Consider the following 62144-nt stretch of genomic DNA (forward strand, 5'->3'; position numbering starts at 1 on the left):
CCCGTACCATTATCTCGCTGCGCAAATGATTCGTTCAATAACGGTGCAATTCATTTAGACTCGTTTTAAGTTTCAAACGATTTCATAAAACACGTCGCTCTACCACAATGGCAGCCCATTGCTTCGAAAGCCCTTCGATTAATGCTGCTTCATGCACTCCATTCGAACGCCACACCACGAACCCACGGTAAGCACATTATCGTATTGTTAGTGAAACAAAAAAACATAAATATCTGTTAAACACCACTCGCACGTAAATATCATAACAAAAACCGCACACAAACGAGGCGAGGTTTTTGCCAGCATATTCTGCAACTCTACGTGCCACGGCCCAGTATTGAACACTGGGAACCTCAGCCCTGCATCGATGCCACACACTGAATCGCCCATTGATTGACGTTCCGTTCAGATAGGATTGGGTGTTTGGTCCTTTGTTTCCTCAACCGTTTTTTCATCGGTTCCTGTCCGTTTTACGAACAAACCCCATGTGCCGCATTCAATGCACCCATCAACCGGTGAAATATTAATATTGAAAGCGGTATTGGGTTACTTTGGGCTTACTGCAAAGTGTGGGTTCACCGTTGCGATAAATTTAGGCGATTAATATGCGCCTCAAAGCGTGCGCGATGCTGACCAAAACGAATGTTCTCATTTCCAAACTCCTCCGATGCTCCGATTGCCCATTATCTTGGAACGATAATTCATCCCATCCCATAACGGGGTTTAGGTGCCCTCCCGAGTGCCTTGCGGTAGCAGAGAAAATTATCATAACACCACCCGATTCCTTTTAATGCCGAAAGCGAAGCCTCGTCCTCGCGAAAACTGATTTCCCATATTCCGCGGAACGATTGGATTTGCGGGCTCGCGGGTGCGAAAATATTTTCACTGGCACCGCCTTCAGATCCCAAATCCAATCTCCAATTTGTCTCCCAGCCCAACCGGGGCTCCGATCCCGGTCACGGATCAAATCTCAGCCCCAAAGGGGGAAATATTTTAAACCGATTAGCTAGATTGATTTCTTAACCACTTTCACGCCGGCACCGGCACCGTCACCTTCGGGCGGCTGGACTGTCACTGATCCCGCCCTGAGTAATCGATACTTGCCCCCCTTGCCGACCTGGTTCCGAGCAGATCGAAAGGATCATTTTTCACTCATCATGGAATTAATTTTTCTCCACCCGACCGACGGACGACTGTAGGATTTTCCGTCCACCCGCCACGCTTTCCATATTTCAAACGTCATCATAATTATCTCCATTGTCATCGGCGCCAGCAGCAGTAGCAGCAGCAAGTGATGCCTTGCGTTCCACTCCGGCAAGAAAGGTGGCACTGCTGCGCGAATAAAATTAATGCAAACCACGGGCCGCCGGGTTTTGGGATGAAATGGAATTTCACTGTTAATTTCCCTGCCTCGTGACGGCTCGCCGTCGGTCGCCAGATTGCTTGCCTTTACGGCAGCCGCAGCAGCGCAGCGCAGCGAGCGAAATGTGGCTCCTTTTTGTTGCCCAACTTAAACGGTAAACGGGGTCGGGTACGTCACAACTTGTGACAGGGGGTTCAATTATTGGAATTGGAAAAATGTTCAATCGGTTTCTGTGGAACCGGGGAAAGTCGCCTCACGAATGAGCTCACGGTACTCACGTGGTGTCCATTAATTTTGCTGACACTACACGCATTCCACCCGGAGTCGTGTCTAATAAACGAACAAAATATTAATTACATCACCACCAGAATCAGAAACGTAAATTGTTGAAGAAAAACCCCCCTCGGTTGCACGCGTTCCACGAACAATTGAATCGTTGTTGGGGAAAACATTGCCGACCGCCACCGTGTGGGGACTGTGGACGGTACGGAGGATACACCAACCCGGCGGCCATTGGGGTCGTTAATTGAAGAAAATATTTTGCAACCAAACAATTCGCCTCCATCTCCGAGAAGGACCGCCCGGAAAACCATTACACCATCATCCTTCGGCGGGACATTCGGGAATACTCATAAACAGCACCATCACCGGATGCGATTCAGTGTATTCTTTTAATTTCGTTTAGGCGACAAAAGAAAAGCGGTTGAAAAATCATGAAAATGCTTTCACGCCCGACAGACCCAAACGCCCGCTTTCGTAATGGGCGTCTCTAAGTGGAGACAATTAAAGGACAGCATGGACGGTTTATTAATTTTGAAAGCGATTTAAATATTAGGTTGGCTAAAAAGAAATCGACGTTTTTTGGGTGATTTTCAAAACTATATTTAACAGGTTTCCAATGGTCCGATTTGCGTCAAATATGCACCATTTTGTTGGAAAATTTGTTGCCTTTTAAAAACTACCTTCATAATACCTCTCTTTCAAAAGGCTTAGTCGTTATTGGCAAAAAACTGGAGCAATCCATTTTCACAACCCTTTTTTGATCTTAGTTTTTCATCACTCAGAAAATTTTACAATGCGCCAAAAAGGTATCAATCGCTTAGTGCAAGGTCCGGACTATACGGTGAATGCATTAAAACATCCCAAACAAACTCCCGGACTTTCTGGTGAGTCACTAAAGACGTGCGTGACATTTCGTTTTCCCAATGGAACACAAAACCTCTTCCGATGACCGATTCTGGTCGTTTCTGGTCAATAAGAATCTTCGAATGGTGCAGTAATTGAGAGTAGAGATCTAAATTTAGTGTTTGGCTAAACGGAAGCAACTCATAAAAAAAGATTCCTGCCAAGTCCCACCATATACCCAGTAGAACCTTTCTAGCCGTTTTTTCTGGTTTAGCCACCGGTTAAGCAGCTTCACCACGCTTTGACCCCGACCGATTTCACACAATATTGTCGTAAGTAACCCATTTTTCATCCCCAGTACCCATTCGTTTAAGAAATAGGTCGATTTCGTTCAGTTTGGCCAAAACTTCGCCGATGGAAATTCGAGCCATCATGTTTTTTGGTGTAAATAGGGTGGCGCTCAAACATCGAGCTTCTTAGTGAATCCAGCTTTGCGCAAATGACTTTAAGCTGTTCGATGATTGATCTTTAGCTCCTGGCCGATGCTCTGATTACTAAAATGCCGATCTACTTTGATTATTTCTGTGACTTTATCGACATTTTCTATGACGTATCTGCCTAGACTTTAACATCCAAAATAACTGAAACGTGTCAACGAAACCAAAATTTGACCCAGCTAGCTGTTAGAGTATCGGCACCATGAACACCATGCGAAATTTCAGCGGCCTAGCTTAAATTTTCACCTTTATCGGACAAAAAGTGTAAAATATACCGAATTTTCTCTGCGTTGACCTCCATTGTTAACACCCTGTAACTACCAAACGAATAGAACAAACAAAAAACAATGAAAGCATTTTTTGAAGTGTAAAGTATCAGCTTTAAAACGAGCCTAAACTTGAAACTGTACGATCGATACTTCACGAGATATCGATCACTAAAGGCATCTATCGTGAAAAACGTCGATTTCTTTTTAGCCAACCTAATATTTCATATCACAAAGAAGAATTTTCCCGGACTCTAGAGCGATTCCAAACGGTTCGAATTCAGGGAAATCGCATCTCGCCACTTTATTCAATGGTGGTGTTTGTATTTTTCTGTGGATATACGCCATTGCGAGCAACAAAAACTATCCGCATTAAATCCGGGACCAATTGAAGCTCTTTCCCAGAGCAAACAATCGGTGCGTGTGTGTGCGGCTTGCAGTATAATAAAGCATCAAACAATACACAATTCAATATGTCGAATAGGTTTTAACATAAAGTGTGTGCATAAAGCCTAATGGGAATCCACTATGCGTCCAAAAAGTAAATAAATACCACATGAAATAGGTCCATGCGTTTTGATTAATTCGCCAATGATTAAACGTATTATTTCGCACGAAACAAACAGCTCGGCCCACCTGGCACACCACTTAATGCGTCATCACACGGGTCGGTAATAAAAACCACCACAACACAACGCAAGCAGCATGACGCATAACGCGGGGGGAGCATAACATTCCGATCAGCGATACCCGAGTCACCGACCATTTCGAGCACCGACCAATCTTGCCGTTCTGTGAATGTTCCGCACGTTTATGCTTCTAAATAAACACACCATACATCATCATAATGTGGAAAATCATTCACCGCTTTCCCGGGGACCGGGCCCTGCAAGGTGACCACAAATCCGGACGGCGGCACACTCCAACAGGTCGTAACGCAGGTGGGCAGCGGGCGGGATGGCGCTGCCCTCTAAACACCGTTTGGTCCGGTTCCGGTTGCAGCGCGTGTATTGGGCCGCCACTGTTGAGTGCATCTCCGGTCTGACACACGCGGAAGCTGACGGGAAAGTATCAATAAAACAGAGAAATGGAAACCCATTTCACGTCGAAATCCACCGTCATCAACGTCGTTGTGCCGTATCTTTCCACCGATTTGGTTTCGTTTCGTTCCGTAAATTAATAACACACACACCGAGTACCGCGTGTGGAAGGATCGCGTCCTCTCTTGCTCTCCCTTCTATTTTCCTATCTCTTTCTAGATCACTATAGGAGCTAATTCTACCGGCCAAACACATACACACACGGGCGCGCACACGGTCAAATGGAAAACCTGGCACCACAACAGACACCCAGCCCGTCCCGTACGCCCACCGAGCGACATGCCAAAGGACCATGATTTACAGACCCATAAAGCGATATATTTCTTGCTACCTTTTTATGGAGTTTATTATGTTGATATGATGAGCTTTTTACGACACTTTCTATCATATTCCCACACGGGCGACTGCTACCCGCGCGCGCGAGGACGAGGTTTCACTCAACGCCACCGTACGCTCAACGTCGACCACCGAGCGAGCTTTCGGGGAGCTTCGAACCGGAACAGTGGAAGACGCGCGACGCGACCAACTTTGCTTACTTTTGATGCCCCTTGTCCTGGGAGTTGTTTTCCATTCCCCGGCACGTTTCGTTGCTTTTCGATAAACGATAAACGAAAGCGCGCACCCGGAGCGAACGGGTTAACTCCTTAATTCCTCGCTGATGGGTAGATTGGGGGAAACAATTAGTCCTTTGGTACTACCTGGGGACACTGTTCGATCGATTTAGTATGTCCGACAACGAACCGTGATATTGTATATTTTGTTGAAATGATATTATTTATCTTTAATTCATTTTTTACATTTCATTCACAATTTGTGAGTGCAAGGTTGAGGGCAAGGTATTAAATCCACCAAGTCAACAATATGTGAAGATACTGTGAGGAATCACCAGACAACTTGGGCTATCTTATCGAATCGAAACAGTTTACGAGCTACTTTCAGCTTTAGTCTCGCAAATTGGTCTGTAACCGTTTTATGTGTTTGAAATGGAAATGCAATAATTGCTAATCGGGTAATAATTTCTTATAAAAATACCGAACGCAAACTGTGAAAACCTAATTATTAATGATTTTCCGTTATTAAAACAGTTAAATACAAAGTGATTGGACGCAAACAATATTCTAATGAGTATTGGATTACATCGAATCGAACCACTGAACCGAGTCTTAAAACTAATGTTAAAGTTTCTTTTATAAAAATATTCGAACAAGAGTTGATTAAGATCATCCGTCAGCAGCCAGCAGAAACGTCCCAACAAGATGTACGCTCTCCTTTCGGAATAGTTAATTTCCAAAGAAACTATTAAAATGCTTTAATACAATTACCATTACCATTAAATTGATTTCAAAATGCTTTAATACAATTACCTTTACTTTCCATTCCATCCAATGGTGCACTATTCTAGATACTTATCTCTTCGAACCGGTTCAAAACTTTTTCTCTCACCCAATGTAAGTCACAACAAAACCTCGTTTTTTTCCCCTACTTCCAAGGGCGAAGCACACTGGCGGGATGATTGCCCTTTGCCAGGACGACACAGTTGTTGGTCGTAAAGATGGGGTGACTATAAAAATCCGTTTTCGGTATTTTCGGTTTCCGTTTCGGTCGCCAGCGTTGCCACCGTGGCTCTGGCTCTAGCGAGGTTTGTAATAGGTTAGGCGAGCACCTTGCACACACCACACCTTGGCCACATGTGGGACCGCTTCCTGAGAACCCGCCGCCGATTGAACGAAATATAGACCCCACGGTAAGCTATTGCTTTCGACTGTCCTGAAGCGGCACCGTCACCTGGCTCCTTCTGCCAGCAGGTGAACAGCACCCGAGCCATGTGACAGTCTTTACACAGACCCCGTGGACCTGCATAGGGGGGTACCCGAGTACCGGGTGTGCCCGTCATGCAGCTGCTCGGTTGCCGCTCCAAAACATGGCCATAAACCACGGTGCCACGGCAGTATTTATGTTTTATTTTGTTCCATGTTTTGGCCACACCGCGCACCGTGCACCACCACCCCCACCGCTCGATGGATGACAAACTGGCCTCTCCAGTCGCCCGTCGCCCGTCGGAATCATATTTTATTCACGGTTTCTAGAGTTCCCCGAAAACCGGTCGCCCTTCGTTTACGGGACGAACATAACTTTTCATCGTTAAATTGATGAAACTTTATTAGGCTCCCGTCCTGACGCAGGGCTGCAGGATATTAGATACTATGTGCAATAAAGAATCTACAGTCCTCTACACACACACAGAGCCAGCCAGCCGAGCCGGCTAATGGAGGAAATGTGCAACATTCGACCGGTGTGCAGGAGCTGTCAGTCAGGAGCGCTCCTTTGCCGGCGCATAAAGGGCCAATATGCGCCGTGTTCGTCCTGGGGGTGCCATTTTCAAGGAGGTCCCTTTTTTCCTGCATGGCTTGAGGTTGTTGGTTTGTTTGTTTGTTTGCCTGCCCGGGGCTGGGCCCAATAACGTCAACACACGGCCCCCCGCGTGCCGCGCGCACTTGGTAATGTATTTATAAGGCAACCAATGTTCCCGAGTGTGTGGCTGTTTTTGGGCTTTTCGGCCACTTTGGGGCTTCGGGAGGGCACAAGTGAGCACACAGAACGTGAATAGTGTAGCAGTTGACCGGAGGCCATGTAGCCAGGCCCAAAAATGCGGGTCGAGTGCTTACAGGTTTCGGGAGTTGTCAGCCAATTTCTCCGACATTTATTAGTTTGGCAAGCATTTCAATGAAACTCTGAGCAAACGCTTGTGCTTTCGTTTAATGAAACGCTCTGTGGTGTCCCATTTCGAGCAACGTCCCATTTCGGGCATAAATTGGTGTCCCATTTCGGGCAACACAAAATGGCACCCAATATGTCCTTATCTAGTGGCAACAGTGGCGCTTCCTTTTCGCGGCGTGATTTTACAGCACCACCAAATGAGGGTGTTCAAAGTGTGTAAAATGTTATGAAGTTATAAAAAAAATCTATAACCAACAACGGGAAGCTCAAGATGCGCCGCGCTGGTCACAAACCCAAGAGTAAATAGGATTGAAAATAAACATTGTGCCCAGACTGTTTACACTAATATGCAACTTCGATGAGCGAGTGGTGAAAAATGGCCATGTTCTGGAGGTGCATTTCAACCAATACCAAATTGAGATTTGAAAATAATGACGTCGTTTTTATTAGACTTGCAGCAACGTCTACTCGTACCGTATTATTATTTTACATTGTTTTAAGGCTCTGAAACTACAGTTGACACACACTCCTTTGGTACTCCCGGAACACTGATTGAACGGTTGAGTTATTGAAGAAGAAACAAAAGCACGGATCCGAAAGAAAACTTTGGTTTGTACAACTTTCGTGAGATAATCTGATTAAAAAAAGCCCGCAAAACCCGCAACGCCTTAAGAAATTAGTCGACCGGGCCCAGGTTCAGCCTTTGAAATCCGGTGCGATGCCGGAGTAGCAGACAAACAAGGGCCAGAAGGGAAACACCATAGCGCCTCGAACCATCCGAAACGACTTATGAACGGGTGAGGCTCATCGTTCGGGAAAACTTTCCACCCAGACGTTGCTCCCACGGTGGCCCGCAGGCCGCAGTGGCCACCGCACCGCAACTAGGAAGAAAAATAAAATTCCAACTCTAAGAAAACTTCAAACAGACCCACCTTTCGGAAGGGAGAGAACTCTCCCGCGGGTCGCCGGGTCCAATGGCCGAACGCTCCCGGGCGGCGGGCGCGCGACTGTTGTTGGTGCAATTTTAATATAACTTCAATTCCGCTCACCAGACCGTAATTAATTTGCAACCCACAGTGCCCAGTTACGGTTACGGTGGGCGGAGAAGGCGGAGGCGTAGAACGCCTGCTGCCCAGAAACCGACGGCCGCCCGGAGCACATTTATGAGGCCCGCTACAAAGTTTGCGCCACCGCCACCAGTGACCCATTCCGGCCAGTGTCTTGCTGCAGCACCAGCCAGCAGCTGGGACCAGCTCCTCCTGGAACGGGCCTAAAACTCCCACAAAGACCCAATTCTTCTGCAGAAGACACACTATACACGGCCCCGGGAGGGTGCTTTGCTGGGGCCGGCCAAAACTTTCGGCCCTGCCCAACCCAACGAAGGAGGCGCTCCTGGATCGGACTCTGTGCGGACTCGCCGAAGCCCAACGGGCTGCCAGTGGCCTCGAAACTGCAACAACCGGGCTCCACAATGCTCGCTGCCAAGTCGTTCGCGGCCACAACCGAAACCACATAATCCACGGCTTGCGGATCCACAGTCCCCATTTCGCACCGGGACACACCGGACCGGACCGAGCGGCGCCACCGGATCGCGCCATGGAATAAACCGGAGATTATGTGCCTTTCCGTTCGGCGCAACGGCATTCGCAACGGCGGCTCGGAAGCTGTAAACAAATTTAGATAGCGACTAATGCAATTTTAACCGGGATTAAATTAGCGGATTCGGACGGTTTGGCGCGTTCGGTCCGGGGCTTAGTGGCCCGGAGTCTCTCTTGCGCTCTTCCCCGCTCGCTCACCTCTCGTTCGGTGTTGCGGGCCGCGCATTATTTGCTCGAATTGAATTTGGTCGCCCGACTGTTGTTGGTTTTGCTGGGGGGCCACTCCCGCCGGCGATATTGGCAGGGGCCAATATTTTCTGGCACCGTCCAGCTGGACGCGGCGTAAAGTGATCCCCTCGTAAGCTGCACAAATTTTATTGAACCGATTAAAATTAGCGCGCGACTTCGGGTTGGATTTTCGAACCGTGACCATAAATTCGAGTTTCGTAAAAATCTGTCGATATCCACGGGTACTCCGTTTCTTCGGGTACCCGTACGTTGATAGTTCTCGAGAATGCCAATTTTGGAGACACATCCTCGGCGTCAGGTTTGGCGAAGCACATGGGTTCGTGGTTTGGCGCCACAATGGATTGAATAAAATGGAATTTTTGTAAAGTAAAGTTGTTGTCTCATTTGTTAAAGCAATCTTGTCGTATTTTTTGTAACTAAACCCACCGAAAGCCGACACAATCCCGGGACAACGGTGCCTAACGAGACGGGCGTTGAAATGCGAAAATCCCCCTAATCCCAGAGCACCTTTTGCTGCCGCATCAACAGGTTGGCAAACCACCGAAGGTTACACCGCACCGTCGCGTCACGGGTATTCGAACGTTAATCGAACCGTACGATTTGAGCGATCCCTTTCGTGCGCTTTTTACATTACATTCAATGTGTTGGTCGATTTTTTCCGTCCGCCCACAGGATGGCTGGCTGGCTCGTCCCATCTAGCGCGTTTGCATAGGGCCCGAAAATTGAGTTTCTGCGGCGCCCGGGAGCGGCAAAAACGGGACACCGACAACACTGACCCGGGATCCCCGGCCCGGGACTCCCGCGTAATTACCGGTACACGTTTCGGTGCGGTGCGGTTGTAATTACATCAGCCTTTTGTGTCGGAGCGGTGCGCAGAGAGGTGTCCGTAAATGTACGATATTTTTAGTCCCACCGTAGTCTTCCCCGATAGTTAGGGGCGAAATAGTGGCCATCCGAGAGAAATTACTTCCTGCCCAGTGACCAGCCCATGGGACCGGTGGGGTTAAAAAGGTGTTAAAAATATGTGTTGACACAAGTTACGGGCAAGTTCAAAGCCGGTAATGGAGCCGATAGAGCGTACAGGTTTGTCGAACTGATTCGAGCAGAAGCAGAAGATGAAAAGGCTGTAGCTTTGATCCGAATATCAACCCATATCCGGCATCCGTTAGATCGATGAAGATTCATCTGTTCAAGCCAGAAACAAGAACGAACTGTCCCGTAACCATCCAAAGGGGGCTCTTCGATAGTTTCGCAAAACTAAATTGGGTATAATAGCTACAACTATTCCCCACGTGTCCCCCGCCCGTCCGTTATGTCCGTCCAAATTGGAGAGGGTCGTAATTAGAGAGCGGCCAGACGCCTTCAAAGTGCCAATTTGCATAACTGCGCCACCCGAAATTCGCAGACTTCTTGGCCTTTCGTGGCCATCATACGCGTCCTGAAAACCCCCCGCTGGCGTTCGAATCGATCGATCGGCATAATTGATTCCCCGTGGCTCAGTACGGCCCGCTGCCAGTCCACGGCCTTTAATATCTTACACTTTATGCGCGGTGCCACAGCATCGCAGCATCGCAGCATCGCAGCATCGCAGCATCGCAGTATCGGACCCCTTGGTTCGGTCTGGTAGTGGCGGAAGGTGGCAAAAAAATGGGCGTGACGATTAAATTTGCCAATCCGTCAATGGCCGCGATGATGGGCGTGTGACGGCCCCCGGCCACGTACTGAACGACGTCGCCAAATCGAAATGCAATCTCCCATGATTGAATCAGACACCGTTTGATCCAGTCGTAGGGGAGGCCACGGATTATTGCGACCGAGGGGTCTGCCGGGGCCGTGTGGGGAAGGGCGGTCCACTTCCGGTGTTTGATTAGTGCGAGACATCACGGATGGTGTGTGCGTACGCGCACACAGCAACACACTTTCCGGGTCGTCGCCTTTTGAGTTTCCTTCTCTGGCCAGGATACGGCCAGCCGGTCGGTGACCGATGCGAGCAACCAAGGAGAGCAAAAACCCGAAACCAGCAACCAAACATCCCGCGCTGGATGACGGCTCGGGAAGCTGTCGAAACCCGGAGCGTCGATGCAACGGCAGGACTAGCAAGGACAACAGCAACCAGCAAAAAAAAATGTGTGTCCACCAGTGCCGTTTACAGCGCGTTCATTTTGCAAATCACGGACGCTGAATGGCGCCATTAACGGAGGAACGGATTTCTGCGAGACGCTGATTGGTATCGCAGTCGAGCGCCGGGTCTGCGGGATACTGGCTCGGCGAAACCAGTTACCAGAAATTGCATCTCGTTACATTCCCGGGGGCAGACTATCGGGGCGACAATGCACAATGCACGGATTGATGGTGATGAGGATTTGATCCTTGTTTTTTTCTGCACTCCGCCAAAGTCAGGGAAGTTGGTGTAGCGTTGGCGCTTGTTTTTGCGTCACGTCGAACTCTCCGAAATGGCCACTGACAGCAAAAGTCACAATGTTTCAGGCGCAATGCTTGTGACTCTAGTTCCTCGTTCGTTTTACTGCTCGCGGACTAGAAATTTCAATGAAACCTTCGATTGGCAGTTCAGATCCGAACGAAGCATTCTCCAAAGACCAAAGACCAAAGACTTACTACAGAATGGTTGTTATACACTTGAATAGTCTCATATCGATTCCCATCGGTTCATGAATCATTAAATGGAATATTCGAATCTATGTTACTGTGACTCTCTCTTGTTTTGACGAAGAATATTTAAAAAACTATTTGATGAAAGCAAATTAAGCAGATTGGCTGACACAAGTGGATCACAAATTTGATAGAATGCGTTCCTTGGAAGAGACTCCTCTTTCTTAAACACTTACATTTCTCACTCAATTTAAATGGAAATAAGCAACAAGGTTCCAAAAGAGAAATCGCTGCATTCGCCGTGTTCAACCTTGCCAAAGAAGACGTCGGAATTATGCTGTTCCGCACATTGAAGCTCTGCAGGAAATTGTTTCTTTGAACCGTGCCATTTTTCGCTTTCGCACAGAAACCGACTGCAAACGACTAATCGGAGCTGAAAATCTAACCAACGGCAGGAGCATAAACCCTAGCGGCACCGCACAACAGCACATAAAGCGATAAAGAAAGACATAAAATTCCAAGGAAACGTAATAAATCAAAATGTTAAATAACATCACTTGCCTGGTGATGGTTCGTCTTTTCCACTGCGAGAGTGGCTCGGGCGCTCCATTCGCTCCACGGTCCCCATTATCTCCCCGAAACCTATCAGTCCGTGTCGGCAAGTGATTTTTCTGTACGTTTCTGTGCGCTTCTAATGATTGTCGTACTAGTGCTTCCTCCGGGGACATGCGACATGTTTACGTGTTTGCACCATCATCATCCCTGAGAGCTGTTTGCGCTGCGAATGGTTGGCTATAAATATACCCGGGGGCCGGAGCGACGGCGAAGACGGTGCGCTCCTCGTGGAAAGAGCAAATAGTGTAGCTTCTTTCAGTGTTTTCCTTTCGCCAGGAGTCTGATCGTTCGCGGAAGGGTTGAGTCCTGCCCGGATAAACAACCGTCGTGTCGTTCGTCGCGGTATGAGATTGTGCACATCGCGGGCACATCACACGCAAACGACCTGCACCGGCACCAAAACCGTGGCCCAATTGTGTACAAAAAGTCCCTCAATGCACTCACGTGGATGTGGTTTTCCCCCGAATCGGGGAGCCAATGATACGGTGAGCTGGCGGATCTTCTACACGCACATTTAGGTAGCGCCATTTTGTCGACATTTCGTCCCCTATCACAAGCCCGGAAGCCGGACTGCCTGTTTCAGTGCATCCTCTTCGACACACACGCGCCGGCCGCAGTTCGTCCCGAAATCGCGCGCCAAATGCAATTGCGCCGTCGGCCGAGCTCAAAATTGAATTCGCCGTTTCGGCTGCCGGCAGCAACCCATAAACACTTACCAGGGTGTCGGGGAGCAAAAACCACCCGCCCCGAAAACCACAGCCAAAAAGTCAACTGTCTCGTCCAATTCTACGCACCGCTCCGACATTCGAATGCTCGTCTCGTATCCTGCCCGGGCACCGGCGCCATCGGAAGTGGCCGCCGGCGTCACGAACGGAAATTGAGTTAAAGTGCTCGAAGTGCCGTGCCGAACAAAATGACTCCCGAGGCCTCTGCTCCGTTTCCCGGGCTTGAAGCTTTAAAACCGGCTGGGGGGGGGGGGGGCTGGTGACTGGCCGCTCCACAAGATGGCGGCCGCCCGATGGGGAGCAACATTCGAAATCCTTGCGATTCCGGAAAGGGTTAGGTTGAAGGTAGAAATTGCTACTTGCTGCTATCGGTCCTACTGTTGGTCCTACCTTTTTCCCATTTTCGCCGGAGACCAAATCGAGTTTCTTCCAACGCCGCCACTTAGGGGAAGCTTTTCTTTGTTGGCGAAGATGCGCTATCTATTGTTTATGGGCACGTGGCGATAAGCGGCGCTTAAATTGAAACCATCGTCTAACGCTCGCACTCTAACACGGTTGCCCCGATGGTGCGTGTTCTATCCGACCGGAGTCAAGTGGAAGCTGAAGGTAAAGAATTGTTAGATTTTTAACGATTGTGTTGTCATTGGTTAGCTTCATTCCAATCTGCCGAACGGAGCGCGGTAAATGGAGAGCGCATCAAACGAAAAAGAGGAAATCGTTACCTTTCACCAAAACCTACGGTTCTTTGTTTATAGTCTTAGGCGTACGGGCCGAAGTTCATAAAATACATAAACCATTAAGTACACAAAGATGCTAAAATGGTCAAATGCCCAAATACGAATTTAGAGACACTGGACAGGCAGTTAGTGATTTCTACGCAGGTTTGTTCGTAGAGAATTACTATAAAACAAATTATGCCACGAGCTTCCATTCTTTCAAAAGCACTCTCATTCTGGTTGTCATACCGAAACCACGCAGTTTTATGTCGTGCAATTTTATGAGAAAACTTCGCGAACCGTGCTAACGTTATGTCGTTGACAAACGCAAATTTGATGTCTTCTAAAACGTTCAAACATCAAATGCACTTAATTAATTTATGAGTTTAACAAGGTTTAACGGAACAGAGGGAAATCGTTTCAATATTCATTAAAATATTAGTTACATTGCTAAGTTGCTCAAAACTTACCAATTTTCTTAAATTTGACTATCCCCATCACATCTGCTAGGTTTTTGCCACCGCATGAGTTATTTGGATGTTTGCTAAAGCATTTTTACTGTAAAATGTTGCTAATAGGCATTTAAATATCGAGCACTATTCCCTATTTTCATCCAGTTTTGCATTTATTCCATTTTCACGCGTTTTTGAGGACAAACTTGCAGCCGAAAACAAGAATCGTCTTGAGTGTTAGGTAACTGCTTTGCTGTATGTTCAAAGTGAAAAAAAAATTTCCTTCAACGCCTTCTGCGATTCATTTTAATAATCAATGCTCACCTTTTGGCTCGATGAAAGTTACATCGATGATGAAACTATACATCGACCGAAAAAACCAAACCACAAATCGAACCGAACAAAGAGAGACAGATTGTTGGGAAAACAGGTTCGAACGTCCGAACAAACTATCCATGCACGAAACCCGTGTCCAATAAATTTATTAGAGTTTTCCACTCCACCGGAAATCATTAGCACTCGAAAGTTTCGCTCGCAACCCAAAAAGTTGCTCCAGCGGGCCGCGTTCGTTGAACCATCCCGAATCAACCGATCTCCGGCGGCCGTCCAGGGTCTTCTTTTCTTTTTACACAGCAGAAAGTTTTGGTCGATGAAATTCGATTGCGAACGGTTTTAAACGATTCGCAATCGATAGCGCCGGCAGGCTGATCGCTTCAACTTCTACTTCTTAGCAAACAACGCCGGAATGCAAAATGCGGAGAGCGGAACGGCCCGGCACCGTGTCACTGGCTGCCACTTTACTTATTCAGGTGTAAATTCAGGCTACCGGGCAGCAGCAGCGTCGGCCCGCAAGCTACTGCACTTCCCGGTTGCTGCTCCGTTGACGTTGGCAAGAGTGGATGGACTTGATGTGAAAAATTGATAGCTCCAAGCACCGAGATGAGCACTTCAACAGCAGCCAGCAGCAGCAGCCAACAGCAGCATCCAGGAACTTATCTCACATTCAGCACACCGAGAGGAGGGCTACACCTTCAGGGTATCTCCGTTCGACCGACGATTACGCCGAAGACCGACGGATTATCAGAAGGGCACTTCCTTGGCTGCACACCAATCAGACTCGCGCCGTTTTGTGATCGGAAGTCGGCAGTTGTTGTTCCCTTTCGAGCTCCTAGCGATACACAAAGAGAGAGACAGAGAAACAGAGACATAGAGAGAGAGACAGAGAGAGAGAGAGAGAACGAATAGGAAAGCATTATAATGCACCACATTCGTGACGAGTTTCCGTCCGCTCCACCATTCGGAGAAACGCGCCCGGCTCAGCAGATTATCGACTCGGCGGCCTCCATTCTCGCAGGACGAAGTTCTCGTGGTCCTGGCCGGGCTCAAAATCAATCCCTTTTCGCGTCCATCACACCCAGTGATGCCGATCAACTTTTGCCGATACATCGAATATGCAAATTAGCTGCCGCCTGATTATTGATGAGATTTGCAAACTTTTTTGCCGGCCTCGAGCCCCGCTTTCTTCGGCGCTGCCACGTGGAGGGCATTGTAAGGACGTGTATATTTTCGGCTACCGCCCGGTCGCCCGGAAGTTGGTGGGCTGCGTGAAAAGTTAATGTGCAAAGTAAAATTATGCAAACTTTTAGTGCCACCTGTTTCGGGCCACCTGGTGGAGGTCACGTCACGCTGCCGGACGGGGAGGGGCGTTGTGTTGGGAGCACGAAAAACCGAGGGAGCTGCCAAACAACCACCCGGGGCCTGCCGGGAGACGGTGATGAATGCTTCAGGCCCGAGCGAGCCGATGGTGCAGTGCCACGATGATGATGCTGCTGCGCCATTATCGATTTTCCGCCTGATGTTATCATCATTATTAGGCTCTCTCTCTCTTTCTCTCTCTGTCTACCTGCCTGTCTTTCTCTCTCTCTGCTGCAACTGCCTAGAGGCCCAACTTTTCAACAATTTATCAAGAAACGTACGTCGCCTTTTTTCTGCTGAACGCAGAGTTACCAAAGCGTAAGACAAAATCATTGCCAAATCGCAAAGTTTTGCGTTCCCGGGAAATTATAAGTTCAATTCCATCCCCACCGTACAAACACACACACACACACACAATTTCCACTGATCAAGCGCCCGCGGTTCCTAACGAAATTTTGTCCGCACGAAATCTTGCAGCCGAAAGTCGCTCGAGTGCTCCGATGGAACCATTTTTGCATATCGAGCGCAATTGCCGGTGACTGCAATCGGGACCAGCGGTTGTTACTCATTTTCCGAGCCATCCGGCCCGCTCCGTTGCGGAAACACGAAGCGCAAAATTGAATTCAGCCCGCGCCGGCCCCGAGTGTGATTGCAAAGTCCATACCATTTTGTTTTCCTTGGCCGCCACCGACGACGGGATCTCTATAATTTGTGGACAGTCGCCAAAAGAAGAAACGGAACAAAAAAACGAGTCGCCAAGAAGCGCGCCGAACTGTAATTCGATTGTCTTGTGTGATTTTCTATGATTGGTTCGATTCACAAATTGTTCGGACAACGTTGGACCGGAAATGGAAACACGGTGTGCCGGCGATACCGGAAACCGGCGGCCGATGGCTTTCGGCAGACAGCACACCCCATCGGCGATCGAATGGATCCGGTTCAACGGAAACATAAGAAACACGAAAACAGGAATTTCAACGCTGCCATTTTGTTGCGCAAATTGTTCTGTTTTGTCATGCGAGAATTTTTGTTAGCTTTGGGTATTTTGTTTGATACATTTTCATTGCTTTTGCGCTGTCTCGATTCACTCAAGACCAAATTTATGGTGAGAAAACCATCTGCAGACCAAACCAATAACACAGGAGACCACACGTTGGGGGTGAATAGGTGACCAACAGTTCGAAGTCGTCTCAAGCTTCACCTATCTAGCCTCAAAGGTTAGTACTAACAACGGCATAGGAGATCCGCGCTAGGCAGCTAGCAGCCAACAGTCTGCCCAATTCTTTAAGACATGGACTCTGCAGAAAACTGAAGGAACTCTCTTAGCCGTTTCCTAGAGGAAGATGCTGACATTGATTGGCGCTGAGCTGATGAGCCGATCATGTCATAAGAATGGCGTGGTAGGCCTCGTCAGAGCTGGCGAGATCGCATCGACGGCGATGTGAGAACTGTCGGGATATTGAATTGGATGTAGAAGTCGCTCGGCCGTAAACTGTTCAGGGAGTCTGTACTGCAGGACCGCATGGCGTTTGTAAGTAAGTAAGTAAGTTTCGGTTCACTACTGAGCGGGAAAGTCAAGGGCCTCAACCTTTCGTAGTTTCCTACTTTCTAAGCTACTCTGCAACATGTTTAAATTTTTTTCGCTCTTCAGTAATAGAATTATCGTGTCCGCTTCAATCACTACCGTTTGCTTCGTTTGCAAGTAGTTAGCTTTCATCAACTTTGCTGATGAGTGTGGCCCTTCTGCCTGCCACATCTGCCAACAAACCATTCCCTTCCGCGTGCCGTAACGTAAAGGATTTTACGTCCGTCGAGCAACAGCTCAGAAAGCGTTGGGCTGTGAATAATTTACTGACTTAAATTTCATCACTGACAAAACTATGCAACCGTTTGATAGTTTATGGTAAATTGTTTCGCCTCAATCACGATCATCGCGCCACGATGGCCCCACCGAAAGTGCCGATCCACCGTCGTAATCCTGCTTCCTCATCAAACTCTCCGTACGAACGAGTGTAGCGAGCAAAAACAGTACGCCCAACCAGGTACTGGCCGGGTATTCGCCGGGCTCACGGCACGAGCGTTAAATATTCAAACCCATCGTAAAAAATACCCACCGGAGCGAACCGACAGAGCGGTTCCATTCCGGCCCACTTTAAATATTCCGTCACCTAAAGCCCCACCGACAGGTCCCACTGCAGCAATCGATCGTCGCCCGGGGTCCTGCTCTTGGGGGCGTCTTGCGGGCCTGCAATCACGGACGTCGATGTGTCTCCGCCTCAACCGACCTGCCGTTTTCGGTCGAGCCCCCAACGATCATCTCTCGCCCTTCTGGCGCGCTTCAGCTCAACTCCATCATCTTCATCACACTGCAGCCCATCATCTTCATCAGCTTCATTGCCCGGAGAGCACCGGCAGACGATGGTGCCCTGAGACACACGGAGGGCACATAATGAAATATTTAGCAGACAATTTTCTTCTTTCGCAGCGCCGGGCCGGAAAATATTAAATTAAAATATACACGCGTCACACGGAAATTGTCATCAATAATTTATGCCTATCTCTCCGGTCGACTCCCGGCGAACGGGCCGACTCAGCAAAAGACCCGACCGTGCGGAGTGATTGCCGCCGCTTTCACGGTGCCCGTGTGCCAAGCCGACGAAAACCTCTCTTCTGCAACATTCACAGCACCGAGCGGCCGCACTATCAAGGCACAATGTCCTTGCAGACGTTCGCGTTCACACACTTAAGATCGATGCAATTTTCACAACCTTGCAGCGGGAGCCCGGTGCTGTCATTGGTTTCCGGAGTAATCGGGATGAGTGGTTGGTCGGGTGGCTCAACGGACAAGAACCTCGACGGCAGCGAGTGATACCTTCCACGAATTGAGTGGCACCGCAGGGCCTCGGAAAAGGGATGACAAATTCCCGAAATTCAAATTGCACCGCACTCACGGCTCCCCGTGCCGTGTTAGCAAATGATTCAATAGGGAAGCATCTCCTCGAGCAGCCCCGATTCGTCGATAAGACTGGTGCCCTAAGGTGGAGAAGCAAAATAACAATAAGCGCGACGGCAGTGAATCCGAAAATTAGAATAATAAATCTCACAAACAAACCGACGGAACGCCATTTTTTCGCCTAACCCACAAATGTCGCGGTGCTTAGCTTCTCGGCAAGGATTAAGGCGGGCACCGCATTCTCTCAGAAGCGGTGGGCTCATAAGCCGTCGGGTGTGTGCTCTAAAAATAAGCTGCCACCGTGTGGGCCGGGCAAATTATTTTCTTTGGCAATATTCAACGAATATTTGGTGAATCCGGTAGCCAAACATTCGCTTCCTTGAGCTCGCACAGGATTTAGGAGCGGTTAGATTGGAAATGTTGCGTTTTACCGAAAAGATACTTGGAACAAACGGTATGGTTCTAGGCAGTGGGACTGAATACGAAACCGAAGAAAAACTAAACGAATAAAACTAATACTTCATCGCAGAAAATGAAAAAAATCTAAAAATACGAACTATTGAGAAGAATTTTTGAAGGAAGATTAGAATGGATTAAACTTATTCCGGTTTAATCGCTTTTGAATTAGAATGAAAAGAGGTATAATTTATTAAACTAATATCACAAGTTTATCTACACAACGCTCAAATCATACAACAACAATAGAAACTTGAAAGTAACAGCAAACCGTTCGTTTCACAACAACTAAACAGATGAGAAAACCAAAACACTTCATCTGGCAGAATGTGTAGTTTTTAAGTTAAACTTTTTAACTAAACACAAAGCTCAGCCCGTTCGTTACGAAAAAAAACACACACAAGGCTCAATACGAAAAACAAATCAACTATGTACAAATGGCACAAATAGTGGTTGGTGGGTAAACCTGAGTAAAAATCAAACCTAATATCGAACCGTTGAACAGTCAATCGATATCGAATGAGCCATTTTCCTATCATTATCTCAAAATCTGCATCAAGAATTGAACAACGAAAATCTGTCAACAAGTTGTTTCTACTTCGCCAAGAACCAAAATCTGCCAACCGTTGTCATCTAATTAAGTGTGGTCGCCGTGCAGCAAAGAATTATGCCGTGTCCGGAAGCCATCACGGGCCACGCACACTCACGCACAGGCCAGGGATAAACCTGCCTTCCGCCGTTGGTTCGTTCGTTCGTTCGGGGCCATGTCTCAATTGCAATTCATTTGCGATTTCGTTCATCCTTCGCCCCGGCCGTGGACGGGGGCGTCCCAGACAATCTTTCCGTTCCGTTCGGCCGAGAGGATGGCTTGTTGTCGATGTGTGTTTTCTGTTTTATTTCTTGTTCCACCACCCGACGGCCTCTTCACATTTATTGGCCTTTTTTCTTTTGGTTGGTTGCCCTTCGTTCGTTCGTCCCATCCGTCGTCTCATCAACAGGTCCATCCATCGAGCGGCACCAGGCGGCTCCATCGTGGCACTCGCAGGCCATTGATGATTCGCAGGCGGCGCCAGCAAAAGCAAAACAATGGCACCATCGCACCCAACGCGCGCGGGCGGCAGCCGGTTCCCAGTAAGGTTCTCCGGCACATCGGGGCCCCTTGTAGCCGGTCGGCCGGCCGGAGATGCTTTTGATTGAACGTCAAACCCAAACCCAGAACGAGAACCGGGCCGTTGGGTAATGTTGCGCTGCTGCTGCGATGATGCCGTCCCGGCGACGGGTTCATAAATAATAGAACGTAAAATGAAATGAAATTGACGCTCCACTTTTCTTCGCTTCGCTTCGAGGTGCGAAGACGGGTCCGACGGCGGGTGGCGGGGAAGATTGTCAACATTTGTTCTACGCGACGATTTTCGCTCAGCACCGAGGCGCCCGGGCGAAAATGTGAGTGCGCGCACACACACACACACACTGAGCACTGATACTACTGATACTGTAGATGTTGCGCTTTGTTTCCTTCTCCGATCCGATCTTAGACGGTGGTCCCCCGCCGGCACAAGGAACGCCATATTATTCCGAACGATATGGAATCAAACCTTTTCTTCTTGCCTTCGTTTTTGTTGTAGGATCTCCTTACATTCTTATGAGGGGACCAGGGGGCGGTGGAATTTCGAATGCAGTCCCTACACGTGTTTTTTGAAATTTTTGCGTGCTCCACGCCCACTACGGCGAGTTCCGTTCCGGGTTCCGGTGTAGCACACGGAAGTCTCCACCGTAGCCGGAACGCACCGGCAGCCAGGAATCCGGAATGGAAACAGAATGGAACTAAATAAAAGATACACTCGCCGACCCGGTGCCGGTGGCCGATAAGGGGGGAGGGAAACCACTATGACTTTCTCCGGCGTTTTATTCCATCAATACACGCGGCAAGAAAAGCGGATTCTCTTTCCGCGAGGAAACAAAGAACCGACGAGAAAGCAGCGTTTTTCTGCTAGGTCGGGCTGACAGCGAAAGAAGTCGTAAACGGTTCGGAACGATGGTGGTGGTCGGAAACGCACTCACCTTTTGCGTACGGTTGCCGGGGACGGGGACGGTTGCGAAAACCTCAATGACGCCAGTCACCCGGAAGCTGACATCTCGGAGCGATTTACCGCCCGGACCGATCGGACGGACCGAACGCCAATTCGGTGGACTATGCAAGATAGATGCAGTTCTTCGGGGCCCCCCAGAAACTAGGGCCAGCAATGGAGCAGCAAATCAAATCGTGAATAATTTAGCTGCAACGGGATAAAGGGATGGCTTTTTGGCCCCGCCATAGCGTAAGCTGGGCCCGCTGCCCGCCCCGATTCTGCTTCAAAGGCCTGCGGTCCATTTCCACGCCACTCTGATAGCCAAGGGGTAGGAAAATAATTTAATTTTCGCCCAACTACAGCTCTTTCGAACGACACGAGCATAAGAAAGCATAGTTTATTGCCCTTGTCTAGTGTGTAGTGTGTGCGGAAAAATGGGAATAAACCTCAAAGCTCTTCAGTAAATAAACACTTTCAAAATTAATTGAAAATGATTACAAAACGAAGTGAAGCTATTGCAGGATAATGCCTACTAACTACTCAAGAGAACGCAACAATCAACCGTTCCTAACGATGAAACATCTCAATTCGCTAAAAACTTCGTTAAACTTCAAATTCTCCCATCATTGGCAGAGGTTGCTGTGTCCTGGTGGTGCGCACCAGCCTGCTACACTCAAACAACGACTGCTTCTCGCAGCATTCCAATGCTGATCTTTATCCAATTATCTTTTTCTTTTTATTAAAATTAATTCCAAATGGCAACATTATTGTCATGTATGAAACTAGATTCAACGGTGACAGCGGTGCCGAGCCGACAGCGGTGATTTTGACAGACGGCCACAAACCAACCAAAATTGTTAAAATAAACTCTTTGAGAAGCGAAACAAAGCTCGCACCAGATACAGCTAGTTAAAATTGCGATAAATTGCTATGGATGATAATCAGTTCATTTCACAAATCTGTTTTTTCTTTAGTACTACAGAACTCTTCCGAATGGCCCAATTTCCTGATCCACTGACGTTTTAAAAGCAACCGAGTTAGCGCGGGATAAGGCTATTCTGAAGTGGAGGAAATGCCACATAGTGATCAAGATAATCTTGTTAATCTTGTTAAGTTAGATTAAGCAAACTATTAAGTAAATTTAATAAATACCGCCCGGTATGTTCTTCTAAGATAAAAAAAACGTTATAAAAGTGACGCCAACTTTCGCGCGGCTCAATCAGAAAAACACTAACCTCCAACCAACGCTCGCTATTAAACGTCACGAAACTTATCCGAACCCACTCGTTCCGTGTCTAATTGCCTTCACCTTGAACGACATCCCGTTTTCGGTCCGCTCGCCCACCACAGGCGTCACCATTCCACTGACACGAACTGAGGATCCCCGAGATGCCCGTCGCTCATCTCTAACTAATAAATTTTAAATAACTTCACCGATCGGCGTGCGGCCTACGCGACGTCGGGCTTTTATGCATCATCCTCCGCGCGTTGTAACGTGGAAAGTGGGCCGTGGCCCAGAACTTACGGGTGGTGTCGCCTTCGGCAGGCGCCAGAGGTCGGCCAGAGAGGAAACGACGGCCCGTGACACTTTGGGCCACCCTTCAAAGTGATTTAATTTAACGAGACCGAGTTTATTATTTTTTTCCACTTCTTCGTCTTGGAGTTTTGCTTCATCACCCTCTCTCTCTCTCTTTCTCGGGCGCGCACTGACGCAACCGCCGATGATGAGCCTCAACGAGGTCAGCGACACTTCCGCCACAAGATGGCAGCACTTCTTGGCCCGAGTAGGCCAAAACTCCCGCGGCGTGCAAATCGAAGAGCCACGGCCCGGCTACGGAAAATGGGTTCCAAAGTGGCCCACTGCGGAAAGAGCAAGCAGGCAATCAAGAGACGGGGAGCGAAAGAGAGAGAGCGATGGAAAGAGCGGCGAGGCAAGATATTGTCGCGTCTTCTCTTCATTATGCAAATTTATTCACCCTCGACAGGGAAAACCTTCGACGCGGCACGTTTTTCACTTCGCCAATTCCCGGCCCGGCCCGACCGTGGAAAAGTGTTTGTTTCTGCTGCGCCTATTATTACAATAAGCCTCCGTCGCCCGGTCGCGCCGCACCCCATCCAATCAGCCGTCCGCCGGATCAGTCTCCGCGGCCACCCCGTTCTTCCGGCCGAGGTTTTTTTTCTCCCTGCTCCCGGGCCGCTTTTGTTTGCATTTTGCATGTTTTAAGCACCTCCACGGGAAGGAGCGAACACCTAGCACCCGGCCACGGTTCACCCGACCCCTGGCCTGATCTCCCGGCGACTGCCTAATGTGCCGCAATTTGCACAATAATAGCCCGCCGCGGCCAGGGCGGCCAGGCGAAAGGACCCACTAAATGGCGCGGGGCCGAATGCCGCACTGGAAAGACCCTCTTTGACACCTTCAGCGTTACCCTGGTGAGCGCGCGAGAGGTGCGAAATTGATGGCGCTAGTTGTAAGTCACCTAATTTGCGAAAAACGAAACGCAAATGCAAATGCGCGTTGTTTTTGACCGGCAGAAGGGCTCGGCTCGGAGGGATTTGGGGTCTTTTGGGTGCGTTTCCGGTGGCACTGCTCGATACGCAAATTTGTGAATTTGGCACCTTCGAACCATTGTTAGCGTAGCTGGGGACGCAAATGACAGCCGTAGGTACGGTCGAAGCGTTCTTGACGTTCGAAATATTTACGAACGTCGATGTTTACGTCGTTTGCTGCATCGCGCCCTGAGTTCGCGCCGCCTTTTGGTCTATCGGTATATGGGCTTGCGTAGCTCAAAACGCAGAATTTTTTTCGAACAGCTGATACTGAGCGCTTACTCCTGTTTATTCTTGAGCCACCTATTGTTATGCTACTGTGGCCCAAAAATATCGTGTACGAGGTATCGGGGTTCGACTGTCGTGGTTTGGTGCATTCCGTCCCAATGGTCAAACTGTCAACATAGCCTACTATTTGAGTGTTAGGTGTGGTTTGCGTCCGGATTGTGGAGAGACAATCCTTGGTTTCATGGTGATGTTTTTGCCTCACATTTTCGTTATTATTTCTTAATCAATACGTGATCATTTCGCAACAAACACGGCTCATATCGTTCCGTAACCAACGTATTCGCCTGACTTAGCTCCATGTGACTTCTGGCTATCCGCTGAAGTCCATAAACCAATCCGAGGACACCTTTTTACAGTAATTAGTTGGGATAACAGACGAAACGTAGAATATGTTGAAGGTTATTCCTAAAAAGAACCTTTCGGACGGTTTCGAAAATTGTAAATGTAGACTTAAGTGTACTGCACAGAGTAGGAATTATCTTAAAGGAGCTGTCAAAGAATTAGAAATAAAGAAAAAAAATTCAAATTACGTATAAGCAAATAATAATTAATTAATAATAACAATATTATAATTAGTATAAGCGAATTCCCGATATTTTTTCACCAAAGTAGTTTGCTCACTTTGAATTTGAACATCAACAACTAAAGTGTACATTTTAATTACATTGGGAAACGACAAAACAGCGCCCCCTCCCACTCAAACACCATTAGACACTTTGGTTACCTCGCAAGCCAAACAAGGCTTGCAAACAACAGTGAAGTAAGCGAAACACAAGATCAACCCAACCTCGAAAGCTTTTGCGGCAAACTTGCTTCCGTTTGATATTCGAAAAGCCCGTTGACCCAAAAACCGTTATCTGGGTTTGTTTAAATTGCTGTTGGTGGGAACGAGTGGCGCAGAGACAAAACCTGCAGGAATCTAGCAAGACGTACCTCAAGTCGTTGCCACTCGTCATCACGCCGCGCCACGCCACCGGTGCCGGAGACGGAGACTAAATGGAACGGATTCAGTTATAGCCGCGAAAATCCCGGCGCTCCGGTGCATCAGCTCGTCCTCGGTTTGGCTTTGGCTGTTGGTTGGGTTGTGTAAATCTTGTTTAACTTCATCCGAAAGTAATCCGAAACGCCGGTCACCAAACCCGGCCAGCGTCCCGGCCATCGTTATGTCGGCGCCGCCCGCCAGTGTCGATGGTGTCCATTAAAATATAATGAGACACCAACGAGCAAAGCGCCACCACGCCACCGAGAGAGAGTACTGTAGAAATAATAGAGTGTAGAATGAATAGAAGTAAGCGTCGGAGAGAGAGAGAGCGGCGTGAGATAGGGGGAACCCCATGCAGGATGGCACTGCAGCTGCAAAGTGCAGCTTTTACGCGCCACGCAATGTAATTCTGAGTTATCGCTTTGATCTCCAGGAGCTTAGCGCTTCAGCCATCTCGGCCGGAGCTCATCGGAGGGTGGCGTTGCTTTTTGCCTTTCGCGCTTTCGCAAGACATTACGCCAGAGTTGAAAGAATCGACGAGCACCTTAATGCAGTCCCTTCGACGTCGTCCGTCCCATCTGCCGCCCTCGGAATGGAATCACCGGAATCCGAGCAACATCCGAACCGGCGTGCTCCCTTGCCCAAACAGACCACTTCCGGGGCAGGCAACGGAAACATAACACCGGACCCGGGCGAGTGCCTTTCGAGTTTGGAGGGTCCAACTGGTCGCCGATCGCGCAACGACGACAGCGTCCGATGGCTCAGCAACTGCGCGAGGATCATCGATGGGCTCCAGAATACAGATTGCATCTTGAGCGGGCGACTTGTCGTGTTATGTGTATTTTTTTGTTTTTCATTTCCCTGCTGGCCACCTCACCCAGCTTGAGCGGAAGTGGCACATTTAAAATTCATGGCGACGCAAAAATTGACACCACTCGCGCCGAGGGTCATGCCGGGGCCCTCCGGCTTGTGGACTCGCAAAGTGGATTCAAATTATGCACTGCATACCCTTAGCCGACGGGGTAGATCTTGGCCGCTTGGGCACGACACCACCACCACCACCACGCGCGCACACTGGTAATCGAACGGAAGCCGAAGGCGAGTGCAGCGCCGTGCCGTGCCGTGCAGAGGATTAATGTCCCCGAAGGGGTCCCAGCGCCGTGGATGGCATCAACAACAAGTGGTGTTTACATTAATTGTCGGATAATTAATTTGCATTTAATAGCAGACGGGACGCGCGCCGAGGCCCAAAGTGCACACACACACGCAGAGAGTGGTCCTTGTTGGACAACTAGAGGTAAGGTGTCGCTAAGACGGAGCACACCGACAACCAACGAACGCCGATGGGGCGCCCGTAAGTGCCCGTAAGGGAATGATTGATGAAGACACTCACCCAACAAGGACTTCTCGCCCCGGGCGGCCCTTCCGAGCCGGGGCCCGTGGATACGCGCTGAAGTAGCGTTATGGTAAGTGTGTGTGTGTGTGTGCCTATGCCAGGACCTTCGTGCCTGGCGGGCGAGGCCACCCGCCAGGGATCCTTGAAAGATCTTTCCCTGCATACGTTAGAGGACCCTACGACGCCTATCGAAGCGACACAGCCCGGGAACGAGTCCGGACCCGGGTGTCGCTCGCCTTGTTTCTCTTGCTGCCGACCGGAAGCTGGCATTCTTCCTTCCTTCCGCAGTCTTCGTTCAAGGGGCGGTGGGGGGACGGGCGGCGAATTCTTTGATGCTAATCTTCCATCTGGAAAACGGAAAATCGGAACAACAATCAACTCAGTGAGTACAGTAACGCAAACAGCAGCGCAGTGTCCGCCGTCAGGTTCCTGTTTCGTCCTTTCAGCCCACTTCAATCTCGAATGCTCTCCATCGCTCTCTCTCTCTCTCTCTCTTTGTTGCCTATTTCCTCTAGTCGGACGGGAAGTAGATTAACATCTTGAGAATATGCCGAGCACTTCCAAATGAACTCCTCCAGTTGCCTTCCGTAGTGTCACTTCAAAGGGCCGGACCATTTCTTTGGGCCGAACGGAGTTCCTGGAGCGATTGAAGCGAGTACCAACGGGCTATAGCCTGCGCAGTGTCCGTTACAGTGTCGGCCCAATCGTAACGGTTATCGTGCCACCTGAAGCCCAGCATGACCGATGCTAATCTTAATTGGAATTTCATTGTACAATATTTTATATTTACACTCCACAATTTTAAAGCTCTTCACCCGGTGTGTGGGCCAATGCCGCCGTTTGTCGTTTCTAGTTTCGCTAACACTATAAATCAACGATGCAAGTAAATTAATTATTCTATTTTGTATCGTGTGTTTTTTTCTCCGATTCCAAACCCGTAATGCAGCCCCGTAACATCGGGGAGCCGTCAATAAATCTTTCTTTTAATACCCCCATGACCGCTCCAGGCCCCCAACCGGGAGACATGTCCTGCCCTCGTGGAGCGCCGGCTAGCATATCGTATGGCTTTGGCCGGGGAAGCCGGGACACAAAATGAAACCATCCATTATTGATTATTGTCGGATTTGTGCTTTCTGCGTTCCCACTCTCCCGATTTAATCCGCCCCAGGCCAAAACCCTCCCCCAGATGCCGGAGAGTTTATTTATTAAATTTATTTATTTTTGCATTCCCTGCCGATTGTTTTCGTTGTTTCGGCGGTTTTTTCGTCCATCGCAAATACGCGAGCGAGCGAACGAACGAACGAGTTTTACTTTCGTTCAGCGTCCAATAATCTACGGTACAATCGACAGCGATCGATGTCCGGCCGGTCTCTGGAGTGTAAATATTGGTTCCGGCTATGTTTTAAATACCCATCACCATCGCCGATCCGTGGCCGTCGGACCTCCCCAGGGGGCAGCAACCACCATCCCCAGAGGACAGCAACCAACGGTCCCCGAGGAGCGGTTAAAACATCTGCACTCTGCGCTCGGCGGATGGTTCGCGTGTCGTGAAATGTGTGACAATTTGTTGGGCAATTTATTGCATTTTATGTTTATTCCATCATCCACACAAGAAGCATATGCAGCGTCCATTAGGTTGCGCCAGTGGCCAGAGCACAGTGCCGTTCTGCCGTACTGATTCGTCGTCGCATCCATTATCGCGCTTTTACACAATAAATAAATGGCAATGTGTAAATTGCTCGTTTAATTAAATCTTGCCACGCGATTCCGGAGTATGGTTTTCGGTGAAAGATGCACTCGTGGATGCGTTCCACCAGATTTTCGAATCATACCTTTCCCCGGTATGCATTTTAGGGAACCCACACACCCACACGCACACACACGCGCGCGGGCGCCACGCTGCAATGAGGTTCTAATGAAAATGAATCCGTGGTTTGGTTGCGCTCACCGCGACTCAAACCCATTATTCGGATGAATTCGACGAGAATCTAGTCCGGGGCCAACCCGTTTCGAGGTCAGGTCCGGGTGTCAACGGTGGCAGCATAATTATGCTGCTGCTGTTGCTGCTGCTTTCGCGCCAATTGGCCACACGTTGACTCGAAATCCGCCAGCAAAGGGCGACAATTATGTCGGCGTGGTATACGCAGCTAACGACCGTTTTGGTAGTCGGCATGGGGCGCGCACCACCACGGTTTCCTGGTACGTTGGCTGGCGAACGCGACCTCCAGTGGATGTGTTTATTGCCGGGCTGCAGGACGAGCCGTGCGACCATTTTTCACTCTCTATCTCGCTCTGTGCGCGAACTTTATCCAAATATTGATTCACGCTGCGGATGCCAAACGGTGATGTGCGCCCGACACGCGCGACTAGCTGGTCACTAACTTTTTGGCGACTTATATGGAGAATTAAGAGACAATTTTCAATCGAAACTGTGGCGAGAGCCAATGCCAAATGCGTCACATTTAAGTCGCTTAGGAAAAGATTCAAAAATAGTTTCGAAACAAATTGAAGTCTAATTTCAAATTTTGCAGCAACTTGAACGCGTTCCGAAAATTACCAAAATAAAAGAGAGTGAGCTGAGCAGCTTTTCGAGTAAGAATTCGGCCAGCCAGTTTATTCGTCGTTCTCATCTGGTGGGCAGTTACATTTCATCACGTCGCTCAGATAAGATCGCTTATCGCATCGCTCAACAGTTAGCGACAATGGGTTTTAACACTTTAACAGATATCTTAACGACATGTTTAATGTTTTAAGTTTTAATCTTGTACAAGACGTCATTTATTATACGAGGTTTGTTCAAAAAGTATCGCGACTTTTCAATTTCCGCGGACAACGTATATCCGATTTTCAAAGTTTTTGTGGCGTTAGGTTGCTACACTTGTCAGTGACTTATGGTAGAAATTTCGGCCATTTTGAGTAATCAGTAAATTTTGGACAGCTGTTTTGCTTGGGCGTGTTTTGACTCATCGTCGATTTTGGTGTACGCCAAAACTCTAATTGACCACGAAGCGGTAATTTAAGTTTTGGAAACAGAAAAAGTCACAGGAGGCCAGATCTGGGGAATAAAGTGGCTTTGGCATCACTAGAGAGTAGTTTTGGCCAAAAATTCGCGCAGAAACAACGATGTGTTAGCAGTGTCGCAAAAGCCAATTTTTGTTTTTCCACAAATCCAGACGTTTGTGGTGGATTGCTTCGCGCAAATTGCACATAATTTTTAGGTAATATTCCTTATTGACCGTTCTACCCTTTGGCCACAACTCGTGATGAAACACGACCCTGCAATCGAAGAAAACTGCAAGCAAAACTGTTCGCAATCGATCAAAGTATGCTTTTCGACGTTCACATCTTCTCGGCCTACTGAGAAAAATTTGAAACACCGATAAGCAACGCTTTTGGTCTTAAAAGCTTCACCATAAGCCACAATCAACATTTCGATTGCGTCTGAGCTCTTAATTTCGTTTTTCATACAAAATTTGATAAAGATTCTTTGCCATCCATTTTTTGGAAGAGACAAAAATCGACGATGGGCCAAGACACGTGCACACTAAAAAAATGGTCAAAAATTGACTGATTTTTCAAAAAATTTCAACTTTTCACCAAAAAATCACTGACATGTGTAGCAATCCAACGCCACAAAAACATCGGAAATCGGATATACGTAGCCCGCGGAAATTGAAAAGTCGCGATACTTTTTGAACAAACCTCGTAACTGTAAATTAGTCATTAATCTCTAGTGCTTAGATGTACCAATTAAAATGCTGGTGTGTATTTTAATTACAATCTTCTTTTATTAATGCAATCTAAAACTCATTTCGGTGGCACATTCGCACAAATGGTAAGTACGTTGCCACGAGTGTGTCACCCCGTGGCCCCGCGGCAAACCTGTTGAACCGTAGCACGATCCTTGAAGCGCTTTACCGGGCGCGACCCTCTCCAATTAGACGTCGCTGCTGAACCGCGCAGAGGCCCGCTGCCGTGGGCCCGCCGTCGAATCGTCTGACCAACGGCCGGCTGTGCAGCAAATGTAAATTAAAACGAATCATCCCGGAGTGTGCGGCGGGCCGTTGCAAGGATAACGTACACAATCCCGAAGATACCGAGGTTGATAGCGCCCGGCTAATCCCGCGACGTGCTCCGCCGGTTTAATTATGCCTTCAGGCACGGGAACGTCGTGCCCGAACCTGGCGTGTTTTTCCGGTTCTGTGGGGAGCGCCCATTTTCGTCCGGCCAAATCTTCCGTGAGCGGCCCACGGCCCGATGCAGGATGCGACCGCTGGACGCAATTGAAGCGCTCCCGCGGGACACGTAAATGACTGTTAATGGCTGCCGGGTACCGGGGTGCTGCCAGCGTTGCCAGCTGCTCCCATTGCCAGCCAGCTGAGTCCGTGGGGGGTTTTTCTGTCCCCGACCGGTCCTTCGAAGTCTGCCAAGGTAGGGAGCATGGCCCCAGGCTTTCTGGCAACATCGAAGGGGGCCGCCCGATGTTGATTAGTTGCACGAAATACTCTCCCACTAATTGATACTTACCGGCGCAGCATGGCGCCACCGTCCACGGCTCAGCAAGGCTTTCGGGGCCACCTCGAGCCTAGAAGGGGTGGATTACTACGGTAAGTTATTACCATTCGTGCCCGACCCGGCCCGGCCAGGGTGATAAAAATGCTGACCACCCCTGTCTCGCCGCTGTAAGTGGGACTGCTTCGTCGACCTTAGGGAGATTTTTGTGACCGATCACCGAGTTTAAAACCACGCACATTAAGACGCAGGCTTCTGGGGACACCCGGAGTTCAGCCTCGAGTCCATTAATTTTCTAGTTTGACGTTTAAAGTGATCCCCTAAGCGCACATTTATTAGCCCCCCAACGGAAACCCGATGCTGTTTAAGGCTAATAGCACCTTACAAAGTGTGAAGAAACGTGTGCCTCATTATGCAATCTGACGAAAACCAATAATAATGGTAATTATTATTATAAAATAACGATCCTCACTAAGTATTCCATTACCAGCTACTATATGACCTTTTTAATTGATTGATTGACGGTTAAGTTCTTTCACAAAGGACGCCTATTGTTAAAGTTATTTTATAAATTTTATTTATTCATTGTTATTAGAACGGGCAGAGGTGTTTTGAGCACCAACTTACAGTTTTGAACTCAAGTTGATGCTCCTAACCAACGTCTTTCGTTTAAAAACCGATTAATCGGAGCAGCGAGACGGATAATCTACGGACGAGCCACGAATTACCATTATTTGGGCTGTATATAAATTATACAGCAGCTCATGATTCCAGCAATAATCGGCATACGACTATTAGTGATGTTTTTCAGTAAGATCCCTGAAGTACTGAAAAATTAGCCTATTCGATTAATTGTCTTAATTTGTGTTTACCCCAGTAACTATTCAATTCGCTCATATACAAATCCGCTTAGGAAATTTGACATTACGCTACAACCCACTAGGTGGCGCTGTTCAATATGCAGCTTGTAAGCAATTCTATTTATTAAGTTGTATACGGTATCATTTGAAATTCCGTCGTTTGCATCTTTCTAGAAATTCTTCTATTTTCCATATTGTTTTAAATGATTGTGTTGTTCGATAAATGATCCCGTGCCATTGTGGGAATACTTTTAATCTATTAAAGCATCAATCAATTCGTTAGTCTGACCAGACCCATGACATTTCTCACACGAAAGCTCCCATATTTCCAATTTTCCATCCAACTATTGTTTTCAAAGTTTTCTGGATGTTAGAAATGCAATAAGTTATTTTCACCAGATAAATAGTGCGTAGATAACTTCAACCAAAAGGTCTTTTCAATACAACCGGTCTTTTCAATTCCACTTTTGAAATTGCTAAGTAAATTCTAAGCTTGTAGGACAGCTGTTAAATTAGGTTTGAAATTCCATCGCAAAACCTCTCGTTACCAAGTCAACCGGAAGTGAAAGAATTCAACAAACACCACATGTTGAGCAAAGGCTTCCTAACCTAATTCCGAGCCACGTGTACCGGCACCATACCAACCCTGAATAACAAACAACAACAGGTGAAAACACACCTGTAGGAACCAGCACTGTTGCACTGTTTATTTATTGTTCCACCTGTGGCTTGCCGATTGTTAACAAACAAACCGACCTGTTGCGCGTATCCCCGGGAAATGATTGCTCCGGCAACCGTCACTCTGTCACCGTTTACCGGTTGTAAATAAAATCGGGTAATTTTCCACCAAAGTAGGCTCGCGTCGAGTGAGTTTGTGAAAAATCTTCAAGCAGCTCGCAACGGTTGCTCGTTTAATCCGTGTTCGAAACAATGCGAAGGACCAGAAAGGTAAAGCCGAAGGTGAAGCGCCACATCGAGGATGTCCCGTTCTTCAAATTCACTCACGGCAAGGACGAACTTCCGCTGGATCCGGCCCGGTCGTTCATAGAGGAGCAAATCGGTAGGGGCATTGCACTCCACGCCATATCGGATCAGAGTCTACTATGATGCGTTTCTTCGCAGGCAAAATCCATTCCACCAAATCGGACTGCTTCTGCAAGGACTACAGCCTCTACCGCTGTCCTCGGGGCGATGGAAACGAACTGCCGGACCTTTTGCCACCTGCGAAGTCCACCCCGTTACGATCGGCAGCCACTTTTCGAGCGTCCACGTCGAAAGTGGACCGCGTTTCCCGCGAGACATCGGTTCCCAGGACACTGGAGTCGACGATGAAGGATACGACGGATCGCATGATCGATATGTTCAAACGGTTCCGGCATCACACTTTTCACCACCTGGCCCTCACCAAACCGGTGCTCGCGGGCAACGAGTTCTTCCGGCGCTATGGACGCGGTGCGCAGGACGGACGTCGCAAGTTGCCGTCGCTGTGGAGAAAGAAGGCGCCGAAAAAATTCCACTTTGACGAATTCGCCTACCGTACGCCGGAAGAGAACGAGGAAGCTCTGCGCCGGATACAGAAGCACCTGGACAAGATGATTGCAAAGAGCATACGGGAGGCGGAGAAACGGCGGAAAGAGAAGGAGGAACAGGACCGGAAGCCACAGTTTGTAAGTAGTGGCACACATGTCGGCGGATGTACAGGACTCCATTCGCTCGTTTCTCGCTTCCAGTGTACCTCGTCGTTCAAGAGCAAGCTCGTGTACCAGCCCAAAATCAAAAGGAAAAGGCTTTCCAACGAGCAGTACCTCAAAAAGCTGAAAGAATCCGAAAGCATGTAAGAACCGCCAACAGTTAGTACGCCTGAATCTTGGACAACATCATAATACGACATTCTATCCTAGGAAGCTTAAGTATCTGCAGGCACTGCTGCCAGTTCACCCTGATGAGCAGAAGCAGAACATACTGGATCGCTACGAGCGCAACTTTCACCGGGCCATGGACAGTTTCGACGAGGCGACAAAAAACCGTACCCTCAGCGTGCTCGACGAGCTGGACGTGCTTAGGATCGAACACTATCCGTCGCATCTGATCAAGAAGCTGCTGCCCCGCATCGATCGGAACACCGCGTACCTGAAGCAGGCGCACAGGTTCATTCTGGAGGAAGAGAAGCTCTGGCCCCACATCTACCCGGAGCTGATACTGATGGACTATCTGTTCGATCCCGACCATGGAGTGCAGCGCGATCAAGCCGTCTACTTCATGATTCTGTTGATGGACTTGCAGGAAGACTATCGCTACCATGTGAAGCGTGCCTTTCTGCGATTCATCCTGCGATCGGAGCCAGACCGGATCCAGCTGCAGTTGGTCACGGAACCACCGGAGTTTCCGGTCGCCACCATGATAGCCCCCGTGCCGTGGAAATGCTCGATCCAACTGGCCAAGAACCGGTTGGAAGAGGTGCTGATGACCAACCACCCGGTACTCCAAGCAATCAACATGCTGTGGCACAAGCTGTACGGAAACTTGCTGGTGGTCGATTCGGCCAAGTTCTACAACACGGACATTCCGATGCACGCGGACAAAATAACGGAAATGATTCACAACAGTTGTCGCATCACGAGAGATGTAATGGGTGGCTCCAAAGCGAGCGGGATCAGTTATTAATCATTCATATATTCTGGTTCCGTTCTTAGATTCTCATCAACGACTGGATGCCCCGGGTGGCGGATCTGGTGGACGTGATGCGAAAATACTGGAAGGATCTCGTTCCCCGCAACTCATCGCACGGTGGCCGGGGAACCATATTCTTCAACTGCATTCATGCGCTCACGTCCTACCATCTGCAGGAGCTGATCAAGAAGAGTCTCGATCATCTCGTCGAGGCGCTCGAGGTGTACCGCGAGGGTGACATCAAGCCAGGGGATGAACCGAAAGTGAAGCGGAAACCCTTCATGACCTTGACGGTGTCGGTCGTCGGCCAGCATCACACGGAGATTGAGAAGACGACCGAGAAGAGTGATCTCTCACTGTACCAGGTGGATGACGACGATCCGAGCATTTTGGGGTCCGAGTCGGATAATGTGCCCCTCACGACGTGCGACGAGCGGCGCACGTCGTTCATTGTCGAGAGCAGTGGCAAGATCATCATTTACCCGTACATGGAGGAGCTGCCCGATCTGTTCAAGAGCTACTTCGTGAAGATGCTGAAAGTGGGCTACAAGATCCCACGGTTGGAATACTACTTGACTCAGGACCCCAAGCAGCTCGGATATCTACACTTTATCCGCGAGGATAATGACGACATGGAAAAGCTTTACCAGCGCGTCAAGAGGATCGTCATCGCGAACCAGACTGGCCCGACGGTGTACCTGTACCCGATGTATGAGTACTACTTCCCGGTGCTAGCCAATAAGATGAAGCTGATCACGGAGGGTATCTTCTCGCAGCGCGACCTTCCACCGTTGGACATTTTCAAGGAGCTGGTGCAAAAGTTTACCGACCTGCTGAACGGCATCTACTACCTGCGCGACTTTATACCGCTGAACCTGTTTATGCTCGACAACAGCCGGCTCAACAAGGTGCTGGAGAAGCTGGTGAACGATTTGAAGAACTTTGTTATCAATTACTTCATCACGCTGAACCAGGTCGAAAATCGGAGGTAACGCCCTTGAGGATCGTTTAAAGTGGTTCCGTAACAGACTCTGAAATTCGTTGTTTTCCCTAACAGAATCTGTGACGAGTTTGAGGACATGTCACTGCACGCTGGCGAAAGACCGAAGGAGACACCGGAAGTGGTGGCACTTCAAAACTACCTTACGCACTGCCGCGAGGAGCGAATGTACCAGCTAACATCGGAAATTAAGCACGTGGCACAGCGGGTGATCTTTCTGCTCACTCACGCCATCCTCGATCGTAAGTGCCGATGGCCCATTTCTTAAGGTTTCCGCATTAGAAGCTCGTTTGCCTTTTCGCAGAGGAGGATATTAACCTTAACTCGCGATTGTTCCTGTGGCCGAAGGAGTTGGAGAAGGTGCTTGATCTTAGCGGGGCCCGATTGTCCGTGGTGCGGGAAAATTTGGAAACGTCGCTGCGCGAACGTCGGGTCAAGTTCGAACAGTATCTGATGACGGAGAAGAAAAAAATGGACCACTTCCGCACGCGAGAGATACGCGAGATGCTATCGCTCGATGATCTGCGCGAGAAAGTGGACACCGTGGACGGTTTGATGAAGATCCTGGAGGTAACGGAGTCGTGGCAGAGTGAGGCGGAACAGCGGATACACTACCTACCTTAACTTCCATTGCAGGATTGCAGCAGAGAGGCAAAGGAGATCAACGCGAACGAGAATCTCTTGCAGCTCGATCTGTCGTTCTTCCCGTCGCTGAACGAAATGATCGACAGAATGGGCCCAGTGGAGAAGCTGTGGCACACGGCGTACAAGTTCGACACTTGCCACGAGGTGTGGTACTTTGGGCCGTTCAAGGACCTGGATGCGGACGTCATTCGGAACGCGGTCGAAGAGATGTACCACGCGATCTCGGTGCTACTTAAAGAGCTCACCGGCAGCCCGCAGGCCAAGCGGGTGGCCGAGCAGATCCGGATGAAGGTGGAGAAGTTCAAGGTGTACCTCCCCATACTGGAGTCCATCTGCCGGCAAGGATTGTGCGGTCGGCACTGGAAGCAAATCTCGGAGGAGCTGGGCCAGGAGGTGAACCCGGCAGTGCACAATTCGCTGAGCCAGATGGTGGAAATCGATATTGTCAAGATTCAGCAGCGGCTGGAGGAAATCTCCAACGCGGCCGGCAAGGAGTACGAGCTGAACATTCAGCTCGTGCACATGCAGGACGAGTGGACCGACGTGATGTTTGTTTGCGTTCCGTACCGGGACAGCGATATGTACATACTGTCGTCCGTCGACGAAATACAGACCCTGCTCGACGATCACATTCTGAAGGCGCAGGCCATGCGCGGGTCACCGTACATCGCTGCCCTCGGCACGAAGGCAAACAACTGGGAGGATAAGCTGATCTCGATGCAAGACATTATCGACACCTGGCTGCAGGTGCAGGCGACCTGGATGTATCTCGAGCCCATCTTCAGCTCGGAAGACATCCTGCGCCAGATGCCGACCGAGGGTCGCCACTTCAAGGCCGTCGATCGAGTGTTCCGCAAGATCATGAAGCACACCACGGCCGACGCACACGTCATCCAGGCGACCGACTATCCCGAGCTGCTGAACACGCTCCGCAAAGCGTACACCGATCTGGAGGACATCCAGAAGGGCCTGAACATGTACCTGGAGAAGAAGCGGCTCTTCTTTGCGCGGTTCTTCTTCCTCTCGAACGACGAGCTGCTGGAGATCCTGTCCGAAACGAAGGACCCACTGCGGGTGCAGCCGCACTTGAAGAAGTGTTTCGAGGGAATCTACTCGTTGCAGTTCGATCCCCAGCAGGAGATCATCGCCATCATCTCCGCTGAACAGGAAGTGATACCCTGCGTGCGGAAGGTCAACCCAAACCTAGCCAACGTAAGTACCGTTCGATGAGGCTCGCGTGAATTTCTCAACCGCTCCGCTCCTTTTGCTTTGCAGGGTTTGGTGGAGAAATGGTTAAAGGAAGTGGAAACGGTCATGCTTGAAAGCGTGAAGGAACAGATCTGGCAGTCGTACGAAAGGTACCCCAATGACCCACGGAACGTTTGGGTGCTAAACTGGCCCGGCCAGGCCGTGCAGGTGGTGTCGTGTCTGAAGTGGACCGAAGAAGCGGAAGAAGCGATCAAGGGCGGACAGCTGCCGCAGTTTGCCGGCACCTGCACCGAGCAGATTCTGGAGCTGGTGGATCTCGTGCGAGGAAATCTCAGTGCGGGAGCTACGATCACGATCGAGGCCCTGATCGTGGTCGATGTGCACGCCCGGGACATTGTGAATCTGCTGGTGGAGAAGCGAGTCAGCGACGTCGGCGACTTTAACTGGTTCTCCCAGCTGCGCTACTACTGGCGCATCGACGATGAGGACAAGCAAAGCTACGTCGGCGTGAGCATGGTCACCACGGATCTGAAGTACGGTATGGAGTACCTTGGCAACACCGGACGGCTCGTCACGACTCCGCTCACCGACCGGTGCTTCCAGACGCTGATGGGTGCGTTCAAGCTGAACCTCGGTGGTGCCCCGGAAGGACCGGCCGGTACGGGTAAAACGGAAACCTGTAAGGACCTCGCGAAAGCCGTCGCCAAGAAGTGTGTCGTGTTCAACTGCTCCGACGGGCTGGACTACAAAGCGTTGGGCAAGTTCTTCAAGGGACTGGCCCAGTCCGGCTCGTGGGCCTGCTTCGACGAGTTCAACCGGATCGAGCTCGAAGTGTTGTCGGTCGTGGCACAGCAGATCCTCACCATTCAGCACGCCATCGCGCAGAAGGTGGTCAAGTTTGTGTTCGAAGATACGCACCTAAAGATCGACCCAACGTGCAACATTTTCATCACCATGAACCCCGGGTACGCCGGCCGTACGGAGCTGCCCGACAATCTGAAGGTGCTGTTCCGTACCGTCGCCATGATGGTGCCCGATTACGCCATGATCGGCGAGATCACACTCTACTCGAACGGGTTCGATAATGCCCGTGTGCTGGCCCAAAAGATCGTGCACACGTACAAGATATGCTCGGAGCAGTTGTCGTCCCAGTTCCACTACGATTACGGTATGCGAGCGGTCAAGTCGGTGCTGATGGCCGCCGGCACCCTACGGCGCGCTCAGCCACACCTCCCCGAAGATCAGATCGTTCTGCGTGCCATCATTGACATTAATTTGCCCAAGTTTCTCCAACAAGACATTCCACTGTTCGAGGGCATCTATCGGGATTTGTTCCCTGGCGTCAACCTGCCACCGGTCGGTACCTCCAGTCAGGCAGTTCGTGTTGTAGGCCTTTTTCAATAACCCCTTCATCCCTTTTTCGGTTTTGCAGCCGGCACGAGATGACATTGTACGCATTCTGCTGGTGAAACTCGTCAAACGGAAGCTCCAGCCGACCGCGTGGTACATCGACAAGATCATGCAGATCTACGAGATGCTTCTGGTGCGCCACGGACTCATGATTGTCGGCGAGTCGATGGGCGGCAAAACGACGGCCTACCAGGTGCTGGTGGAAACCCTGCGGGAGTTGCGTCTCGAGAAGGGCCCGCAGTGCGAAGAGCAGGGCGTGCAGTATCGGATCATCAACCCGAAGGCGATCTCGATGGGCCAGCTGTACGGCCGTTCGGACCCGGCGTCGCGCGAATGGTCGGATGGTGTGCTGGCCAACACGTTTCGCGAGATGGTCAACACGCTCAGCCCGGAACGGCAGTGGATTATTTTCGACGGACCAGTCGATGCGGTGTGGATCGAGAACCTGAACACGGTGCTCGACGACAACCGGAAGCTCTGCCTCATGTCGGGCGAGATCATTCAGATGACCAAACTGATGAACCTCGTGTTTGAGCCTACCGATCTTGAGCAAGCCTCTCCGGCCACCGTATCCAGGTAGTGTTTTGTAATGGTGTGTGCTAAAAGGCGCACTATTTAGATCCTCTTACTTCCGTTCCTATCCCAAAGATGCGGAATGATCTACATGGAACCACATCAGCTCGGCTGGATAGCGCTGCACAAGTCCTTCATCCTACTGCTGGAAGAGAAAGGAGTCTCCGAGATCAACATCGGTGTGTTCGAACAGCTGGTCGAATGGCTGATTCCTCCTTCGTTGAAGTTTTTGAAGACCGTCAAAACGGTGCTCCCAATTTCGGAGATGCAATGCTACTCGGTAAGTGCACCGACCAGCCCTCGTGCGATCCACAGAAAGTAACCGTTCCCTTCATTGCTCCCCCTTCTTGTAGATGTTTTCCAAGTTTTTCTCCATATTCTGCTCGCGCATACAAAACTACACCCAAGCGCAGTTCCAGCAGACGTTCCTGTTCTGCTACGCCTGGGGTTACTTCTCGACCGTGACGAACGAGGGCCGCAAAATGATCGACCCACTGCTGCGCAAGATCCTGTACGGGGCCAACGAGGAGCACCCGAAGCCGAAGCACTTTTCGCTCAACCGCGGCCAGATGTACCCGGAAAAGATGAACTTCATGGACTATCGGTACGACGAGCACGAGAACTGGTGGCCCTGGCAAACGACGGAAGAGCTCGCGCTGCCGGAGTCGTGCATCGTGTCGGAACTGATGATACCGACCAAGGAGACGGGCTCGATCCTGTACTGGACCAACCTGTGCGTACGGAACGGCATCCCAATACTGCTGGCCGGACCAACGGGCACCGGCAAGAGTGCCACCATCGGCAACTACATCCGCGAGCTGCCGAAGGCAAAGTTCATCTCGAACATCATCAACTGCTCCGCTCGCAGTACTGCCGCCCAGGTGCAGGACACGATCATGGCCAAGCTTGATCGGCGGCGCAAAGGTGTGTACGGGCCACCGGTCGGTAAGGAGTGTGTCAACTTCATCGACGATCTGGCGATGCCGGCCAGGGACGATTACGGATCGCAGCCACCGCTGGAACTGGTGCGCACCTGGCTCGATCATCGTGTTTGGTCCGATCTGCGCGACACGTCCAAGATCGAGCTAATCGATCTGCTGCTCATTGCGGCGATGGGCCCGATCGGAGGCAGCAACTACATTCCGCAGCGCCTGTACCGCCACATGTTTGTCATTTCGATCGACTCCTTCGAGGACACGACCCTACTGCGCATCTTCTCCTCCATCGGCGATTGGCACTTTGCGAAGGGATTCCCCGAACCGGTGGCGCGCCTAAGCAAACTGCTCAGCCAAGCATCGATCGCCGTGTACCGCGGGGCGATCGAGAGCTTCCTGCCAACTCCGGCCAAGTCACACTACCTGTTCTCGTTGCGTGACGTGTCGCGCGTCTACCAGGGCATTGTCCTGCTGCCCTCGAAGAAGTTGCCCGATCCGGAAAAGCTCGTCCGCCTTTGGGTGCACGAAACGTACCGCGTGTTCTACGATCGACTGATCGACGACGCCGACAAGCTGCAGCTGTTGCGATTGGTCGAGGATGCCTCCGTGACGCACCTCCGCATGAAGCTCGAGCAAGCGTTCGGTGAGCGGTTGGAAGCGGGCGAACGGGTTACGGACAAACACATCCGCGATCTCCTGTTCGGCAACTACATGGAACCGGCGGCCGTCACGAGGATGTACGACGAGGTCGAAAGCTGGGACCAGCTGGAGAAGAACATCAACTTCTATCTGTCGGAGTACAACGAGCGCTCGAAATCGCCGATGAACCTGGTGCTGTTCCGGTTTGCGATCGAGCACATCTCGCGCGTATCGCGCGTGCTGCAAATGCCCCGCGGACACCTACTGTTGGTCGGACTGGGAGGTTCCGGGCGCCGGAGTGCCGTCAAGCTTGCCTCCAGCATGAGTGACTCGGCGCGGGTCTTTCAGGTGGAAGTGACCCGCAGCTACACGCACACCGAGTGGCGCGAGGACATGAAGAAGCTACTGATGAGCGCGGGCTGCGAAGGAAAGCGCGTAGTGTTCCTGTTCAACGACTCGCAGGCCAAAGAGGAAGCGTTCGTGGAGGACATCAACTCGCTGCTCAACACCGCCGATCTGCCGAACTTGTTCCAGGCCGAGGAAAAAGCGGTTATCCTGGAGCAGATGCAAACCATTGTGCAGGCCACCAACAAGCCGATCGATCTGACGGCCCTATCGCTCTACAATTTCTTCGTCGAGCGCGTCCGAGAAAACCTGCACATCGCGCTAGCCTTCTCGCCGATCGGGGATTCGTTCAAGAAACGGCTGCGAATCTATCCGTCGCTCATCAACTGCTGCACCATCGACTGGTACTCGGCCTGGCCGGACGACGCCCTGCAGAAGGTGGCCGAGTTCTTCATCCGCTCGATGGATCTGGTCAGCAGCCAGGAGCGTCTGATGTCGCGCGACTCGTTGAGCATTGACGTGGCGTCGGCCGACACGCCACCGATGGACGAGAAGGACCAGAAGACGCGTCGGCTCTCGAAGCTCGAGCACAAACTGATCGACATCGTGCTGGTGTTCAACGAGAGTGTCGTCGAGAACTCGCACCGCTTTTTCCTCGAGCAAGGCCGCCGCAACTACGTGACGCCAACGTCCTACCTGCAGATGCTGCGCTCGTTTAAGGAACTGTACCGGAAGAAGTACTCGGAAACGATCACGCAACGTGACCGCTACACGACGGGTCTGGAGAAGCTGGACTTTGCCGCCGGTCAGGTGTCGGTCATGCAGGACCAACTGAAGGACCTACAGCCCCAGCTGAAGCAAACCTCGGACGAGACGGAGAAAATCATGGTCAACATTGAGCGGGAAACGGCCGAAGCGGAAAAAAAGAAGGAAATTGTCGGTGCCGATGAAACGGCCGCCAACGAGGCGGCGGCTTCGGCTCAGGCGATCAAGGATGACTGCGAAAGTGATCTGCAGGAAGCGGTGCCAGCCCTAGAGGCAGCCCTGGCAGCGCTCGATACGCTGAAACCGGCCGACATTACGGTGGTGAAGTCGATGAAAAATCCTCCACCGGGCGTCAAGCTCGTGCTGGAGGCAGTCTGCGTCATTCGAGGGATTAAAGCGGACCGAAAGCCGGATCCAAGTAGGGCTCGATGCAGAATGCCGGTCGCCCCATTCCTAACATGTTGTCTTCCTTGCAGATGGCCACCTTGTGGAGGATTACTGGGGACCATCGCAGAAGATGCTCGGTGACCTGAAGTTCCTGGACAGTTTAAAGACGTTCGACAAGGACAACATTCCCATCCCGGTGATGAAGAAGATTCGTGATGGGTAATTATAGGCGCACGGTCTCTTTGAAACAAACCATTAACCACAACACTTCCCCCCTCCCCCTGACAGCTACATAGCCGATCGTGAGTTTGTGCCGGAAAAGATCAAAAACATATCGATGGCGTGCGAGGGCCTGTGTCGGTGGGTGCGCGCAATGGAGATCTACGATCGGGTGGCGAAGATTGTGGCCCCAAAAAAGATCGCCCTTGCCGAGGCGGAAGCCGAGCTGGCCATGCAGATGGAGAAGCTAAACTCGAAGCGCGCCGAACTGCAGGAAATCCTCGACAAGCTGCAGAAGCTGAACGACTTTTTTGCCGAGAAATCGCGCGAAAAGAAGCGGCTCGAGGACGAGATCGACAGCTGCGAGAAGAAGCTGATCCGGGCGGAACAGTTGATCGGGGGGCTCGGTGGTGAGAAGCGTCGCTGGTCCGAATGTGCCACCAACCTGCACCAATCGCTCAGCAACGTGGTGGGCGATGTGCTGCTGGCGGCCGGCTGCGTCGCCTATCTCGGCTGCTTCTCGACCGAGTTCCGGTCGACGATCGTGCAAAAGTGGAACACGGATGCGCTGGCGTTGAGCATTCCCTGCACGGAGAACTTTTCCTTGCTGGCCACCCTGGGTAACGCGCTGGAAATTCGTAGCTGGTCCAACTGGGGCTTACCAACGGACGACTTTTCGGTCGAGAATGGGATCATCGTGAAGCACGCGCGCCGCTGGCCACTGATGATCGATCCCGAGGGGCAGGCGAACAAGTGGGTGAAGAACATGGAGAAGGCCAACAGCCTCAAGATCATCCAGCAAACGGAGGCCAACTACATGCGTGTGGTCGAGACCGCCATCATCAACGGGTGTCCGGTGCTGCTGGAGAACGTGGGCGAAACCATCGACTCCGGGTTCGACACGATCCTGGAGAAGAACATCATCCTGCTGAAGGGATCGTACTGCATCAAGTTCGGTGACGCGATGATCGAGTACAACGATAACTTTAGGTTCTACATCACGACGAACCTGCGCAACCCGCACTATCTGCCCGAAACGGCCGTCATGGTGACGCTGATGAACTTCATGATCACCGAGCAGGGTCTCCGGTCGCAGCTGCTCGGTACGGTCATCATCCAGGAGCGACCGGATCTGCAGGAGAAGAAAGAATCGCTCATCATCGAGTCGGCCCAGAACCAGGAGGCGCTCTACAATGCGGAGGCCAAAATCCTGCAGGTCCTGTCGACGGCCGAAGGTAACATTCTGGACGATGAGAACGCAATCGACATCCTTACCTCGAGCAAGGAGCTCTCGGAGGAGATCCAGGCCAAGCAGTTGGTGGCCGTGGCGACCGAGGCGGAAATCGATGCTGCCCGCCAGCAGTACATTCCGGTCGCCCGCCACTCGGCGGTGATCTTCTTCTGCACGGCCGAGCTGGCCAACATCGATCCGATGTACCAGTTCAATCTGGCCTGGTTCCTGAACATTTTCGTCCAAGCCATCATCAAGTCACCGAAGTCGGACGACTTAGACCAGCGGCTCCAGCACCTGATCGACTACTTTACGCTGGCCATCTACAACAACGTATGTCGGTCGCTGTTCGAGAAGGATAAACTGATGTTTTCGTTCGTGCTGTGCATTGGCATCTTGCGGGGCCGCGGAGAAATCAGTGACGCAGAGCTTTCGTTCCTCCTCAGCGGGGGACTGGCGTTGGATAATCCGCTTCCCAATCCGGCACCCCAGTGGCTGACGGACCGGGCCTGGACGGAAGCGGTACGTGCGGCAGTGCTTCCCTCACTCAAGGAGCTACCCAAGGCATTGGCCCAACAACCGGCACTGTGGCAAGCGTACAACGACCTAAGCGATCCGGATACCCAACCACTGCCGGAACCGTTCGAACAGCAGAGTAGCCTCGCTAAGCTGATCGTACTGAAGATCCTCCGGCCCGATAAACTGGTGCCGGGCTTGCAGCGCTTCATCGTGCAAAAGATTGGCCAAATGTACGTCGAGCCGCCACAGTTCGATTTGGAAACTTCCTACCACGATAGCTCCCCGCGAACGCCGCTCATCTTTATGCTCTCCCCGGGCATCGACCCGGTGGACATCATACTGAGCTTCGCGAATCACCACTACATGGGTGACGACTGTCGTGTCATCTCGTTAGGCCAGGGCCAAGGCCCAAAGGCAACGCGCACCATTCTCGATGCGATCAAGCTCGGGTACTGGGTGATCCTGCAGAACTGTCACGTGGCCGAGTCGTACATGGACGAGCTGGAGAAGCTCTGCACGGACTCCGGCCTGTACGAGGCCGTCCACCCGAAGTATCGCCTCTGGTGCACGTCCTACCCGTGTAAGCGGTTCCCCGTTTCGATCCTCCAAAACAGTGTCAAAATGACGAACGAGGCCCCGAAAGGGTTGAAGAACAACATGGCGCGCATCTTCTCGACGGACCCGCTAGCCAACAGTGCGTTCTACTCGCACGCCTTCGACGGGCAGGATCTGGCCAGGGTATGGTTGCGGGGAGTGTTTTCGCTCGTCTTTTTTCACGCCGTGGTGCAGGAGCGCTGTAAATTCGGGCCCATCGGGTGGAACGTTGCGTACGAGTTTAACGAGTCCGACCTCAAGTAAGGCTTCGGTAGGGTCTTCCAAGAGAATTAAGACTAACCACACTTGACCCTTTGACCCCTAGAATTTCTCTGATGCAGCTCAAGATGTTTATCAATCAGTATCAGCTGATACCGTTCGAGGGACACATCTATCTGACGGGCGAGTGCAACTACGGAGGGCGCGTAACAGACGACAAGGATCGTCGCCTGCTGATGGCGCTCCTCGACCGCGTCTACAACCAACGTACGATCGATGAGGAGCAGTTTCCGCTCACGGAGTCGGGCCGGTACGCCGTGCCTGCGATGCCCACCAAGCACCACGCGTTGGCCTACATTTCCACCCTACCCGCGATCGCTCACCCCGAAGTGTTTGGATTACACGAAAATGCGGACATTACACGCAACATCGAGGAAACCTCGTCGGTAAGGTCCACACGACTGCGCTTCACGTTTCACGATCAATGTAGCAGCTTGTACGCTCTTGTAGCTTCTCGAACGCGTGCTGCTCACCCAGACACAGCTTTTCGCCGGGATGGCCACGACCGATGCGGACCAGAAGGAGGACCCGGTGTTGCTGCTGTGCGCCGAAATCTCCAGCAAGCTACCGGACCTGTTCGACGTGGACGCCGCGGCCGAACTGTTCCCGATCGAGTACGAAAACTCCATGAACACGGTGCTGCGCCAGGAGCTGAGTCGGTTCAATCGGTTGCTGCAGTACATCCGGTGCAGTCTGGTCGATGTGCAGCGTGCAATCCGGGGGCAGATCAGCATGATACCGGAGCTGGAGAGCGTTTACCGGGCGATGAAGGTGTCGCGCGTGCCGAAAGCGTGGCTCTCGAAGAGCTATCCCACGCTGAAGCCACTCGGTGGTTACGTGAACGATTTCGTGCAGCGGTTGGCCTTCTTCCAGCGCTGGCTTGACGAGGGCGAACCGAACGTGTACTGGATGAGCGGGTTCTACTTCACGCAGTCCTTCCTGACCGGCATCATGCAGAACCATTCGCGCAAGTTCAAGCTACGCATCGACGATCTGGTGATGGAGTTTGATGTCACGCGCTTCGAATCGGAACAAGCGGTCAAAGATTCACCCGAAGTGGCCACGTTCGTTAGGGTGAGTCCTAGTGTGTGCGTAATGGTTTTTTAATATTACTGCTGAGAGGTTAGTATGAAGGAATTTGCTAGATTGTACATTGGCCCCAAAGTATTGTCCATGCTTATTCCCGCGTATCCAGTGTAGTCCGTCTAGTGTTTGGATTCCGAGTTTTTATTATTTACTAAAGCATGACTGATAACATGATAACATGACCGCATTAGGGTCTGGCTCTAATAATCACTAATCACCCCCTAATTAACGTTATACTCTAACGCTGCGTAACCAAAGGACAAACGATGTCACAACGTCGACTACGTGCTGTTCGACGTAAGTATGTGCCCGAGCGATTCCGGTTTGAAACTGAGATACCAATTTAAATCTGACCATCAGATGCCAAGACCGATTTTCTGTCCAGGAAACAAAATTCCGAATTCCCACTAACTGCTTCCTCTTCGACGGTTTCTTAGGGCCTCTTTCTGGAAGGTGGTCGGTGGAACCGCGAAACGGAACACCTTGATGAACCACTGTCACGCGTTCTCTACGATACACTGCCAATCGTCTCCATGACGCCAACGCTAAAGACGGAGAAGAATGGCCGGCAAAGGCTGCGGTACGATTGCCCAATCTACAAAACGAGCGAAAGGCGAGGCGTACTGTCCACCACCGGCCATTCAACCAACTTTGTCATGTTTTTGGAGCTCGATACCAAGCAGCCACCGGAACACTGGGTCCTCCGAGGGACCGCTTGCCTATGCCAGTTGGACGATTGAAGGCCAATCGGTGGAGATTATGATGAGCTTTTGAGCCACACCTTTACCGTAGTTTATTAGACTTATATCGGAATCAGTGTTTTTGGGAGTGTGTTTTTTTTTATAGAATCTTGTGCGATGTTTTTGGACTAAACCATCAGTTAATAAACGATTTCGTAGGTGATGCCCGTATGTGTTCAACGGAAACCAATACTTGGAACTCTCCGCTATCTTATCACGAATCCGCTTCTTGGCGAACAACGCCCCGTTAAACGGCACGCAGAACTCCGTTAGATAGTACCTCATTGCGGCACCTACATACCTGAACAGGTCCGTATCTTATCTATGCCGTTGCCGTTTGCAATCGAAAGAGATAGGCAGCGCGAAGGGTGTAGCTGTGGCAAAGTAACAGGTCTTATTGTGCTTCGAAGCTTCGCAACGTTTGGCAAGACTGTGAACCGAGTGCTCCCTTTTTTACGCCCAGCAGAGTGAAACCAACATTTTGGAACCCCAAAGACAACCGGAAACCCAAAGTCCCAAAGATGCATCTTCTTCAACATAAAGCCGTCTACTTTACGCTGATGCTCGGTAATTATCGCCGTGTCCCCAATCTCGCTGCGTCACAGGTGCAAAACGTGGTGCAATCACGATAACCGTGTAGTGTTTGTGGGGCCAGTGAATCATCGTCAGAATCAGTATTTCCCCGAATCGCTAGTGATACATTTTGAAATCGAGCCCTCAAGGAATGGCAGAGTCTAATTGTGGCAGTTAAGTCTTGCTAAGAAATCTGTTTTTCTGTCTACAAGTAGAAATTTACATCGCGATGCGGTCACAAGGTCATCGTTGATGCGACGCAAGGCCTTCAAGGGTCCATTAAATAAACCAGAACCTTCAAATGTGGAGCCGGCCCGATCGATTTGTTCCGAAAATATTCAACTTTACACGATTTATGACCATTCCAATGCTTTTATGAGGCTGCATTTCTATCTTCAGTGGGACTGGGACGTGATTAGAATGGAAATATTTCTCCGGTTTAACGAGCAACAACAATTCGGGCCCGAACCGAACCACTGAATTGAATTAAAAACATTAAACTGCCCGATTGGAATGTTAAAACCTAATGTCTCTAAACCTTCCGACAGTGGTGCTGAGCATGTGCATGGACCAAACGGAAGCACGGCGCAAGATTCTTCGAGGACGCCGCACCATTAACCGAACATTCAAGCGTGAGTATAGCGCTCCGCATAATGCTCCTTCAAGCTCTTAACCCCAATCTGTGCTGTTGGTTCACAGGCGGACCATTAATACCGGCGTGGGCTATCATCGTGATCGTGGCGATAGTGAACCTGGTCATCGGCGGCATAGCCTACCTCATCTTCAAGAAGGTGGTCCTCGATCAACCGATCGAAAATGTAACTTCGTACACGCCGGCCATGCAGGAAGATTACACCTCGTGAGCACTGCAGTAGCATCCTAGCCATACAGATCACACTCTCCATTTCTTTAAGCTCCCTGCTTTAAGCTCACATGAACAAGAACCATTTTTTACGACAAACACACAGTTGCAGAAAGTGAGTCCTTCCCGATTAGTCTGTAAGCAAACCTAAACGATGGAAGTCAATAAACGACCTTCCGTGTAGTTTCTTCTTGAAATACATGACCCAAAACAAAGGCAAAGTGTCTCTGGCTGTTTGCTCTGTTGTATCACCTTCTAACACGGCGACCAGGAAATGGGGCCGGCCGGAAATCGATGTACCTCAGTACTTCATTAATAATTTATACTAAATGCGCCCAATTTGTGCTCCACTCAAGAGCTTGTTCTCCAGTTTCAGCTTGCTTTGGGTCGTTGCGATTAAGGAAATGCTGCTGAATGTGATTTCGAACGCGGGCCAATGCGTCAATTATTGATGAATCAAGAGGATGAGAGTCTCGGGCCGTTCCATGTCATGTCTGACATGCGGCAATCAAACCCGGCCACTTGGCCCGTACATTTTCAAACGGTAGCACTTTCTACAATGGCTATACTCGCCACATATCAACTTCTTCAAACCGCTAGCCCGACCGCAGCCGACGGTTGCAGCCGAGGGTTTCAAGTGCTCCCCAATTCCAGCAGCTCATTGGTCCACATGGTCGCCGAACCCGGTGCAACCCGCCCACGGCCAGGGTCACGCGAAATCAGCTAACAAATTGTTTAAATTTACATAATCAGTTTGCTTGCCCACCCCAAACGGTGCTCTAAATCAAATGTTCCTTTTCAATCACCCACTGCGGGCAGGGTGTTGTTTACTGGCGCTTGGGGAGCTTGAATGGTCGAATGGCCAGTCGGGACGAACCACTTCAGATGTTTTACCAATCCGCGCGCCCGTTTGTTCGCCATGCAGCGACACGCGTGACACGCACTGTGGGTGAAATATTTCAAGCCGCTCGTCACCTTTCGGTGAAGTGTTGATCAATGAAGCACAACAATGTAGTAGTCTAGTAGACTTTAAAAAGAAAACTTAAAAAGTTGATTGAAAAACAAACTGAGTTTTAATATTTTAAATAAAATCCGCGATGTTAGTTTACTCTCGATTGGTCCTATGCTACGATGTGGCAAAATGTAAGTATAAATATTATCACTTATTTCATTATTATTTATAAACCAAGTCAACAGGCTGCGTAGACTGATCCTGCAGGACTAACTTAGCACAACTGATCACAACTGACGAGAAGAAAACAGAAGCAGGTGACCGGTTTTGGGTTTGATAAACGACTGAAATAGAGACTACGAAGGCATGAAAGCGAACTCATAACTCTGACTCTGACCAGGGGACATATTAAAGTCAATATGTGACAAGAAATTGTTGTACGCCTTACAAAGACCTTACTAGGTCTTTACTTACTAGGCGAGTAGTAGTAGTAGTAATAGTAGTAGTTACAGTGTCCGGTAAGGGGCGACCACTCAGCAATTCTGAGTTTCACTTGCTACGAAGCCAGTGTAACGCGTTTGAGCAAGTCCTTAAACCGACCTTAAGTGACACGAATAAGAGCTTTTTTCTGTCGCGAGGCAACAATATGTACACGACAACCTCATCGGTATTCAGGTAACGCTTGGCTAACGCCATAATCTGGCGACCAGTGGCAAACAACCACATTTATTAAAAGAAAGAAGAAAAATCTTGTCCATAAAGTGTCCGAAACCATCGTCGGTTTTTGTGTCTCTCTCTGATCCGATCCGGTCCCATTATCCAAATTACGACCTGCCCGCCCGAACACGCTAATCAATCCCGAATCTAGTTGTAAACAGCGCATCAACCATCAAGCCACTCGAAATCGGGCCCCGACGACGACGTCGACGGAGCGACGCTCCAGAGCAACCAGTTTACGTTCAACTGCCCGCGAGTGAAAATGTGCCGCGACTAAGCTCCTCGCCGGAAGCTGGGACCTGTGTGATCGCCAATTAGTGCTCCATTATCGTTCCGTTGGGTGTTATTAGAGGCAGGAATTAGGTGAAAGCTTATTTGCGTGAAGTGCGAACACGCCATCACACGTCATGCACACTCCCGGGTCGTCCGTGTCGGGCTACGCACTGCTGCTGATCGTGCAGGTGGTGTTTATCATCGTGTTCGGGGTCTGCACTGACTACGCCAAGGAGGTATTGCCGCCAAAGAATGAAACGGTCAGCGCCGAGCAGCATCCCGCAGAGGAGAGCAGCCTGCGAAAGTATCCGCGTAAGCAACCGTGCCTTTCTTTTTGGGGGAAAGGCTTCGAGGGATAGCGTTTCGACGGTCCCGGAGCTCACGAGCTGTGCTGATTACAGATTTCCAGGACATCCACGTGATGATCTTTGCCGGGTTTGCGTTCCTCATGACGTTCCTGAAGCGGTACGGGTTCAGTGCCTCGGGTCTTAACCTGCTCGTGGCGTCCCTCGTGATCCAGTGGGCCATCATAATGCGCGGTTGCTACGAGATGGAGGATGGTATCATCCCGATTTCGCTGGGCAACCTTATCGGAGCCGACATTGCGGCGGCGGCCGTCCTCATCAGCATGGGGGCGGTGCTGGGTCGTACGACCCCGATGCAGCTACTGATCATGGGCATCATCGAGATTGCGATTTTCGCCGCCAACGAGTACCTCCAGCTGGAGCTGGTAAAGGCGGTCGACGTCGGAGGGTCCATCACGGTGCACGCATTCGGTGCGTACTTCGGGCTGGCCGTCAGCTTTATGCTGCGACCCCCGAAGCAGTCGGCCAAGACTGGGCCACTCGAGTGCTCCTCGTACAGCTCGGACATCAGTGCCATGATTGGCACGATCTTCCTGTGGATCTTCTGGCCCAGCTTCAACTCGGCGCTGGTCGACGGGGCGGACCAGGAGCGGGCCATCATCAACACGTACCTGTCGCTGGCCGGTGCGACCGTGACAACCTTCGTAATGTCGGCGTTGGTGGCGCACGAGCACAAGTTCGACATGGTGCACGTTCAAAACTCCACCCTGGCCGGTGGTGTGGCCGTCGGTTCGATCTGCAACCTCATGATCCACCCGTTCGGCGCCCTGATCGTCGGCGTGACCGCGGGAGTCATCTCGGTGCTCGGCTATCGCTTTCTGACGGTAAGTTATGCAATTTTGCGGTGCAAAGCTTGTGATAAGATATGATGATCTTCTTCAGGCCGAATGTATGTGTTATCTTGCCACAAATCCCAAGGTGATACTTTGTGATTTGTTTTGGGATTTTATATTCAACAGCGTAAAAAACATGCAAACCGAATAACTCTCGATGCTTTCAGCAATGCATGAAACATTTTATTACGTAATTAGTTGCAAACGAAAATGTCTCTGACTGTTGCTTGGTATCTTCGCATCAATGCAATCCAAATCGGGCTGTAATTTGTACCAGCATCGCGGTTCGCATCAAGCAATTTTGTAAACTATAGCCTGTTTCTAACGATGGTTAAATCCATTAGCATAGCCGTGATAAGAACTGCCAAGAGAACCCCCCAAGGATCATACGCACGCCGTGTGATTTCGGGAACGAACGATGAACGTATTTGCTGCCCGACCTCTGTCATTAGAGATCGATCGCTAAACGGACGACAAAGGGCGCTAATCCATAAAAATCCGTTAACAGAACGATTGACACGATCATTCACTGTTCCTGACATAGTTCATGATCAGCGGCTGTTCGTATTGCTCTGGGAGAATCTATTTACAGGCGGCAGAGATTTGAGTAAACAAAAGCAAATAGTAGGAAGGATTTGTTTCTAAATAGCAACAGTCTCGACCGTTTTACAGCAATCAATGTCAGTGTCAGCATTCGAAATATTAAGACAACCAGGATGCCACTGGAAACGTATTAGCACAATCATTTGGAAATAACTGACTCACAATTTGTAGGTCATAACTGTTGAGCCACACAATTAAATAATTTCAGATCACGATTGACAAAACTGATCAATTAAGACCAAATAACCGGTCGCAACCAAATTGTTAATTATCTTCGGACCTTACTGTATGATTATCACACACTCACAAGCACCCACCAAAATGGCCATTCCAATCTTTCGTTTTCTTCCTGCAGCCAGCATTAATGTCCAGCGTGCGGATTTCGGACACGTGCGGCGTTCACAACCTGCACGGCATGCCCGCGATACTGTCGGCGATTTTCTCCTCGATCTATGCTTCGCTCGCGACCGAAGAAACGTACGGCAGTTCGCTGGTCACGATTTTCCCCGCCATGCAAGCGCCACACAAGCTGGACAATCCGCTACACTACGTCGTCGGGGTGAGCTTTGCTCGAATGCTCGAAGTGCTCGAAAAAGCTCCTCGAAAGCTCTAACGTATCGCTTCATTTTCCATTCCCCACCCCAACGCAGGGCTACGGACGCACGGGAGCGAAGCAGGCCGTGTTCCAGCTGATGGCGATCGGGCTCACGCTGGTGATTGCCGTGGTCGGTGGCCTTATAACGGGTAAGAAAATGCGCTCCATCCATTAGCGACCGTCTTACATTTTCCCTCCGACGGCGCGGCTGTTACCCAGGCGCTGTGCTCGGAGCAAAAGCATTCGGCGGTGCTCTGGGGGCCGGCGACCAGTGCAAGGACGATCTGTGGTGGATGCTTCAATCGCCAAACGCACAAACAGCACCACAAACACACCTGCCTGCCGGTGGTGGTCCGTTTGTGCTGAAGGCGAACGTCTTTTTTAACCGCGCCCTCAGAAGGTGGTCCTGTTAAGACTGTTTAAATGTTGTCGTCCTGCACCGCGCACTTTTGCTGTTCGATTTCGTTCAGTTATTCTAGCCTTTCCTAATTTCGCTCTTCTCTGCCCCGAAACAGGATTGATACTCAAGTCACCCTCAGTACGAGTGTTGGAAGAGGATGAGCTGCACAAGGACGACGTCTTCTGGGAAACACCATCGGAAGAGCCAACGATGAGCAGCACCACCAGCGAACCGCCACATCAGCAGTAGACTTAAACGCATCATTAACAGCATTTACTTTCTTCATCCTACGGGTAGACCACATCGCCGGAAAAGAGCACAATAAATAAAAGGCTCCACCAGGAGCTAGTGGTAACTGCATGAACGACTTCCCTCCTTCAAAGCGGCTGCCGATGGCGCATCGATTTGTTATTGAAATGCAAGATCAAATCGCCGACGGTAATCGAATAAATTTAAACATTACCTGCGTGTCTATCAGAGTGCATGCATCGGGTCCCCTCCCCGTTGTGGACACGTTGGACGGAACGGAATCTCCACACTTGCGGCCAATGGCGGTGTGTTTGGATTTACTATTGTTTTCCATTTTGCTATGCTTCCGTCTGCTTCACAGACACACACCCCGTCACGAGTCCACACGCTAAGCCCACATTTTATCACGCGATCATACCAACCGAGCAAGCGAGCCCTGCTTTTCTCTAATAAGACGACGGCGGCGCCGTTTGCAGAACTCGCTCGCAGCGCTAACGCTGAAGCCGAAATGCGTAAAAAAGAAGTAAAAACACACATTATGTATGCGCCACACCAGCATAAAATAATAACCGACTGCCGACGCCACCTGGGAGGACAATCCAATTAACAGTCGTACGGCGCGATCCAATATTTTGGGACGTGACATTTGCACGCTTTAGACGCGTTATTGGGGGGGTTTTTGGGTAATGCCGAAAACAAGCACACCCGGCCCGGTATCCGATTAGCCCGGTGACGACGGCTTTCCGCGAAGTGGAGCACGTTGTTATGTGCCATTCGCCGCGGGGTACTCCGTCAGTCTTGCGTGTGTTCGGCCACCGCATATCCTGTTAGCTACTACGCGTTTAATGAGTTCTACCTCGAACCACACCGGAATCGAAAACAGGCAACCTCTCAATTTACTCAATCCCAGTAGCCATTGCCGGTCCCCAGGATGGTGGCAGAATCGCTAATTGTTCCCAATCTGGCCCGTAATGGTTTGTGGCCCCGCTTCGTTCTGTTGCTGTCAAAAGAATTCTACGCGCCTAGTCCAGGGTGCCAAATGGATTCGCACCAACGTATAATGAACGAAGCCCCACGAAGGATGTTGCCGGGCGGGGTGGCCTCTTACACGGTTTTAGACCCAACCACCGACTCAGCGACCGTTCGTAACAGGTCCGGTGTGTTCTGATTTGACACGCGGTGGACGCGACATCCGTAACATTATGTTTCAACATTTCTTGCTCAGTTCTAGAAATAACAAATCCAGGCCAAAGACTTGATTGCTATCCAATAGCTTGGGAAAATTTTTTTCATAGGCGAAACTAGTTGCACAAATAATCCCAAATGCCGTCAGCAGTGCACCAACATTGGCCTCCGCTGGTCCATTCGCTCCCAGTGTGTCGACCGGTCGCGCAAAATAAACATCGCGCATCGCAGAAAATACTCCAACATTACAAAACGGTTCCACAGTGAAGGAAAACGAAAGAAAAACGAAGGAAAAACGCACCGAAGGACGTCCGCGGGTGCGACCCAAAACGAGGAGTAATTAGAGCTGCAAAAGTAAGCAAACCGCCAACCGACTCATTCCGTTGTCGACGCTCGCCATTGCCGGTTGCGTTGTGTGTTGTGGGGCTACCGTCGTGCGTAGACTCGGTGGAAAAGAAAATTTTCCCGCCGACAGTGCGAAAGAGACAGCGAGGTCTGAGCTCTCGCCGATCCCACTTTTCTGGGTGCGCGCAGTGTCCATTTTTCACTGATCGGAGAAAACGCCTGCGAAACACCGTCATTGCGAAGTTACTGAAAGTAAGAGTCTTTTCGCTTCTCGCCCCTTCTCAAAACCGGAAGCCTGCGAGCGGAGAAAAATCCCATTTCCACGGGTGTCAAGTGTTGCTCCGGGTGCCCCGGGATACTCCGGGTGGATTGTGTTTCGATCGAGTGAAACGGACCCCGCGTGCGATCGATCGATCGAAATCTTAATCAACGTGCGTGTCGCGCACGGTGGAAACAGGCGCAAGCGAGAAAATGTGAGAAAAACCCGTGGAAAGCGCCGCCATCGATTGCGTGAATTTTCCCCGAAGCGGCCCCTGGCCCCCCCACCGGGCCGGAATGAAGTGTTTATTAAATTTGTCTCCATTCGCGGTCGTTTAGCAGACCAAACACACACACGCACCGCATCGCACGGTGGTGAACGGATCTAATTCCGGGTACTTAGCACGACCGCGCGCTTTCAATCGTGTGTGTGTGCGTCAGTGTGACCGAAACGAACAGTGGTCGAATGTCGTTTAACAAGATGGTTAAAAATAACACTCGATCACATGCGCCCGGCGATGGGCGCGACGATAGCGCAATGATCTCATCAGCGCGAAACGCAGCTCGCGGTGTCTTGCGTGTGTACACGCGCACGTGTGCGTGTCTGTGTGTGTGTGGCAATACGGTTTCAATTGGCGGCCTCCTCCGTCGCGCGAAGCAAACGGCATTGCGCCAGCATGTTGCGGTGTGGGTTGCGCGTGCAACGCCCGTACAGGGCCACCACCCACCGTTTTTGCGTACTGAATTTGCACTTTTCCAGTTGATTAGTCGCGGATTGCGCACGCGGTACGCAGCTTTCGCACGCCATGCCATGATCCGGCCTTAGGTGTGTCCAGTCGGTAAACAGAAAAAAACGGCCGTTGTGAAATGTGGTGGTGTTGTTTGTGCATTTCCCTGCCAATTACGGCCCGCGGTGATACAACGCAGCAAACAGTAAACAGCGAAAGGGCAGATGGCACCTACCTGCGAAGGGTTCGGTTGGCCACACTGGGTTGGTTGGTTCGGTGATACTAACCGATGTTAGCGATATTATCAGCTGCCGGGTGAAAAGTGACCACCTCGTGACGCAATTGTCACGGAATGTAGTTCCTTACAATGGCGGACCAGCACTCGAAAGGCGGATAGCCCCGTCGGTAACCCGATAGACCCCGACGGACGATTAGTGAAAAATAACCATTCTAACATTCGACACCGACTTCGGTGCCCAAGGAACCGGAACAACGGCGGATTCCATTAACAGCCCCCGCGGAACGGGCCGAAAACAACAACGGCGCCGTAATTGGTCAGCGCGTTCTCGAACTCCGAACGGCGGAGGTCATGAAGTAGTGAAATCGACCCCAAAATACCGGCTCTCGAACGCATCCATCAACTTCGCGGCCAACCCGTAACTTCTTCGGTAGTGTTCGCTGTGAACAAGTTTCTTATTCCGTTTGTTTTTATTTTGCGTTTCTTGTGTAGCACATTGAAGGCAGTGAAACAGACTCACGTTCCGCGGATAAGTGTTCCAGATGAAACCCAAAGCCGCAAGTGACAAAGCACAGCACGCGGTTTGCTGACGTAGCAGTGTCGAGTGTTCCACCGCGGTGCAACAGATTGACGAACCCGCGAGCGAGATATGGTCACCGTGAGTGCAAACAGTCTCGGTTACTCCACTCGACCGGCAGGATAGGATCTAATCTTTTATCAACGAAAGGACAGAACGGAGAATCGGTGAGTGCAAACGGAAGCAAACAGCGTCGTGTCAACAGCTGGCCGTAGCTCCGCGCGTTCATCATCAGCCATCATCTGTGGGAAGTGTTCTTGCCGGTGCTCGGTGTTCCCAAATCGATTTCAAACGGCGGCTCCAAATGAGTCACCCTCTCGAAGTCGGGTGATTTCATAACCTCCATAACCGATCGGCAGGTGGAAATAAAAGTGGAAAAGTTTAGATTAGTGTGCGCCACGGTTCGCTAGCTTCATCGGTCGCTGGTATACGTGACCGAAACATGCGTACGATTCAGTGACCTACGAAGCCTGCGAAACTTCATAATCGGCTGGTTTCGGAACGCCGAGACTAGCTGTCTTTGTTGCTGGGCTGTGGTCTTGGGCGTTCAGTAAGGCATTCCAGAGGCATGGACCTGAAACATATTAATTATAAGCTGGCCCGAGAGGTTCACTGATCCCCCGCACTAATGAGGCTTCGCCTGGTGGCGGAGCAAGAAGAATGGTATTGAAGAATTTTTGCTGCCCTGCGTTTCGTGGCATTTGGCGAAAGTTTATGAAAAAGAAACCGTAACCAATCATACGATTCGTGTGAGTTTGTCTACATTTTCTCCAGAGATGTTTATTGTTAAACATGCCCATGTATTACATTAACGGATGAATGTACCGATTATGGAACGCAAAAAATCAATTACCCATCCCGATAAGATAGCGTCCGTCAGCGCGACAATCTCCAGACGACACGACATCGTTCAACGGTTAACGGTTTTTTGATTACTGATTGTGGAGAACTGAAAAAAGAGATCTCAGCCGCGTAACGGTTACGCGTGAATGCCGGTTACGAAGGCAATTAAATCTCTTTTTTTTGTACGTTTGGTAATTACCGTTCGTCGATCGTTAACCGAAAATTGCCTTCCGTTGAAGGACAATGTGGCATTTTCCGATGCCTTTATGAGGTTCATCAATGTCTCGCAAAGGCGCTTATCCTCTGCATAGTGAACCGTTCTTAACCTTGTCTCAGTTGCGTTTATCCCACGAGGCATTACTACAGCTTTTCTGGCCGTTCTACGTAGGCTAAAATGTCCTCTTCTCCATCCATTCTTAGCTATGGACTTTCCGGTGAAGAATCCTTCCGCAGCACCGCCACGATCTTCCATCGACTCCGACGTGTCCCAACGTCCTTCTTCTCCGTTTGTTAAACTTACCTTTGGAGACTTGTAGATCATCCAACGTCTTTGCGACGGCACCAGAGGTTACCAAAGAGAAGCAAGGTCCTATGGGTGATGGGTCCTGCAACGCGATCGCCTAATGAATACTTTTGTGTGCGCAGTTTGCCTTTATAACACGAACTGGAAATGAATCAAACATAGCTAAGGGGGAGGAAAGCTGAAAACTAATGCACAAATAATAACCGAGCATTGAGCATTAGAGCATAATAGTGTAAGGCCGGCGGCCGTGTGAATATTGTTGTCAATTAATATTAAACGATGCACTTACTTCACGATGCAAAACAAGCCTGCGCCTGCCTGACCGTTCTCCAATTCATTTTAAATTACAACTAAAGTAGTGAGGAATAATTATTTAGAATAACTCTTCACAAATCCGGGCTGGTTTAAGTCTGCAGGGCAATGCATTTCACATTCACGATGCTTTTTCGTGAAACATCAGAACAAAATATTTTTAAATACTGTAACTGCTATGTTGCTTATGCGCATTTGTGTTTCAAATTAAATATTTCAATGGCCTGTACCGTGTCGATCGTTGGTTTGTCCTTAATAAGGATGTAGCTATATTATACGGTGCTAGAGCACGGATTGGATTGTTAACTTTACTTGTAGACCTTATTTCCAAAGCTGTTTTCTTCCATTTCACTGACTGACTCCAATAACAATACCGATCCCTTTTTTCAATGCATGTATTTGGTAAACTTTATCTGTTTTGTCCGTCGAAAGCTATGTTAGTCCGTCGGTGGTGTAGGGCCACGCGTTCCTTTATCCTTACGGTTTGGACCAGCACGGGAGTTGTCTCGAGCTCCAGACCTTTCGTTGTTGCGATCCCGGTTGCCCTTTCCTGTGCCCGGGTTGGACCGTGGACTGGGTTTGTTTTTCGGAACCTCATCCACCTGTTCCGACGTCGAAGGATCATCTTCCTCATTCTTGGGAGCCTGTCTAGGTTTATCTTTCGCCGCGGTACTAGCCGATACCAGTGCCACGGACGCGCACAGCGCGACCAACAGGAACAGGATGGTTGCCTTCATTGTTCACGATACCGATTCGGCCGATCTGATCTGGTCTTCGTTGGATTCTGACGTAGTGCGTTACTAGACACGCTGTGTGCTTTTACCCTTTGCAACGCTGCCCTTTTATACCCCCGTCATGCCATTATTAATACATTAAGTCGTTATTAGCACTCGGAAAAGTATCACAACAATGACAGGAAATCTAGCGAGTAGTGACAATGAGACAACCAAAATTAGACCATTAAAATTAGGGAGAAAATTAGGGACTAATCGAACAACGCTTTCTATTAACACGCTTCTTCTTTTTTCAGTCAAATTAAATGAAAATGGAGTTCACACTGTCGATCGACGAAGAAAATGCGCTAACACTGTTCGAGGAGCTCGAACGGACAGACATCAATCCAACCAACCTGAATGTAAACTGTTGCTGCGGTCTGCTTCGGACCTCGCCGTTCCATCTGCCCAAATCCAACTCCAAAGAGCATCTACCACACGGCGACCATCAGCACCGACACTCGCCAGCACAAAGTGGCCATCGCAATCACGACCACGCAACTTGTGAGGACGTCGAGGACACCGGTGACGCCGGTATTGACCCCAGCGGTAAGCGCCGATGGCGTAGCAACGTGGAGCGGAGGAACAATCGTTACCGGACGTTTGGACTGCTGGAATCCAGCATCCTGAACAGCTTTCAGATACAAAACTTTCGCCGCAAAACACCGAGCGTGTTCGAATCGTCCAGCTCCTCCGGACAGACGAGCTGCAGCTCCACCACTTCCAGCATGATCGAGGACATCTCGGACAAGATCGACGAGATCGACAAGCTCGACAGCAACATTCACTCGCTCATGTACAAATCGGTCGAGCTGCACAACGACCTACTGGTAAGGTGTCGGAAGACTTCCAAGCATTCGCCGGCCAACTACACGGTTCTCGCTTCTCGCTTCTTACAGTCGCTGGAGGCCACCACGAACCGGTTGATCGCCGATACCCGCAAGCTGTCGGACGATCTGGACGATGTGCAGTTTCTGGACGAGCTGATCGCCATCCTGAATGGCGACATCGGACCTGTGATACATCGCGAGTGGCCCTACAAAGTTGACACCGATGCGCCGATCGAAGAAGGGACACCGGTCACGTAGCACCGGATGGTCCGCCGACGGCGTGACGGAGACAGAAAAACGCTGGCGCCAAGCGTCAGCCTTGATCCGGTATTATTAAGCCATTAGATGTCGATATGTCCACGTGACCAACTACTGTACCGTCCCGTGCAGCTGTCTGGGCCGCTTGAAGTGCCGCCCGCCTTGAAGTTCACCGTAGATGGAATTCGTCCCGAATATATGCACAGCACAGCCAACCCGGCGTGGCTCCTGAATCAATATCCGCTCCAGCGTTTCCGTTTTTCTACTTCTATTTTTTTCTGACATATAATATCACAACCAAAAGGAGGACCGCGACGCCTTGACTTAAATCTGAAGACCTTCCCGGTAATTGGCTTACCGAGTGTGCCGTGTCCGCGTTGGCTTCCGTATGCCGCGCCGTTCCCTCAGGAAATGCACAGATTTCTGGGCTACGCGAAGAACGCAAAACACAGCGTTGGCCACAGTGTTGGTCGTGGATTGTGGGGGACGATAAATAGGGAACTTTAAAGCGGTAGAAACGTGACAGCGTACTCTAGGTACAAATAGCTAGGTAATGCTGTCCTTTGCCATCCGTAATGTGTGTTTATTTAATGCATTAGCCACCGGCGGGCATGAGCATGTATCAACTTGTGTCTGCGTTCCGATGCAACATTGCATGAGCCGAGCAAATAACACAAATTCACCGTTGTAGCGACCGTGCGGGTGGAATTGAAACAGTAAACCCCGAACCGGGCCCTAGCCGGGGAATCAATTTGTCTCCAAATCGAACTTCGCAACGGCATTCGTTTCGCAGGCGCCCATAACGTCGCTTTTATGCACATCGAACAAACGAGCGACGCGAAACCGCCAACGCGGAGCAGCATAATCACGCCATTGAACTTGCGCGATTACCTCGGTGGCCCCACGTCTCGGCTCGGCCCCAGCTTTACTGCCCCCAGCCGACAATCAATATCGATTGCACCTTTTTTCCGGTTATTGCTCGGCATATATGAATTTATGCACGCTGTCACACAGAACTGACATCACGCAGCGCGTGGCAGAGAGCATAAAATAGGGACACTTGCAAAGACCTTTCCCTGGTGGATCGGCACAATGGCCAGCAGCTTCGACACCTGAAGAGAGAGAGTCTACGAGGAACGGAAGTATGATCAACAAACAAACTGACACCACGCCGAGCGTGCCCCAATCGGCACGGAATGGGGCCGGTGACCTGACCAGTCCATCCGCGCCCCCACCCCAGAGAAGCCGGAGGTCGAGTTGCGAACGGCAGCCATCAGACGTTAGTTGGCAACATTTTATTAACTTTATGCTTCGCTCGTCCGGGCGGCATAAGCTAATTACTGCCGGCAAAGGCTCCACCGTGACAATCTAGAACCCATCACTCGAAACCCCCGTGGCCGTGTTGGCAAAAAAGGGGGGCACCCGATCCTCGCTGTGAACCCTGCCGACCTGGGTTGGAAAGGTATCCGTTCCGTTTCTGTTATATTTGCTCCCGGAACTTCCTCGCGGGGGTACGCCAACGGTCGGCTGCTTTGCCTACATTTTGTCTACAATTTGCATTTCCCAAACTGCATTTCTGACCGGGGCTTGTGGGGAAAAGCGTGAATAACGTCCCGGGAAAAATGGGGTCCCAGTTGGCGGGGGTCGAGTTGGAAATCGAACCGGAATCAGGGTTCGAGGGGTGGCGGATGGCAGTATGGCACGGAGCGTAAGGTTAGCTTCCCGCCTTTTATCGGCCATAAATTGTTGTTTATTAATGTGCTACTTTATTCATTTTTACGGGTAGAGCGGGTTGTTTGATTACCTCAGAT

At 50.4% G+C, this 62144-nt stretch overlaps 4 protein-coding genes across 8 annotated transcripts; all 4 read left to right on the top strand.

Annotated features, from left to right (window-relative positions):
- Positions 1-32725: 32725 nt before the first annotated feature.
- Positions 32726-47041, top strand: LOC128272781 (dynein axonemal heavy chain 3). The gene is made up of 17 exons (XM_053010654.1): positions 32726-32855; positions 32918-33462; positions 33526-33629; positions 33697-34420; positions 34489-35453; positions 35523-35707; positions 35770-36035; positions 36102-37322; positions 37386-38675; positions 38752-39305; positions 39378-39582; positions 39656-42404; positions 42463-42592; positions 42662-45196; positions 45262-45601; positions 45666-46289; positions 46739-47041. The coding sequence occupies exons 1-17, from the start codon at positions 32726-32728 to the stop codon at positions 47039-47041; spliced, it is 12870 nt and encodes a 4289-aa protein (XP_052866614.1).
- A 414-nt stretch (positions 47042-47455) lies between these two features.
- LOC128271375 (uncharacterized) lies at positions 47456-48672 on the top strand. Its single transcript, XM_053008866.1, has 3 exons — positions 47456-47608; positions 48163-48246; positions 48314-48672. The coding sequence occupies exons 1-3, from the start codon at positions 47563-47565 to the stop codon at positions 48475-48477; spliced, it is 294 nt and encodes a 97-aa protein (XP_052864826.1). The 5' UTR covers positions 47456-47562; the 3' UTR covers positions 48478-48672.
- Positions 48673-50444: 1772 nt separating this feature from the next.
- Positions 50445-53514, top strand: LOC128271374 (ammonium transporter Rh type A). The gene is made up of 5 exons (XM_053008865.1): positions 50445-50730; positions 50820-51607; positions 52575-52778; positions 52870-52963; positions 53330-53514. The coding sequence occupies exons 1-5, from the start codon at positions 50553-50555 to the stop codon at positions 53461-53463; spliced, it is 1398 nt and encodes a 465-aa protein (XP_052864825.1). The 5' UTR covers positions 50445-50552; the 3' UTR covers positions 53464-53514.
- Positions 53515-55063: 1549 nt separating this feature from the next.
- LOC128272787 (uncharacterized) lies at positions 55064-60553 on the top strand. Of its 5 annotated transcripts, none has more exons than XM_053010661.1 (4): positions 55064-55245; positions 56710-56961; positions 59503-60075; positions 60145-60553. In XM_053010661.1, the coding sequence occupies exons 3-4, from the start codon at positions 59512-59514 to the stop codon at positions 60331-60333; spliced, it is 753 nt and encodes a 250-aa protein (XP_052866621.1). In that variant the 5' UTR covers positions 55064-55245; positions 56710-56961; positions 59503-59511; the 3' UTR covers positions 60334-60553. The 5 variants fall into 5 exon arrangements, with proteins under 5 accessions (XP_052866621.1, XP_052866624.1, XP_052866622.1 ...); XM_053010664.1 differs by lacking the exon at positions 55064-55245 and adding an exon at positions 55952-56090; XM_053010662.1 differs by lacking the exon at positions 55064-55245 and adding an exon at positions 56126-56635.
- The last annotated feature ends 1591 nt before the right edge of the window (positions 60554-62144 follow it).

Source organism: Anopheles cruzii, chromosome 3 (assembly GCF_943734635.1).
Source record: "Anopheles cruzii chromosome 3, idAnoCruzAS_RS32_06, whole genome shotgun sequence".
Taxonomy (NCBI): Eukaryota; Metazoa; Arthropoda; class Insecta; order Diptera; family Culicidae; genus Anopheles; species Anopheles cruzii.

Excerpts from the sequence above, each read along its gene's own strand:
- LOC128272787 (XM_053010661.1), top strand. The coding sequence starts at position 59,512 with ATGAAAATGGAGTTCACACTGTCGATCGACGAAGAAAATGCGCTAACA. Across the intron at positions 60,076-60,144 it reads AGCTGCACAACGACCTACTG|TCGCTGGAGGCCACCACGAA; the intron begins GTAAGGTGTCGG and ends CGCTTCTTACAG.
- LOC128272781 (XM_053010654.1), top strand. The coding sequence starts at position 32,726 with ATGCGAAGGACCAGAAAGGTAAAGCCGAAGGTGAAGCGCCACATCGAG. Across the intron at positions 39,306-39,377 it reads TCTCCGGCCACCGTATCCAG|ATGCGGAATGATCTACATGG; the intron begins GTAGTGTTTTGT and ends CCTATCCCAAAG. Across the intron at positions 42,593-42,661 it reads ATGAAGAAGATTCGTGATGG|CTACATAGCCGATCGTGAGT; the intron begins GTAATTATAGGC and ends TCCCCCTGACAG.
- LOC128271374 (XM_053008865.1), top strand. The coding sequence starts at position 50,553 with ATGCACACTCCCGGGTCGTCCGTGTCGGGCTACGCACTGCTGCTGATC. Across the intron at positions 51,608-52,574 it reads TCGGCTATCGCTTTCTGACG|CCAGCATTAATGTCCAGCGT; the intron begins GTAAGTTATGCA and ends TTCTTCCTGCAG. Across the intron at positions 52,964-53,329 it reads GGTCGGTGGCCTTATAACGG|GATTGATACTCAAGTCACCC; the intron begins GTAAGAAAATGC and ends GCCCCGAAACAG.
- LOC128271375 (XM_053008866.1), top strand. The coding sequence starts at position 47,563 with ATGCATCTTCTTCAACATAAAGCCGTCTACTTTACGCTGATGCTCG. Across the intron at positions 47,609-48,162 it reads CTACTTTACGCTGATGCTCG|TGGTGCTGAGCATGTGCATG; the intron begins GTAATTATCGCC and ends ACCTTCCGACAG. Across the intron at positions 48,247-48,313 it reads CATTAACCGAACATTCAAGC|GCGGACCATTAATACCGGCG; the intron begins GTGAGTATAGCG and ends GTTGGTTCACAG.